Raw genomic sequence first — 67,537 nt, forward strand, 5'->3', positions numbered from 1 at the left:
AGTAAATATATACATAAAGTATATAAAGTAATTATTAAATACACACATTATTGCATAATAATATAAAATGATCAGTAGATAGAGTTCAAATAAAAAAAATATTTTTTCTAGGATACACATAATAGGAGTAGGTTCTTTAAATGCATCCTTAAGTATCTACCCTATTATTAAATGCATAAAGATTTATGAAAAAATAGGTGAAAAAGTAGTGACGTATAACATTATTCGAATAAGGTACATATTGTAAAAGTATGTAGGTGTGTAAAGTATTTTTTTCCCTAACATTTAATAGATAAATCGATTTATCTTAAATCTAGCACATTTTTATTAAGCCTTGCATGTAGTATATAGAAATTCTTATTAAAAACAAGCAGTTAATAAGCATTGACTTAAGCGAGAAATTGATAGGAATCTTGATATTAAAAACTTTAAAACATTAATAACTATGACTTCCTACAACCTACGTATTCAAAGGAATCGTTTTAATTCAGACATCAAACTTGTAGTTGTACGTATTTCTTTATTATGATTAGAATAAGAATAGCCATACGTCTAAATCTCGTAGTGTAGTTACATGCCACAAAACATCAATATACTATATTTACATAATTAAAAAAATATACTGATAAGTACAAAAATAATTCATTTAAAAACAAAAGCTAAACGACGTCCCTATTCATCATCATCATCATCATCAGCCCATATACGTTCCCACTGCTGGGACACGGGCCTCCTATGAGGGTACAGGCCATAATCCACCACGCTGGCCAAGTGCGGGTTGGCGGATGACACATGTCGTCGAACTTTTTTAATTCTTCGACATGTCGGTTTCCTCACGATGTTTTCCTTCACCGTTCGAGCAGTGGTGATGTTACAACATGCGCAGATAAATTGAAAAATCAATTTATTTCCTGCGCGCTCGCCTGGTCTCGAACCACGGACTTATCGATTCGAAGTCCGAGGTCTCACCACTGAGCCACCACTGCTCTCCCTATTCTTATTTTAATCATTTTCACAGATGCTACCTCTAGTTGTTTTATTTACAATCTGCTTTTCTCCTCTACACTACGTTAAAACCTCAGAATAATTCCGAATTATATACATTGTATCTACTTTCAATTTCATTGGTTTACTCTACATAGACACTACAATAGTATCGCTACAATTAATCAATCATCAGCGATCACAGACTTAACCTTCGCATTCGTCATAAATTTACAAAACAAACGAATGGAAATGATCCAAATAAACCTTTACATCAAAATATAATGAAGAAATCTATTAAAAAACAAATAAATCTTAAGATAAAGGCACTCTCTGTATTCACACAATTGTCTCACTCAATTCCGTATCTTAATAGTAGGTACTTTGCAAATGTTCGATACCAATGTACATAATATTAATAATAATTTGCCAAGCGACAACACAGATGATAATATCGTAAATGTTTACACGTCAGTAGGAGAGCCTAGATTGAATCTAGACATTTTGCGATCCCTAGACCCCGATAATTGTCCAGACGAAGATCTTTGCAAGGACGCTGAACGGGACCGAGACGAGTCAGATTTGGATTTCTTTACTTTACTCCCACCACTTGCTGGCTGTTTGCCTTTCAATGATGATACTGATACAACTGTGTCCGAGGTAACTCCGTCATGTTCTATTGAGAGAAGTTATTTTAATGAAAAGTGACAAATAATACTAAATAACTCTTTGAAACCTGAGCTCCTGTTTACTTACCTACACGCCTAATAACTTCGCCGGCATTGTTCAAAAAGAATTTTGGCTTCGAGTCCTTCAGAAGCGATTCCTTTAAAAGTATATAACAATCAATAAACAAGTTTGTATGTATAATTCAACTGCAGTATTGCTACAATGATAACTCGATAACTCACCTTTGACTTACTAGATTTGGAAGCTGTGTCAGAGCTTCCTTTCCACCAGGATCATTGAATCTCACAAGTCTTTTCTGCTTCCTTCTCCGGTGTGGCGACATTAGCTTCAACATCAGCGTCAGGTTTGGGTGTTGTTACTCCAGATGTTGAAGCTCCGCTATTTAAAGATACATATATAATGTATATACTACATACTAATACATCTAAATCATTAAGAACTAAATTATTTTCTTCAAATAGCAATACTTTAACTGCAAAAAGTCAGTGGTAATCTATCAGATCGAATATAACTTTTCAAACTTAAATGGTTACTTACGCAGCATCAGTTTTGGCAGCATTAGTATTCTGCTGGTTGCGCATAGCCAATGTGGAGACCATTGGAGGCCTCTGCGGCTTGTTTGACAGTAAACGCTCTATGTCTACCATTACCACTGGACTGAGTTGTGGTACAATCTAGTTAAATGAAAAATTGTTTAAGTTTTCAACTAATCCAATCTCATAGCAGTTCTTTTCTACTTAATTATGTATTACTAGTTTATTAAGTTAATTTTTTATGGCAATGACAATTAAACTATAATTAGTAGTATTTTAATGTCCTAAGTCACCACAGTGGACTGTGGTTCTTCAAAACAAATATCGATTTCTTATAAACCTCTTACCTGTAGTGCGTGTATATTCTCTTTGAACTGTTCCACGCTCGTGGCTCCAAGCAGAAGACAATTGACATTCTCATTCTTAAGACACCATGCAACTGCTAACTGACTCATCGAGCAATCTAACAGAAATAATGTTAAATTATTTATCTCTTGAAAAATTTAAGTTTGGTAAAAATAACTTTATTAAGGTCTCTGTCATTCTATTGATTATTTATAAAGACTTGACTATTCACCAACAATAAATTAATAAGAGCAAAACACTTCTTTGTCGTCAACTGTAGTCCGTTTGTGATGACGCTTTCAATTAAAGTTACACGTTTATATTTAAGTCAATTTGCTGCAGTTAATTCTAAAGACTATGGACAAAGGGATAAAAATAGACTTACTGAGGCTATTTGCGAGGTTGGACAAAGCTTGCAATTTGTCTCCATAGGTGCGTTGCTCCTCTCCGCTCGTCTGTTCCTTGCTGTTGGAAGCCGGTGCCTGTATTGAAGACAATGCTATTTATGCTACTACTGCATTATGTAGATTAATTTTTATAGAACTGGAGCTTTTACTTCGGAAGTTATTTATTATTTAACAGAAAGATAAATATCGAGGAAGATTAAAATTATATCAAAAACAACTATAATATTAGGAGTAATGCGTCCTTGATTGAGTAACCTTGCACATAAATATGAAAAATTTTACGCAAATTGGGTAAAACGGATCAATTTAAAAATAAATGCGCCTTTAAAAGTCAATTGACCATACGATTATTCGGTATTTTGTTAAGTCAAAGAATTATAAAATTCACACTTTTTAGTGAACTATAAATTTATATTTATATATATAAGATCTTACATCTGCAACTGCTAGATCTTCCTCACACCAGCTGAATGTACTATATTTGCGGTTGAAACGTGACTTAGCGAACAGGCCAGTTACTTCTTCACGATTCAAACCCTTTCCGGTGGTTATAGCAGACCATGCCATGGTGCCTAAACAGTATTTGGAAATACAAATCCAAGTTTATTTAATGATTACAAAACAACCGCAAGCTATTCATAGAAAACAAATAATGTTATGTGAAATTTACATTATAATAGATATTATAAGAATACACATAAGGCAACAATACGAAACTTATTTTAATAAAAATCCACTGCAACTATTTCGTTCAATACCAAATACTTAAATGTTTATGTGGTCTTATTATTAAAAGTTCGAAAAATTAGTAACAATGTACACCACATTATCAACTATAGCAAATTATAAGCAATTAAAAAATGTCAAATGTTCAATAATATAGACATTAGCATGATACCTACCTACACCTATCTTATGGTACAGTTCCGGCATATAAAGTTCAGCCTTATCGCGACAGAACATGTGATATTCAGTTTGTTCGACAACCGGTGTGATGCAGTTAAAGGCCCGACATTTGGAATAAGCGTCCATTATCTATGGGAAAAATATCATTTATAAACACGATATTGAAGAATAACAAAGCCAATACAAGTAGCAATGTTACAAAAAACTAACTAACGATTTCTTTGACCAAAACGTGAAACTTTTATTCTATTTAATTTTTACAAATAAAAGAAGATTCAACTAAATGGAGCAAGTAGCAACAAACCGACGTCCAATTCATATCATAAATTATATATACCTTCGTTACATCATTACTTGTATTGCTATATCAATAAAGTATGTCCTTCCGCTCGTATTAAACTATCAAGACAGCAGGAAATCATAAATTATGAACTTAAATCTGAGACATTTCATATAGCAAGTTAAATATAATACTGAAGCAAATATAATCTTCGATTTACCTCTGATGGTGACCAGCGTGCAGTACCCCAGTACATAACATATCCTTTGTTGATGACAAAATTCATAGCCCGTACTAATTCTGAAAACGATACGACTGTGAGAACTCCTGAAGATATTAGACTATCGAATTGTACCGAATCCTCCATACAAAACTTACCTTCCATAGGACAAACTGGGTCCACCTTATGCAACAGTACAACATCAATGTAGTCTACTTGTAGTCTCGCCAATGAAGCTTTGACGCTTTCTATGATATGCTTACGCGATTGACCTCGTTCATCTGACCTGTATACGCATATCGAATTTCTCAAAATTACGTAATTTAGTAATTGAATACAAAGATTAAAAAAATCTTTGATATCGAAGTCAACATTAAAAAAAAATAAACAAATACACACTTTGTACTCCAATATATTTTCGTAGTGATGATCACGCTCGACCGCCTCACGTTCCGCTTCTTTAAAATCTTCCCCAGCTCTGTTTCACCTTTTGCTGAAAAGATTCTATTGTAAACAGACGTGTCTCACCACGAATTATACCATTTCACTCAACTTACCGTAATGTGCTTCCGAGAGATCGAATAGATTGATTCCATTCTCCAGTGCAGTCATAATTATGTCTTCAGCGATGTCTTCATTCAGCATTGTCCACAGACCGAGGCCGATGTTGGGAACTCGCAGACCAGATTTACCTAAGTTTTTGTAGCGGAGTCCCGGAGTGACGGAGGAGGGCATGCTGGCATGGTTGCCCATGTATACCGATACATGTTTCGACATATTGATGTCACCGACTGTTTAGAAAACGTCACTGGTTTTATGTATTGTTTTTATGAATTTAATTTCTTCAAAATGCCCATGCATTCAATAACTACGGTAAGATTTGAAATAGAAACAAAACTAAGAAAATATACTGATTTAAATTACCTTGATCTAGCATCTGCTGTGAATTCGCACTGAATTCATCCATACAATCTAATGATGCAATGGGGGCACGACATCTAAACAAAACAAGGATCACTAAGTATAATAATGATTTCATACAAACAAAAAAAAATCAATAACAAATTTAATGAGATACCTTTTACGACTGTGACGAGACAATCTCAACATGTAAGGTCTCCTATAGTCTATTGAAACCTATATGCTGTCATTCTACCAACTTATTTAACTTCAAAGTAGAAGTAACATTCCTTTTATTGGCTTACAGGAATATAATACCAACTTCAATATTCTCGTTCTTTTAATAATTTTGTTACGTCTATAATACTAAATTGTAATCTATTTCTATTTGACTATTGAACTATACTTACTTACTACTGAATTGCTTGACTATTTAAAAAATCTACTGATATTGCAAGTTTGTGTTGTATAATGACGTATGATAATATGTTGTGCGTCAATTAAATTGCAATCGCTGTTTATTGTTTAGTTTTGAATTTTGTTTTTTTTTTCAATTTAATAGTTTTGTTTTTATTACCCAATTGTTATTAAATTTATTGATCATTATTAAATTTTGTAGTCAATTGTACCGCGTTTGGTATTGCAATATTGTTTATTGTTTTTATAAGGTTATACTAATTTCAATCGAATTATTGTCACCAATTTTATCCAATGTTTAATGAGAAAAATGATGTGTTCAAAAATCTATTGTAGCAAGCCTCATATTCCTAACCCTATCTACGTCTAGAAGCATAGTAAGTGAAGGAAGAGAAAATAGCAGGAAAAGGATAGAGGGAAGTGTCGAGTAGCAAGAGTGTGGATGGTATACCTGGCTGACTGCTCCCCAGACATGAAAAGCCAAGCAAACGCAGCTGGATAAGCTTGTGATTCTGCTAGCTGATCTCTGGGAACAACTTTTTCGGATGTCCTGGTAACTGAATTGATCGTACAGCCCGGAAATATTTGCAATGCAAGTGTAAATGTACTAAGTATTCAATATGCCTATACGCAATCAAAACTTTTCCCTATTAGTTCGTTTCTTTTTCTCATTTAGTTAACTGAAATGTACGTGAAGTACTTTGACGATAATTGAGAAAAGCTCGACATTGCAGATTTTTAAGAGGTAATCATCGTAAGAGTAGATCATCATAGGTACTACTTTTAAGATTGATGATAATACAGAAATTTTTAAAAATTTTGTTTTCCTTAAAACTAGATGAATTAAGTTGATTTCCAATGCAATATTGAAACATAATATCTAGGTATATATTTTATGGCATTGCATAACAGAAAACGATCGAGCGCATTCTTGGAAACATTTGTAAATATTTAATTGATTACAGTCGATCAATACAGTAAGTCGCATGTTGCTGCTTTTTAATAATCAATGAGACCAGCTGACATCAATAAAAATTTTCCTAAAGACCTTTAATGTGTTTGATGTTTAATAATTTGAACCATAATTCGCCATTGCCGTTTCTGGACCATTTGCGTTGTATACGTAAGTTAGGTACGTGCGATTGCATAATTCAGGAGCAGTTGTTGCCAGCGTTCAGAGCGTAGACTATCGATTTCTTAGTAACCTTGTACCTTAGAAATACTGCGCCGTGATATCATGCGATGACCGCTGTGTGTCGCGGCTTAACAGCATTGATGTGACGCTGGATAGGGACTTTACTGGATCGTGCATTGCTGAGCATTCATCATGTTTTACCCTTTGACTGCTTAAGGCTCTTACATACAAATAGTGCAGGGAAATAAGTCAACATTCACACGTATACATGGAATGACACATGACAACAAAGGAATATAATATATTGTCAAAGGTTATAATATCTGTCAGGTAGATACAATCGAAGGGCATAACATGCTAGCGTGTTAACTTCTTCTCCCTAGGCTGTAAGTTACCGGTATATAGTAGGCATTGGGTTGGAGTCAACGCTGACGCTGTCTGGAGGCCCCAGTGGAGTGTGGGGAGTGCACCGGCTGACCGTGGACTCGCTGCGAGACATGGTCCCCTCCTTCCCACCCTCCCTTTGCATATCCAGCCGCCTCATTCTTGCCTATCCTACAAACATCTGTAACAAACACTCCCACAGCCAAAAGGAAGGGACATAGCGGGTTTAGTTAACACGGACAGAACATAGAAGCATGCATGCCCTAACAGCTAGACTAACACGGGTTCACACGGTATGACATCTAAGCACTGGTCACGGATCTCCTGTGGCGAGTAGTGGACTCACCGTGGATCAACGGATTCAAAGATAGCTTGCCGGCGTATCAACTACGCACTGCGGCTGTGTCATGGCAGCCGGCGGCGCGGAGGTGCGCGCGCTGCTTTCCCGCGCATGCGATTTCAGCCCCTACCTCTGACCTATTTATAGTTTTTATTTTTTACTTATAATTTAAAAAAAATAATTATATTTTATTATTATTTGAATTTAGTTTTAACCCTATTCGAGAGAGATGTAGAAAATGAGGCGCTATACTTGAGGCGATATAGTTTTGCGTTGTTACCCTTTGCTTCCGCGCGCTCCTGAATTTTACCGCGCAAAAGTTATGAAATCTAATTAATTAATTTCAATTAATTATGCCTACACATTGAGTGATATATTTTATAATTAAATTATTCTAATAATAGTTTTTCCTAATAATTTCGGCGAAAAAAATTTTTTTTTCAGTATGTTGATCGTTGACGTGTGGACGTGGCCTATGGAATGAGTTAGGCTCTGACTGATAGCCTAGGTAACTTGCAGTCTGGATGCAACTGCGCTCGGCAAAGCACTGCTCCGTAGTTTCCATAGCCCATTGGCTGATCGCGACGCGACGCGACGTTAAATATTATATGTATTTAAATATTTTAAATAATTTTTATTTTACTTTTAATTAACTTTTAGTGACTTTTTTTCCGATTTTTCGAGTGTTCTTCAATCTTCGTTGTTTATTGGACGGTAAATTTCAAGTTAAACCGCCTTAGTCCGCAACTTGTTGAATGTGCTTGTTGCTTCAACTTATCTAAGTTTTTGGTTTATGTTCGCTAAGTTATGTCCTAAAATGATTACACAATTGGTTTATTATTAGTAATATGCAAATAATATAATTTTAAATATTTTTTAATTCAATTAATTTTTTAATCTACTTTTTGTTTATGCATAGTCTAAGCTTAAATTCATTGTAGTTTTGTTTACTTGTGATGTTGTAATTTTTTATGTTTTATTATTTTTTTAATAAACTAAAAAAAAAACTTTTTGTCGTTTTTTATTTGCTTTAATTGTTGTCGATATAAGTGTTAGCTTTAAATAGTAATTAAGAACATTTTTTTGTACTTTTGCGTGTAAAATAAATTTCTGTCAAAAATAAATTAGAAGGGATTGTAAAGTCAAGTATTTCTTAACAAAAATGAGAAAAATGGGATAGATAGATATAAAATGTATATCTTTACGTCTGTAATAAAATTGATGTTTAAATTTGCTCTACAAAGGCTTTATAAGAGATTTAAATCGACCTTTTGTGATGAGATCATAGTATCTGGAAGTTCAATCAAGTCTGTTCCCAAAATTAACTTTATAATTGTAATAATTATTAATTTCACTGAAATTCGCTTAAAATTTAATACGGTGTGTGTTGCGATGTAATTTTATTAAAAAAGCTAACGGAGTTACTGACAGGTGTTTCTTTTTTAGATAGAAATTGGGTATTTTCAAAAACATAAAGAATAAAACACTTTTGTCGAAACTACGAATTACACTTTCAGTTTTCTGCCAATTAAACATCGTATTGGTCATGATAATTAACAGATTTTCTCAAGTATAAATCAAAATAAATATATACAAGCAATCCTTGTGGTTGACCGAGCTGTTATCCTTACTTCACTCAATGTAAAACCATATCTAATATCAATCTATCAAACGAGTAATTCTTGTATAACTGAATTTAAATGTCGAACTTTCTTAAATTTTCCAGGATGTCGATCCTACATCGATCTAATTAGGAATGATTGGACAAAGATTACATATTATAAGTAGTAAGCAGAAAACTAAAAAAGAAAGTAAAGCTAAAATCTTTCATATATTTGTACGTGGGATATTCATATCTCATACTAAATGTATGGGAGGGTTTAAAGTTAATTTTTTAGATAGGTATTTCTCGTTCTATTTTAAAAACTGTATTATGGCCATTTTACTCATTAGGTTAAGTACTTTCGATATCAGTTTAAAGTTTTTTTGATATTTGCAATAATTACGGAATAATCACACGCTTGTGCACACTTAACGATTATACCCTGTATCATGTATGAAGAGCTCATAGTCATATATACAGAGCAAAGATCGGTCAGGAGACAGCAATGTAAAAATTATAAAGCCTAGCTGCTTTAGGCAAGCATACCTCTTTATATAAGCCTCTATGAAATAAAACAAAAGCTCGGTCATCCAAGTACTCTAACCAAAAAATTGGTTTTAATGATAGAAATTCATGATAGTCACACCACTTGTTACTCTCATCTCATGATTTTTATTGTTTCTAAAGCGCTCTGGGAATGCCGCGGTAAAGCTATTGCATGCTATGCCTTCAAGCCACACCTCCGCCCGTCGGAGTGGGGAGCGTGAGGTTTTTTCGTTACGGAATTTCTCGATTCAGTCCCCGCGCTCAAGGCCCGCGATAGAAGCTATACAGTAGCATAAAAGAAAAACTTTAAAAGGGGTTTGTCGTAATGACATTTCGCGGCCAGTGATGAAACTTGGATATTATAAAAGAGCAATATATTGCGTATATAGGCGTCCACATACAACGTTTTGATTAGTCTTCTTAGGGCTGATTTTTCAATCCTTGGTTAAAATTTATCCGTCCAATAAAGTAGATCATAAAATAAAGCTATACATACTTAAAAACAAAGAAAAATTAATTATTTAAAAACTTTTCAAACATGATTTGACATGAATGATTATAATATAAAATATTATATTAGGTATTGCCTATGGTCTTTGCAAAGAAATATTAGGTACCTACCTAGTACCTAATATTTCTTTGCAAAGACCATAGGCAAAGACAAAGTATAATATATTATTATCTCATACGTCTTAAGTCTTAAACACAGATCTTAAAAGTCAATGTTTAGCTATTTACTACAAGATGGCGCTAGTAATAGCAAAACTAGATTCATTGTTAATTAATAAAAAAGAAGCAATTATTTCAAAAACTTCTTTTGTTTTACGTTAGAATATATTGTCCCATACGATATTTACATGGCTTATAATCTGCAAAAGTATTCCTTACAAAACCTTTTTGCGTAATAACTACGGCGTCTATCCGAGATACTAATAAGCTTCTTATACGAAATTGCACGAAAAGCTGATCATTTTCACCATTATACATGAAAGCGAACGTGCATCTGTACAAAATAACATGTTATTAGGAGTTTCTTAAACACCCAATTATCGCAATTCTTAGAGCTCGCTCAATAGAATTCAAGGATCATTCTCAGAACATACATAACACCCTTGAATATTTTACACCAATCAGTCGACGCTATTGCATACCAGCCACCAAGTAGTATTTATACCCTTTGATACTTTATACAGATGATTTCCAATTCACTACCAATGTTATTATTCGTTCAAATGAATTATGCTAATATTTATGAGCTGTTTATTTGTAAACCAAATTTCATATGTAATAAAGCTCAATAACAATACAACAAATACGCGACTGAATTCATCAATAATTGCGGTCATTTTAATTTAATTGTTATACTTTGATACATAATATGTGGAATTTTGCTGCTTACAAAAGCATATTTCATAATTTAATTAACTGGTCTGGCAAACTACTAGAATACCTTTAACTATATACTTATACATAATAGGGAAATCAGGTTTTCAGTATTTGGATTTTTTTTAATTATTAAAAATAAAATAACTATAGAAGTGGAGCAATTACTGATTCTGCATTTAAGAAGCAATTTTTTGAGATATTAATAATTAAAAAAAAAACTTTCCGCGCTAACTTCCTTCCGGTGTTAGATGAAAAACGAAATAAGTGAAGGAATGCTAATACACCTATTATGTCGTGAGGAATTTCTATGACGCCAGCGTACCGTGCGATAAGGAACTTCGTTTCAAAATATCTATCAAGCCTTGTGACACGAAATTTGAATATAAGACGAGCTTCGTACCCACGGCTACGTCCACGTGGTCAACAGTAATAACATCGGCATGAGATGTTTCGCGGTAAAAAGAAGCCTATTCAACTCTCTAGCCTTGCAGACAGCAATCATACCATAAAATCGTTCCGTTGCAACGGTATGAAGAAATATCAAACACACTTTTGCATTAGTAAGGATTGAGAATAGAAATAACTTTCTTTTGATGTCCAACTTTCAAGGACAGGGCAGCGGTTTTACAATAATAGGTACCTATTATTACTAGCTACTTACACAAAAAAGAAAACACCGGCGCAAAGTAAATAAGCCCTTACTAAAATGTAAGGTACTTAATCAACTTTTGCACGAATATAATGAAGCTCCTTGAGGACTTTGGTAATACACAATAGGAAAATATTTTACAGTTTACACAAAAGATAAATATGTGTATAAGGAAAAGAGTAACAAAATATTAGGAAGTCGGCTAATTAAAACACAAGATGAAATGAATAAAAGGAGAAGAAAAAGGACACAAATAAAATAAAATAAATAAAAAAGGCAATTACAAAATAAAATATAGATACTAAATTGATTTTATCTTTTAAACCTAGAGGATTAGGGTATAAAGTATCATTGGCTTCCTGAATAGACAGACTTACCGTACCAAATAAAAAAAACACAGTTTGGATCAGTCTTAGGATATCATAAGCTCAATTCTTGTTGTCATCAAAAAAGTAAAGTTCACTCAGCGCCCGGAATCACAGACACAATAGAAAATATCTGTGCCTCCAGTGAATAAGGGAGTAAGACGAGTTATTCCCTTTGGTTTTTATTGCACCATTGGATTCAGCTCGTCAAAATACACAACATATCAAAAGGTCATATCTCTAGCTGCATCCTAACCCAGTTTTTCGAATGACCCAAACGGTATAAGTAGGGTGTGATAAACGGTATAAGTTACCTTATCCATCATTTTAGGCAATCGCAAAGGAACTATTCGTCTCGAGTCAAAATAACCCACGAACACAAAGACATATGTGTAGTTATACTTTTTGAATAAAGACTTAATTCATTTTGTTCCATCCGTGCCAACACTATTTTAGTATAAACGCATTTGTGTCATTTTTCTAACATGAGCATAAAGGAACAACTCTTAGTGTCATTGGTTCAAGTGACGACATGAGACAGTTTTGCATTAATGCCGTGTTACTATTGGTCCATTTGAATACTGCACGGAAACAACGGACACTATTCCTTTTTGCTTAATAATATTTTTCAATCTTTTTTTATTTATCAGTTAACTTGGGATACTAATAATATTTCTATGGAAATTAACTATTTTTTGCAATAGATATTAAAAATGCAGTTTTAATTAACACATTAAGTGCTAATATTATACTCCTTGTTTATATACTTATAAGTACACAGAACGATAATTGAGTCATCTAAAAAAAGCCAACAAAAATGTTAAACTTATATTTTCTTCTTATATTTGGGTAAGTTTTATAAAAAATAACTAGTTTTTAATCTTTTTTTTTTTAATCTAACTACAATAATACTATAATTATAGACGCATAGAAAAAAAAAATTATAACCAGTCTTGACAATTATGAATATTGTGTTCTCTCTCTAGCCACTGTAATTTGCCTTTTTATAGGAAAAAAATCCGCAATATCGAAACTATTTTGGTCCTGCATTATCGTAAACATATTATGGATACTCTGATACCATATATTTTGAAAAAATTTGGATATTGTCACGTAGAGTCTCTTCAAGTCGTATTTGCATCCAAGGCACCTTCAAATCTGTGCTTAATTTTTTCATAAAATCTTTGCGGCTCATTGTTTTTTCTTTATTTATCTATATTATTTTGATATTATAAGATATAGAAATTGTTAAAATTCCATATCATGCCGTAAAATATTGCCACTGACCACCTATAACTTTCCCTGTAAGGTAACTGAACATACCTACAAGAATATGGTTTTCGAGCTTCTCTTATCTCTTAATAGTGCTTGTATCCTCATTGTATAACCACCATGACATATTCGGTTTTTCTCCAGACAACATTTTCAGCCACCCAATCCTCTTGCTTGGAGACCAAATCCAGCGGAGGACAATAATCGTCATTTACTAAAATTGAAGGTTTTTCGTCCTAGTGTTAAAGTTTTCTGGATCCTATTTTATACTCAATATATAGTATATAGAAAGAAAGAAAGAAAGAAAGAAAGAAAAAACATTTATTTCAAGGACATCAATAAAGAACATCAATACAAAAAAAATAAACATAACTAAACTAAACAAAAAAAAAATAAAGTTACATAAAATTTACACACGAGAAAAAGTAAAAAGGAACATGAGAAAAAATTTAAAATATAAATGAAAAAAAAAAAAAAAAAAAAAGTTTGTAAAACAGTGTCCTTGAAAAAGGGAAGCCAACTCAGCATAATCTATGCTGCAACATTATGCACACACAGAGCTGGTTTTCAGTGGCCCCTAGACATTGTTACGATTAGAGAAACAATATGTGAGTAATATTAAAATACGAAATAAAAATAGAATAATTACAAAATATAATCACGATACATATATAGAAGAGATGGTAGTTATATTAAAAAAAAAATAAAAAAAAAAATATATATATATAAATAAAAAAAAAATAAAAATAAAATAATATTAATAATAAATAAATAATAATAAATAAAAATATTAGATATATTTACATACATACTATATTTAAGTGTACATATTGCCACTAAGGTTGGATTTGTTGCATTAGTAATACAATTTTGTATTTTTTCTTAAAATTCTCAACTGTTCTAAGGCTGGGAAGTGGTGGTGGTAAGTTGTTCCAACACTTAGTGGCACTGTATTTGAAACTTCCTCGAAAACTAGCAGAGTGGTGCTTGGGAATAGTGAGTTTAGTTGCAGCTTGTCTAGTTTTATATACTGGATTTTGGTCACCCATCCAGACAAGCTTTTCAAAGAGGTACTGAGGAGTTTCGGACTTAATAATTTGAAAAAGGAACGAGGCAAAGTGGAGCCGTCTACGGTTCTCCATATTCAAACAACAAGCTTTATTGATAAATGGTGTTATATGCTCCCGTGGAGGAATGTTCCAACAGAAACGGGCACATGCATTTTGTACCCGTTGTATTAGCTGCTTCGTACGAGCAAGTATCCGCCTCCCGTATACCACGTCCATGTAGTTAAATTTTGATAATACGAGACTGTCGCACAGCCTAACACGTAGTTCCGGATTTAGGTACTTTCTAATACGGTACAGGATTTTAATGCGATAGAAGCAGTTAGCTGCAGTAACACCGATATATTTTTCAAATCTGAGGTGTTCATCAAAGATTATTCCCAAATTTCGAGCTTCACTAACACGGTCCAGAACTTTACTACCTATACAAACTGGAATAAGATGACATTGAATTGAGTTTACTACTTTCGGTGTGCCTAGAACCATATACTTGGACTTAGTTGGATTAAGAACTAGTGAGTTACGGTTTGACCATTCGAGTATGGAAGCTAAATCTGAGTTTAACTTATTTATCGCAGAATGTGCTTCATTCGGGTGAAATGATATAAATAACTGAACATCGTCAGCATATATATGATATCGGCACGATTTTATTTCTTTTACAATATCAGCAGTATATAATATAAATAAAAGAGGCCCTAAAATAGAGCCTTGAGGAACTCCTTGTGTAACAGGTTTACGCTCTGACATCTTATTACTACCGTCTTCCATTGCTACTGACACCTTCTGTGTACGATTACTCAAATAACTGTTGAACCATTTTATAGTAGAATGACTGAGACCATAGTATGCGAGTTTAGATAATAGTAGTGATGTATTTAAGGTATCAAAAGCTCTCGAATAATCCAAAAGCACAAGGATTGTCCCTTTTCCTTCATCTTGCGCACAAAGAATGTCATCTAGCACATCGGCCACAGCTGTTGTTGTACTTTTGCGTTTTCTGAAGCCAGACTGACGATCCGGTAGGATGTTATTATTTTCAATAAAATTCATCAACTGCTTGTGCGCCAACTTCTCTATTACCTTTGAAAGACACGGTAGTATGCTAATCGGTCTAAGATCTTTGAAATTTTGTGGATTATTAACTTTGGGTATGGGACGCACAAGCGCGTTTCGCCACAAGCTGGGAAATGTATCAGTTGCAAATGATAGATTAATGATATACGTCAGAGTTGATAGCGTCGATGGGATTGTAAGCTTGAACATTTCCAACGAAATATCATCAATTCCAACTGCTTGCGACTTAAGTTCCTGGATAGCATGTAGTACATTGGACTCATTTACAGATGTAAAAGAAAATGTGGCATCTCCGTGTCGATGAAACTCATAATAGGTCAATGCGGACAATGGCAAACTATTCGCTGGAACATCAAGGAAATGATTATTTAAGGAATCAGGATCGCTAAGATGTCCGGGCAACGTAGGCTGTTTCTTACAGTTAATTGTAATGTGTTCCTTCAAATGCTTCCACATATCTTGAGGCTTATTTAGGTTTTTATTTATATATAAATCAAAGTATGATTGTTTTTCGCGTTCTAATGCCAAACTTACATATTTTTTTAATTCAATATAGTATTCTTTATGAGAATCTATTTTGGTTAATCGTGCTCTATTTCGCGCTTCATCACGTAGTTTAAACATCTTCTTGATATTGTAAGTTATCCATGGCGGCTGTTTATCCCTCACACGTATTCGCTTACAGGGAGCATGGAAATCAAACAGTGATGTAATATACGAGGTAAAGGTAATAACTAACTCATCTACATTATAGAGTGCAAGCAATGAAGACCAATTTATTGTTCCCAGAGATTTGATGAACTCATCTTTGTCAATATCTTTTATCGGTCTATATGAGATATATTTAACCAAAGCTTTTTCTTTCGATACGTTAAGCCCACAGGAAAGAAAGGCATGTTGACTAAGTTCCTTGATATGATCAATAACAACATTTTGAACAGACGCATTAGTACAAATTATATCCAGCAAAGTTTCACTAGAATCTGTAAAATGCGTGGGTTGAGTAATGTGTTGAGTTAAATTAAATGTGTGTAGGAAACTCGTTACTTTTTTGCTATTTACATGAGAGCTATTCAGTAGGTTTACGTTAAAATCCCCCATTATCACGATACTATCATACCACGAAAAAGAACTTATGGAATCTATTAAGGCATCTAGGAACTTATTAATGTCTAACCAGGGAGGACGATATGCTGTACCAACAATAGTCACCTGACCATTTAGGGATAATTTCAGCCACATCTGTTCTATACTCTCAGCGACGGGATGAGGCATAATACGCGCGGACATGCCATTCTTAATATAAAATCCAACGCCGCCGCCTCGCGTACGAATACTGGTCGGTCGCGGTATGTGACGCAGTCTGTACCCAGGTACAGCTGGCGCACGCCCATCTTCACCCTCTCGTAGCCAGGTTTCGTTAATGGCCATAATATCTACGTTATGTCGATCCATTGCTATAAGGAACTCATCGTGTTTTGTAGTAAGTGATCCGGGATTTAAAAATCCAACACGTAATTTATTTTTATTATGCATCACTATAATTAAGTTACTTTAAGATAGTTACGAAGTAAAAAATAAAATAATTAAATAGAATAAACATACATATAATAACTTACTATAAAATACGTATAAATAAGACGTTATACATTCAATATAGTAGAACAGGAAATATTTCATAGATACAATTATAAAATAATAAAAATACGATACTTTTAAAAATAAAATAATTATCATTAACATATACAACAACATTAACAAACTTGTCAAGTTAGCATAGGCGTGAACCAGTATACAATGAGACACAATAATTACGGTAAAAAAACAAAGAATGATAGCAAAGTAATAACTTACAACATTTATGCAAACATTAACAGTATTATAAATACTAAAGAAAACGTTAAATCCACTTCTTATTATGTAAGACCAAAACACAATTATAAAAAATAAGCGAATAAAAAACGAACATAATATTACTATGATAATGTATCGCACGCTATGTAGATTAGTTCGCTTATATAAGCTATGCAAATATTTCAAACAGATTTTCAAATTAAACACAATAGCAGAAATAGTAAGATAATAATCAATATAATATATATAAAATCCTGTTTCACAAAAATAGACAATTCCACAAAAAAGTGCACAAAAAAACAAAGAAACCTTAATTTTTGATAGAATTTTATGTAGATGGGTACATATTTTATAAACACTATAAAAAATGTTAAACCAAAATAATAAGTACAACGCAATAAAATAAAAAATACCAAAAACGTTCAGTGTAAAATATGAAATTGAGTGCCAATTAATTGAAAAATCTGATATATATAGACTAGTTTTTTTAATTAACATTTTTACACAAAGAACATTTATAATCACAATATTAAAATAGCATTTATTTTTCATGAACATACTGGAAAATACATCACAACACATTAATTTTAAATTAATTGAATAATACTGTGCCTTAAAATTAAAACATAATATATTTAGACAGAAAACGTTAATCCTTTTGAAAAATTTTAAACACGAACGAGATATCAGCCAAAAATTTTATGTATATCTTCTTCTGAAGAAATAACGAAATACTTAGAGTGTTGATCGCGTCTGACGTAAGTACGGCCACCGCGAGTCCACACATAGCTCCAATGTTTGGCGCGCTGTTGCTCGCGCGCCAGGTGGAACAGCCAGCGATTGGCACGCGTCAGGTGCTCGTTAACGTAGAAACGGCGAGGCTCGCCGGCGACCAGGCCGGCGGTGTCCGCCCCGCGCCGCACGCGCGCCGCGCGTAGCAACTCGTTTCGTAAGTGATGGCGGGCCAGCCGCACGACGATCGCCCGCGGACGCGCGGCCGCTATGCGATTATTGCCATTATTGTGTTCCTCTTGATTTTTACGAACACCTGCACGATAAGCAGTGACGATATCTCGATCCTCCAGTGGTAAACCAATTTTTTGGGCCAATGTTACGGTAAGGTGAAGGAGGTTTTCCCCTTTTATTTCGGGGACGCCCGTAATCTCTACGTCATTTAACAAATTGTATTGCTCGGAATCATTAAGACGTAATTTTAGCGAATCAATTTTTTTAGTTAGATCGCTAGACTCCTGTGTTTGTGACTGCGATTCGGACAGGGTACATTCCATACGGTCTAGCCGCTCCTCAAAACTGTCGAGCCTTTTATCGTACTCCGCCATAACAGTACTTATTCTAGACATCTCTTGCCGAAAACTGGACAGTTCAGAACGAAGTAGCCTGATCTCCTGCGCCAGGCATGACATATTATTGTCTGAGTGCTCCGGAGCATCCTCAAAACTATCGGCACTACCATCTTCCTGCGAGGGCAAGTTTTCAGCCGATTTTTGATTTTTATTTTTGCATATTTTGCACACCCATTTCCCATTTAGAAGGGACTTGGGGCTGATGTTATTACATTAGTATTAATACTATATCATGTAAAACGTGACTTGGAAAAAAAATATTCAAATAAATCAACACAAAATAATTTTTTTAAACAATCGTAAAAGTTACGAAAAGCCCAATTATACGTCAAAATGACGTACAACCTTAGATTACAAAATAAAGTACAGATGGAGCATGACAACCGCCCGTCGCCCTTGTCAAAGAAAATACGAAATCAAAAACAAATACGTCGCTGCACCAGTGCTATAGCGCATATAGTGTCATGAAATACGTCAAAAAGGGTTTGCAATTTTAGTAAAAAAATGCCGTCTTGTGATAATAAAACGCTGTAAAATTTGTTCCCGAAAACAAAAAAAAGATAAAACATCGTTTCACAGGTTTTCTGTAGATTATTTGGCTGATTTATTTCTTTAATACGAATAATAATTTTACAGATATGAAGGAATACAAAACTTCAACGTATGTTGCCAGTATTTTGAAAATGAATTTGCCATTATTATTGGTAAAACGGTAAAATGGTTAAAAGATCTTCAGGGTAATGCTGTTGGATTTTTCGATCGTGAATGTGATTATTTGTATAGTGCACTAAAGGTTCATGATAATAATTAGATTATTTTAATAAGCATAATACATTATTTTGTTATTTTTATAAAGCTTAAAAACGTCATAGTCGTTTTCGCTAGCGATTTAATTTATGTGAACTCCATGATGGATATGATGAAAATATAATGTCCCGTATTCTCGACTAAAAACTACCGCTATTTGTATTCATATATTATGAAAAATAAAAAATAATATAATTATTATAGTTAATATTGAAACTTTTTTTATGTAATTTATTTAATAAAAAATTGAATACAATTATTTTGTCCATATATAACTTTAGTAGGCAGGTACTTTATGTAATAAAAGAATTTAAATAAAAATTAAAACTTGACTTCTCATTTATGTATATAGCCTACTTCACTACCGCCACTAACATAATAATTCAGATCATTGCAATGAAACCTCACAACTCAAAATCGGTCCAACGGTTTATACTGCAGGGCGTGTCAAAGAAATATTATACATACATACATAAACTCGAAAAACATAACCCTCTTTTTTCCGTAGTCGGGGAAAAATTTGGGAAATTTTTCAATATCTGGCAACATTACACGCACACAGAAGCACCGTGTACGTATAGTGCAGCGGCGAAATGACAGCACACATAGATTTATTGAAAATGACGATAAATTATTCGGTTTAGTTCGGCAACGCTCCATCTGTCTTTTATTTTGTAATCTAAGCGTACAACATCCTCTTTACTACAAAATGGCGGAATTTACTTGGATGAGCCAACTATGTACTGCTAGGTCTCGACGGCTAATGAGTTGTTTCTGGATTTCGAAGCGATTCGATGGTAAATATAGAAAAGACAAAGTTATTTCGCCGCGGTGTACATTAAATTTACGTAGATTGGACTTCTAGGGCTAAATGCATAAACACCTAAATGTTGTTTTGTTTTTATTATATCTAATAACGATAAAAAATCCGTTGATTTTATTCGTTTTTCAAACTACGTGCATGGTTGTTCCACTAAAAGGCCTCAATTGAGTCATAAAGTACACAAATTTCAAGCATAATAAGTCGCATCATTTCTATAAAACCAAAACTGGCAATAATATAAGTCATGTTATGCGACTAGGAACATAGTGCATTAGGGCATAAGTCGTTATATTGCAAAGAACAAAAAAAAAATTATGTGAATACATTGAGTTATTCCATGAAGTACTCGTTCATAAGGCCACAACTACAAAAAAACACGAAAAAAGTATATTTATGGGGTTGTTACAATATCTGTTCATATGTAAAACTAAAGTCTAACATCATATCTTACCCATACAAGCTTAAAAATTTGAAGTTATAAAGATTTAGTGTTGATATATAGTTTTTTGTCTCTCCTGAAAAGTGCTGTTTTTGAGTTATTCCCTTATTCACTGGAGGCACAGATATATTGTGTCGTGGACCAATCGGACTGCTCGGGGCTCAATGGGCTAAATAAAATTGTAGTACTTATTAAGGTAACGACTCTCTTTTTGGCAAGCGATCAACTGAAATATTATAATAAGCCGAATCTTTAAAGTGAATATCAATTTATTAGTAGCGCTCTGTGGCAGTGCCTAAGTGGCCGGGCCATTTAGTTACCTACCTACACTTAATAATTTCTTGCAAATTTTTTGCCAAATAATGTTTCTTGTTATAATGTATAATTTTCAATTACCGCTTTTTTATTGGTGTTCGCTTAATTGCGTTGAACAACAAACTCTAAGCTTAATTTTCTAATAAAAATGTCCACATTTTAGCACGAAAAACGTAGGTACTCAAAAAATTTTCTCCTTTTAACTTTCAATATACAACGTTTTAAGTTTGACCGTGTATTGTAAACATCTCCACTATAAGCAGAACTAACCAATTGTTTCATTAACAGCAACTTCAAGAGGAATATTCAAATATAATGAAGATATTGATTACGTCGAGCTTTGTATTCACAAAGAACACGGATAGTTTACACAGATAATAATTTCTGTAATTAAATCTCTCAGTAAATAAGTATTGTTCTCTTTTATAAATGTTTTTGTAATACGATGCGTTTATGCAGCTTTGCGTATTTAATCCAATTAATTAAAATGCTTTGTAATATTATGAAGACATTTCATTGTTATGTACTTCTTTGTCTTTTTCTTACCATGTTTGTAATGTAACTCGAGATTGTTAGGAGGAAAAATATGTTTGACTAAAATATATTAATGCAGGTTAGAAAGTTATGTTGTTCATATTCAGTCGTGTAAAACTTTTCAATACAAAACGAGACAGTTGTTCAACAATTTTATGCAATATAGGGTATATTACATAGTTGGAAAAGTTCATATTATATTAGTTATTTAATATTGGGATTTTAAAACTAATAACCAGTCGAGCTATGTCCTTCGTTACTGTGTCTCATGTAAATAAGACGTACTTTTAGCAAGGTATAAACAAGTTATTTATTTAAAAATCGTAAGTACTACGTAATAGGATGATAAGCCTCTTTATTTCTGAGTATTTACCATTAGTTTATGGTAAATGTCCTTTCTCGGATATCAAAATATCTCCATACCAAATTTCATGAAAATTGGTACAGTAGTGGTACAGTAGTGTGATTGAGTAACAGACAGACAGACAGAGTTACTTTCGCATTTATAATATTAGTATGGATTAGTATGATATTTGATTTCCCCGAATTTTCTACTCCTATTTGTATGATACACATTATTACTGAAATCTTACAAATAAAATTTAATCTAGAAATGTCGTATAGCATTGATATGAGAGTGTATTCAAACCTATTTTAGGAGTCTTGCGTTTTCAATTTTATTAACAAATGAAATATGATATTGATTCCACGTGGGTGCAGATTGTGTGACAGTCTATGGTTATTCGTGATATTTGCCTTTTGGGTTACACGTGCGAACAAAATATAATGAAATTATTTGCTCTGGAATTTGAACGAAACTCTCACAGTTTTATTATTACAGCGTCATATACAGCGTTGTTTCGTACTGCTGCCAGCTTCTGTGTGTTACTTACATGTTTAAAAGGTTAATTTAATTTTCGTTTTACATATTTTGTTTGTTTAGTGTTTACATTATCATGTTGTTCATACATGCTTGTAAAATCAAACACCTCATCGTTTAATATTAGTTTATATATTTTCTACATCATGATGATGATGATGATGATGATATTTCTACATACTATCATTAATGTCATCAACCGTAAAAACAAAGAACAGTACAAACAAATAGAAGTGCTATACTGGACAGCTCAATTTGAGTAAAAACTGACTTAGGTTGATAATAAATTCAGCATTTCAAATTTATGCTTTAAAGCATAAAAAAAGCTTGAGCGATGTCAAGGGACATCCGGATATAACGAACGTTAGAGAGAGACAGACAGAGAACGACGCGTACGCCGCACGGCTTTCAACTTAGTAAAAATTGTCGTGACAACTTTTCGTAACAATTTTTTCCGCCTAGCCCCCTTTCACGAAGCGCGGTAAGGAACATCGTTCATATAAAAATTGCCTAATTATGAAAATATTCTAGAAAGTTATAGTTGTTCAACTATATTCTGATGACATTCTGACGCTTCGACACCGTACCACAGAATAGCACACAGTAGCTAAACGCACCGTACGTAAACGGTACAAAGACCATAATTGTGTGAGAAAATAAAAACTGTCCCACTCGTTTCAATATAAAATTATTTGGTATAAAAATTTAGCTAAGTAAGAAATTTAGTTAAAATTTTGGAAAGTTCTTACCACCATTTCATTGAGTTTAGAAACATATTCTAATGTGTATTGGCGTATAAACTTTACATTTGTATCGTAAGGTACAATCGATTTGAATCTTTACATATTAAACTAATCGATTTTAACCGATAAAGTGCAATGTAGGTGATAAACGAGCCTTGAAAAATGGACTTATACTATTACTACATCGTAAGCTTTTGCGTATATTAAAGACGATTTTCAGTGGGGAATGCCCGAAGTATGCTTCTGATTGAAAAAAAGTATTTTTTTTTCAGGACGGGAAAGAGAAGTTTGCAGAAGTAAATTCAGAGTCGTCTTGATGAGGTTTCCTCCTTCAATCTTACAACTTACTTTTTGTTAATTTTACCCAGTCTTCAGAACAGGCTCCAATCAATAACGGTCCGTGTGGTTGAAAATGTTTTTTTTAAATTAAATATTTGAGTTCCACCTAGACTAGGGTAGGTAGTTTGGTATTGTTTACCTTTAACTGGATCTTCAGTTTTGACCAAGAATCGAAGTATTATTACAGGAATAAAACATACATATTTTGTGTGAAAACATAATTACGATATGGTCGATATGCTTGATAAAAGAAACCTAAAATATACCTACGCTATGAGCTGATCACAAGGAAAGAGTAAATTACAGAACTATTCACAACCATAGAAATCAGAGGTCTACACCCGCTAATTAAATTCAAGAACAATAAACTTCCATTCAAAACCCACGTAAATTCAAACAATATCGTATCCAATGTTGAGCCCCAAATATGCACATTACATTCTACACATGCCTCAAATGGACACAGAACAATGCCTACAACAAATGAATTTAGTCTAATGAGAAGCGTAGATACAGCCGGAATTGCAGATAATTATGATTTACATTTAGCACACATATAGGGTAACTTGGATTAGCACATAGGTTCGGTATTATCCGGGAAATCCGGGTTTTTCTTTGAAAACACGAGCGAAACCGCGGGTGGAAAGCTAGTACAATCTATAGAACAGATCAGTGTATCGATATTTGAATTCCACCGCGAGATCGGACTTTTTTGTTCCGCTGTTTACCAAATGTATGACGAACACCTTTCTTGTTTCGTTTCAAACAGTGTTCAGGTTAAACCCTATACAATATAGAACCATACGCTTTATTATAGTCTTTTACCAGTTTCTTGGGTTTAAGAGCTGATTTGAAGTTTTAACAAAAAAATATCTGATTTGTAGATTAACTTGTCCAAAGTAAGAAATAAAAGTTGGGAAAATGAAGTCAAACTCTTTTTATAAAATTGCCGATATTATTCAATTATATTGTAAAGTTGCCTTCTATAAGTATGGTAAATTGTCACACGAACGAAGAATTATTGATCTCTAACTATGTGTAAGCACAGGTGTGAAATAATGTTACGGCCTAGTTTACGTAGGTAAAATAGCTCTATTTTAAAATGAATTACAAATTTTTAAACCTGTATACGACGGTTTTATGTAATGAAACAGAATATAATGCATCTGTCCCATACCCCACAAGGGGACACAGAACTTTACTTTTTCACTTAGAGGTATATATAGGTATAACTAGCTTTCCGCAAACGGCTTCACGTGCGTTTTGCAAAGAAAAACCCGCATAGTTCCCGTTCCCGTGGGGTTTCCGGGATAAATCCAAATTACCCTCTATAATATGTGTGCTAAATTGCATTGTAATCAATGGTTCAGTAGTATTTGCGTGAAAGAGTAACAAACGTACACACACATACATCCACCCTCACAAACTTTCGCATTTATTATATTAGTAGGTTATTCCCAGTAACTCAATACACCTATTATCAGCACGTTCATAAAATCTATAACTACCTATGTGGTTCAAGTGAGAAAAAATCTTCAAAATTCGTTCAGGATTTCGATCAAACGAATGTTTGCATACGCCACAAACGAAACAGGTAACTGTAATATTTTCTTATGTTTGCATTACCAGACTATACCTACCAGAGCTTAATTTTTTTTTATGAAGTATTATTATATTTTCACTACCTAAGTACAAGAATATTTTCCAAAAAGATTGCAATTTTTGACTTTACAATATCAGTAGATTTGTAATATCCATCCCATTATTTCAAGTTCTCATGACTCATCATCAAAGTTTTATTATCATCGAACAACAAAATCATCATCATCTGAATTTACTTATATCTAAATCTTACATGGGATAAGAAGACACTCGTATCAGACTCGCTCGTGATCTCACATCGTTTGCAGACATCCTCCACGCTCTGAGATCCTTGCCGGTAGTGAAGCAAGGCGTCTCACGGCTGACCACGCTCTCCATTGATTTCTCTGTTAAATCACATGAATATAAACATTTGAGGTCAATTTTCACACACGGCACGACCACACTAAGCTTTCGCTTGTGTTATTGAAACCAGAGATAATTAAATACAGAGCAAACATCTGTGTTCAGCACACAAATATTTGCCCTGGGTGGGAATCTAACCCACGATCCCTGGCTTGGAAGGCAGAATCATTACCAACTAAGCCAACCGGTCAGTCAGAATATAACGAGAATAATGTTGTTTGAAGATGTATGATTCATAGTTTCGAGTTTTTAAAGAAGCACATAATTCGCTAGTTTTAACTTTTATTTATTTTTGTTTCGATATATAAAAACTAAACTTTTTTTTTTAATCTAAACTATGAAATGCTGTTCAATCAAGAGAATTACTTATACCATTGAATGTGGATTAGAAGGCTTTATCAAATAATATCGGGCGTCTTATTTAGTGTTGATGCAAACAGAATTTAAAAAATCGCAAGACTTAGCGGTAACAAGTACTTCTCTTACAACTTCAGAGCAAATGTTGAATTAAATCCAAATACGGCGTCATTATCAAGCCTTAAAATTGTTTCTATTTACCATATTGTAGCTCACACATGGTTTGCGTATCAATAATCGATAATAATTTGCTTCGATTAATAGAATTTCTGGTTACAATGCCTGTAATTTCAGTTCAAAGGCCGTTTTCATTAACAGCCCGAAGCCCTTTCATATGGGAATCGGATGTCGGCTCTTATAAGATTAACCCGTGACCACTTAGATCATATCTAATAAGAACACTTAGGGATAAAGTGAACCTGTAATTTAACTAATAAGCCATTTAGAAGGCATTGAGTTTTCTAGGTGGGTAAATAAGTATAAATCAATGAACCCATTGAGCCCCAAGCGGCCCGATCGGTCTCAGACTGTGGTTCCGGGGCCTGAGTTATTAAGAGTAAAACACAACACACTAATTAAAGAAAGTAAATTACAACTATAAAAAGGTATATTAAGTATTTTGTTTGCAAAATGCACTAATTTGATAAAAGAAACGGGTTTGGGTACTTTGTGTCCAAAATAACTTTTGCTTATATATTGCTCTTTTAAAATATCCAAGTTTCATCACCAACCCAGCCAACTTTATACCTAAGCCCCTTTCTAACAATTATATTTTACACCATATAGGTACTAGAATCGAAATACTCTATATGACAAGTATGATTTAACAAAAGAAAAAGTCCAGGCAGCCCTACCGTCGCGATTGCAGAGTGCACTACACAATACGAGTATGGAATCTTTCTAGAAGTTTCGAAGGTCTTTACGTATGAGTTTACATATTTCTTAATCGTTGGAACAGTGCATTGTTTTCAATACAAACGGCTGCTTATTTCTAAGAATGTTTTCCCTTTAGTTGGAATTTGTAAGGACTTAGAGCTTTGTGATTTCATAATGTTTACAACAGGAATTCTGTGAATTGTGGAACATTCTCTCTTAGGGATTACCTTCGTCGAAGTAGTAGTAAAAATAGAAGAAAATAATATATTTTTTAAGCTATTGCATAGCTTCTATCGCGGGCCTTGAGCGCTGGGACCGAATCGAGAAATTCCGTAACGAAAAAACCTCACGCTCCCCACTCCAATAATGCAATAGCTTTACCGCGGCAGTACCCGAGTGCCACACGTCGTTTTTTATTATTATATCATATAAAATTTTACAATTAACCAATGTTCATTTAGTGAATTGATAAACGAGCTTCCTTCTAATCTGTTAATTACCAAATTACGATAAGCTTTTGAGATAAGTATCATAGAGAAGTAGGTAGCTATGCGATTATGGTGTTGTTTGAGGCAAGATATCTTGCTCTAAAATGTTCTAAGTGGAGTGTGTACCTTACCTTTGCATGCTCCCAGAAGTGGTATACTGATCTCTTCGTTGTCGCTTATGCTGGTACTGGATTGCAGCTTTAGGAGGGTTAGACTGGCTTTTCTTAGGTCACTCTAGAAGGGAAAATAATTCGTTAGTGCCACTATAAAGTTACATGAAGTCACATCTACGAAATGCATTGTTGAATTAGATTAATTAATTCAATTAAAAAGTATTTGAATTAAAAAAAGATTTGTTTTTCTAACAGATTCTAACTCTTTTGTTAATCGATGTTACAGTTGCGAGACCAATTTATGTAATTTTGAAACATTACGATAGAATTTTAAATATTTATCTGAAAATATCTACAGAAATTCACTAATAAGACCTAATATTGATCCTTTGTGAGGCACTAGTTGTAGTTCTGTTACATTAGGTTAAATAATCAACATTATTTTGAACTGCACAAGCATATTTACATCCACTTTTACAAACTTTGGTATGCATAGTATTTGAACGGTTTAAACTTAAAACCGAAACCTATATACTTACTATCACAAATAATATAATACTATAGGTAGGTAGGTACTTTTACTAGTTAGCTACTATTATGGTGTATAATATTTATTAATTGGAATTAAATTTTGTTTTACTTATTGCAGCTACAACTCGTAATATTGCACTTCAATACAATTGCTTTTTGTTAATAACAATACAGTTTCTATATGAAAATGGATTGATATTCTTTTCAATCAGCTTTGCTATGACGTCAGAAAGACACGTATTTAATACCTCAAAAGGAACACTAGTTAGGCGTAGTCTCGACACTAATCGACATCGATATCGACCGAAATCGGTCGGTAACTAACGATTATCAGTAACCAATCAGTAACTATAGTATAGACCAAAAAAATTTAGTGTTCTTTTTCCAAGAAATTTAGCTTAGTTTTAGGGAATAGATAGTAAATTAAAATTAGTTATATTAATTTTCGCATCATTACAATTGCAATTGCATATAAAAAAAGCAAATTTTATGCACAAAAAAACATGGCAGTTAATTTAATTTTAATCAAATTCGATATTTTTTATATCAATCGTTTAATTAATGTTCTATTAATTACATATTCATGGAATCCAAAATTCCATGTATGGCAACCTCTTTATTTACTTTTTTGACATTTGACATCAATCATCAATCATGAAAATAATATTTCTATCAAAATAAATATAAATTGTGTGTTTTCAAGAGGATAATTTTTAATTATGTTCTTAAAAGTCCTATAAATCTATTGGATAACAAATATCCTAAGAAAATATCAATCTGCGTTATGTTTTTATATAGTTAAAGCTATTAGTTTTAGTTTAGTAATATTTTGTTATTTGTGAAGTGCCTTTGAAGTGCAATAAAATTCTAATCAAAAGACTCCAAAAGCTCTACAAGATAGGGCTCCAAAAGCTCTCAATTCGAATCCTTTTGAGAAATCTTTAAGACATCATAGAAATTAGAAACTGACGGAACTAAAACTAAGGACGGTACGGATAATTTGTATCACTTGTATTTTAGCTTGTATTATTATATTATATTATGTGCATCATTGTATATTTTATTACAGTTAATAAGCAAAGGATGCAATGCAATTGATTTAGCGGTTCACGGTTAATATTATTTATGTGTTAAATATAAATATTTATCTATAAATTTTATATTTTACAGATGAACAAGTTACTAGAATTATTATGTTGGTGAGGGATGATGGTTTTGAGGCAAATTTTCAACTACGCTATTATAAACTGTTAAATTAAAATTTTCTAATAAATTTATTTCGTAATTGGATCGTTTTTTTTTTATTTGTATTCATTTGTATAATTTTATTATCCTAGAAGTTCAAAAAGAAATTAATCGAATATGAATGCAATAATTTAGGCTGAATAAATGCAGAAAGCAGTACACTATTTTAATATTTATTTAATATAATATAAGAGGCTTCTTAACATTTTCAATAAGATTTTGAAACCATCTTAAAAATAAAACATTATTTGTTTATTTTATTTTAATTGCAATAACATTAAATAAGAGAAAAAAATATTGCGTTAAATCATAATATAGCATCGGAAGTGTGAAATATCTTCTATTTATTATAAAATTATAATAATATATAATGTTTCCGATATTATCAACCGTATCTACAAATCCACACAAACCGTAAAGCCCTTCTCCCATTTCGATACTTCTAGAATACGATACTCGAGTAGAATACTAGTTAGATATTTGCTCGCTGCCCGATGCTCGCATATTAAGCGACTGAAAAATGACTAAATTCATCATTATTGTGCCTCGTTTTTGTAGACGGACGCTATGTCGAGCGATTCCAGTGACGATGTAAAAGTAGGATGTACTGGATTCATCCATATATTGAAAGAAACATAAGTAAATTGTAGAGTTTTTATAGCCGCACGAGAACTACAACATGATGATAAGAAATTTTTATCTTTCTTCCGAAGAGATACGCGCGAAACGCGACGCAAAAACGACCACCTATACTAGTCGCGGACGTGTAGGATACCGGTAGCGTAATGGGAGAAGGGCCTTCGAGATCTTGTCGAGATCAAACGTCGGAATCATAACGATTGACAATGTCAAAGAATAATTTGTTTTGACAATATTCGAATGTGTTGCAAAGAAATGATTTTCCAAATCCATGAAATCTATATTTTATTTATTTTTCATATATCTACGGAATTGAAATAATGATGTTATTAATTTAGATAAAAATGCATTGCTACAAGGCTATTATTATATAAATATTTTGACGCATAAAGGAAAGTTTTGTGAAGAATAAAAATTATAAACAAATATGTATCCATTGTATGCTTCCATCAAATTGGGGAGAGGTATTAAGCGACATCATTTTCATTGCTGAAGACGGGTCTATAAATAAGTTATCGGTAATTACCGACTAATTTGTACAGACTACAGGGGCTGGTTATACAATATTTTTCCATAAATTTATATTAGTTTAAAATCCCTCTTACACGGATAAAAGCTTATGTAAATTGAATATTTTTATTCGTTATAATTGAAAATTGCTTTTAAGATATTAGATAATCTTATTATACTTAACATTTATAAAGTAGAAAAAGTGTAGTTGGAGAGGTTGTTTATTCATTAGTTTGTAGGGCTTTCGACTCCAGATCGAAAAAGTAGAGGATCTCGATTGCCATTTAGTAAAAACATTTTATTTTATCAAATAGAAAAAGTGTAGATGCCGTAATGGTTTATAGCATTTTGTACCGCCGATAGAGAACTAGGAACCAAGTTCAATCTACAACGCGAAAGAAAAGGAAATGTCTTTAGAATCCATACTTAATAATATTATAAATGCGAAAGTAACTATGTCTGTCTGTCTGTTACTCAATCACGCCTAAACTACTGAACCAATTTTTATGAAATTTGGTATTGAGATATTTTGATAGCCGAGAAAGGACATAGGCTACTTTTTATCCCGGGAAAATTGACTGCGCGGGCGAAGCCGCGAGCGGAAACCTAGTATTTAATATTTCTTTAACACACCGCCCATTAAAATAAAATAAAAATCGTTTATTTAGGAACAAAACATTGACATCGATCTGTTAAAGGGAGGGGGGATCGAGCACTCCTGTGCTTTTACACGGACGAAGCCGCGGGAGATGCTCGTTAAAAATATTGTTTTAAATACCACGAAATTTAAAACAATATTAACTTAATAAAAATGAAAAAATATTGATACCTAAACACGTTTAATATACCAAACGAACAACAGTAAATACTTTACGCGTAACAGGTGCTTTTAACGAATGTGACACGTACGGATCGAATTTCAACAGTGCTCGTAGTCGCTGTTTCTCGGAAGTGTTACATGTGTTAGTTCATAGTACTTATGTAATACCTAAGTGGCTAAGTACTACGTTGCTATTGTTATCTTCCAAACAAAGGAATGGTAATTTTCTAAAGTTAAGACTTCAAAGATTCTCAATTTGACTGTATTTTTTAGAACATAACTCAAACCTCAGAACTTTTGACTGAGTGAAACAATTTATAAGATGATTTTTTTTTATTCAAAGCAGGCAACAGGCCCTCCAATTAACCCCATTAAAGTTTTGTCTAATTCTGACAATTTAAAGGCTGTTTTTTTTAACTTTATTTCATTTTTCGATACTACAGTCGTGCTTTAATAAAATTAATGTCCGTGAAATTCAACACCGACATTTTTACCAATACTTTTTAGTCTACAGCTATCAGCTGTCGAATGACAATCAAATGCCAAAATTGAGTTTTACCTCGCCCACCTATTACTGGCTCATGCTAAAATTTGTTACACGTGTATCCTACCCTACGCAATAGTAAGTGCAATGATGAATTTTTGGCTAGGTTTAGATAACACGAAAACATAAAATGAATAACTTATTTCGTTCACCTTTACTTTTTTTTGTGGTTAGAAATTTTCTGAAAAAGTTCGTTATACTTAATTCAATTTTTTTTATCCCTTACTATAAAATAAAGTCATTGCCGCGTCTATCTATTTATCTGTCTTGTCTAATTCAAAAACGACTAATGTTTGGGGACCTACCATGGGGACATACTATGGGACATACCATAGGGATTGTAATACTGTGCCATGCAACGTGCCATGGTTCTCGAGGGTTACTTATATTATACTAGTTTACCGCCCGCGGCTTCACCCGCTTTGTCTAAAACCTAATAAATTATATACTAAAACCTTCCTCTTGAATCACTCTATCTATTAAAAAACCGCATCAAAATCGGTTGCGTAGTTTGAAAGATTTAAGCATACAAAGGGACATAGGGACAGAGAAAGCGACTTTGTTTTATACTATGTAGTTTTAAACACCGCGGGCGATGTCGCAGTCAGTAAGCAGCTAATTAATTATAAACGACTTTGTCGAATCCTGTTAATGTCATTTAATTAATTTTGACAACAAAAATGGAACCTGTAAGGGGAGAGTCATGTAATTTATAATGAAATATTGCATAAATAGTAAGTAGTGTTGTTTTGAATTATTGCACACTAATTTTCATCTGACTTCAAAAATAACTTTATTCCTTTTTGTCTGGGCCTTTTGTCTGGGTCTGGGTGAACTGAATTTAATAAATCTTTTTTTTTTTGAAAGCTTTTGCGTCCCGTGTGATCCCATTTTCAATTTGTTCTAGTGCAGACAAATTGAAGGAGATTTAGTTTTTTTTATATGTATTTCCTTATCTATACTAATATTATAAAGAGGAAAGGTTTGTAATTATGTACCGATTTTGATGAAATTTGGCACAGACAATTTTTAGACCCTGAGAAAGAACATAGGCTACCTTTTATTGCGAAATATGTACCATGAGCGAAGCCGGGGCGGACCGCTAGTTTCAAATAAAGAGTTATGACTGATTTAAATTGGTTTTGCTGTGAAACTCACGTGATTTGTGCTGTGCCTGTGACATCGGCTAAAAAACATATGGGAAGTACTTACAAGAGGAAATATCCTTTATCCTTGAAACAAGTTAGAAAATCAATGGTATATGGATATTTATTAACCGACTTCAAAAAAAGGAGGAGGTTATCAATTCGGCCGGTATATATTTTTTTTTTATGTATGTACACCGATTACTCCGAGGTTTCTGAACCGATTTACGTGATTCTTTTTTTGTTCGATGCGGGATGGTGTCGAATTGGTCCCATAAAAATTTTATTCGGATAGGCCCAGTAGTTTTTATTTTATGAGCATTTTTGTCTATCTTGTATTTGTAAATTTTGCAAGTGCAAGTTTGAAGTCGGTTGTTTTTAACGCAGTTATCACTTGTGCACTATCTAGTAACAATCGATTATTCTTGTAGGTTAGTTCAACGTCATTTCATTTTATAATACGAGAAGCCTGAAACTGAAATCTTGAAATTCATGGAAACGCACCTATCTACTAAACATTATACACTACCCATGAAATAACGGCTTCAATTCAATTTAGCATCTCACAAAAGAGATTTTTGGATACGTCCGTCGCATGTTATAATTCCATCTCCGACTTCCATCAAATAATACCTGAGTAATATGTTCAAAGAGATACGAATAATGAAAATGTAAGCTTACAAAGGCAATACAATTACAGTTACTGAGCTGTGAGAAACAAAGCTTTACCATATACTTTTTTAATTTTTTTTATAGACAAGGGATCTGTACAGGAAGTGTGTTGGGTTTTACATACGCTGTATTTTGTTGACTCATTATCAAGCTAGCTCCGGCCTCCGGTAGAAGTTGTTCTACTCTATTGCCCCTTCTTCATGCTTTCTGTACGAACCTTCCTAGTGCATTAACAAAAACTTGCCGAATAAGTCGAGCCGGTCTCGATTTGTACGTTTAGCAATACATTTGGCGATTCATTTTTAGGGTCCCGTACCGAAAAGGTAAAAACCCTATTATTGAGACTTCGCTGTCTGTCTGTCTGTCTCCAGGCTCTATCTCATAAACCGTGATAGCTAGAAAGCTGAAATTTTCTCAAATTAATATTTCCGTTGCTGCTATAACAACAAACACTAAACAAAAATATTAAAACGAGTCCCCATAGTACGGAACCCTTCGTGCGTGACTCCGACTCGCACTTGGCCGGTTTATAGGAATATACCAAGCATTTTTTAACTAGGAAACGTCATACTTAAGTAATTATTTTTTAACTTATTATTAACCAAACCGCATGAAAATTTCCAGAACTTTGAATTTGAGTGAGACCACATGAGAGGCACCATCTTTCAAACAAATAAAAAAAATCTCTTCGTTGTGTCTCTGTGTAAATAGAGTCGAATAGAAAAATTCTTATTTTCTAGTGTTTGATTTTACGCGAGTATTATATTATACAACGTCGGGAAAATAATATAATGAATAAATCGCGTTTAAAATCCGTTAAAATCTTTAATTTATAGAGAACCTCTCTTGTATGAATTCGGTATAATTATATACTAATATTATAAAGCTGAAGAGTTTTTTTTGTTTGAATGCGCTAATCTCAGGAACTACTGGTCCAATTTGAAAAATTCGTTCGGTGTTAGATAGCCCATAAATCGAAGAAGGCTCAGGCATCACGCTGAAACCTACAGGAGCGGAGCCACGCAGGTGAAACCGCGGAGTGCAGCTAGTCATGCTATCACCTCCGGGGGAGGAGCTGTGAACCTTTATTTTTCTTACGTATTCCGTGTATTACACAGCGTACAATCTAAAGACTCATGTTTAAATGTTGTTTTTGGGTAAGCCACGCTATTATCTAGGTTAACACTATAAAAACTACGTCATTTACGTTATTTTGGCAGAGAAACAGTTTAATGAATCTTAGTAGTATAAAGACAAATTTGAAACAGCGCCATCTATGAGACTTCATTAAAATCAAATCAATTTACATATTTAACCCTTCTTGCAAATTTATAATTTAAAATTAAATATTATGATGTTGGTGGGGTTTTTTATTTGTACTTATTTATTTAACTTTTTAACCCATGTCTTCCCAGAGTCCACTTCATGTGCTTATATTTTATGTGAATATACTAAATAAAATTTTACAAGTGAGGGTAGATATTTATTATTTGATGTCAAACAAGACACCATTAACAGTTAATATTGGTAATAGTAGATTGTGTTCATTGGTGACATTTTTAAAAATCCTTCTTGCGTTCCCACAAAAGGTAAGTTGTAGCTTTTATATTTATTCTTTATAATTATACGTATATAGTTAGACTCATGTTTTTAATTAGAATTGAAGTTATGACAAAATAAGAAAATGATGAAATTTTATTTTTATGTATAACTTTTACAAGACTATTAAACGCCCAAAGAAGGTCACTTTAGTTCTTGATAGAATTTTATTTGTTAGTAGCTTTTTAATAAAATTAGGTAAAGTTACCTTTTGATTTTTTTTATTTACAGATTCAAAGTTCATAAAAATTGACGATTTAATATCCCCGCAAATTGCTAATGCGCCTGGCCGCCATTTTGGTGACGTATTTTGTTGACATTGACATTAGACACTCTGTATTAGCATTATTCTGGCTGATGCGAATTGCGACGGACGAGTACCTACGCGTTTTTGTTTGATTGTTTTCTTGTTGTTGTTTTCTTTGTTGTTATTTTTTCTGTTGTTTGTTATCGTTGTTAAGTTTTGTTATATTGTTATAGTTTTGTTACAATGAATAAGAAAATAATTAATAGCCGTGCACGAGAAATTATTATTCAAGTGGACAATTATTTTGTACAAGAGAAAGAGGACGCTATGCTACTACTTCAGAATGTAACTCGATCATTGAAAGCTGCACTTGACACTAGTGAAGACGTAGTGATGTCTAAAAAAACGGTATTAGAAATTTCAAAATACTTTAAAATACCTATTAAATTTATTTTCTCCGCATTTCTTTTTTTGCAAGCTGTATTTTTCAATTCTGGATGACGTCACGTGGCTTTTACTGTGACAAGGTTCCTGCGCATTAGCAATTTGCGAGGATAGTACGTGAGGATGTAGTAGAAATTAGTATCCTTGCGCGTGGTCAATTGTTGACTAAAGTTTATGTCCAACGTATGGTACAATCATTGGAAGAATCTTGGGTAATTTTATAGGATATTTTTCGGGAATGAGAGAAGGGGCAGCCAACCACGTATCAGCGTGCGTGCGTGAGAATCTACCTACGTTTTAGTACCATAAAAAAATGTTATTTTGAAACGTAAATATTGCACTCACAACTACTTTACAAGTATGATTTTTATTCGTGCTTTAGGTACTGTTATCTGATTGTTTTATTATCGTTATGGCTATCGCGGTACAGATCGTAGGTACTGGGATCAGAGTACATATTATTATTTATCAATTTAATATACGTACCACACCAACTAAAATATTTACAATCATACCAAAATATAAAAATTTAATGTTTATTTCCGGATATTTTCCGGACATTTTCCGGGTATTTCCCGGACATTTTCACACATTTTCCGGGGGATTTTCCAGATATTTTACAGGCATTTTCCGGATATCCCCGGAAAATGCCCCGGATTTCCGGAAAGTAAGTAAGTTATTTTAGCTTTGATTAGTAATAAATTCTATTAATAATTCTTTGAATTGTTTATGGTAGTAGGGGAAGGAGGCCTAAAGTGGGCACATAGCCTAAAGCGGGCACTCAGTATAGTATCGTAATTTTAAATAATGGCGCGCGCGCGACGCGTGAGCACGATCCCTTCACCCCTCCCACCTCGCGGCAGTCATTCGATTCGCTTGCGAGCACGCATTTACAAGCTACAACAAATAAATGTTTTTCGATGATTTTTGAAAAATATTGCAAGGTATGTAATATGTGTTCTTTTTATTTTGGTGCTTACAATCCTTTATCCAAAATTTGTAAGTTATTAAGTGGCTATCTGGCCGTATTTTAGTTCCATAAAAAGACACGTGTCTAAAAATTTTGATGTTATAATTTCGTCTGAACCTTTCGTATGTCGAAAAAGGCAAAGCGGGCAGGGTAAAGCGGGCACGCGCCCGCTTTGCCCCGTCCGCTAAAATTCACTTACATTCTTTCTTTCATTCATTACACACACATACATTCTTTTGTTAAATTGCTTTTTCCTTTCAGATGGTTAGTAAATATAAGCGTAAAACTTCACAAGCCTCATGGTAACGCTCAACTATGCAGCAAGCAATGCGAGAAGTGCAAGAGTTAGGAAAACCTGTCAAAAAAGTAGCAACTAAATATGGGATTCCAAGAACGACATCACAAAGACATCTTAAATAGTTCGTGTTATGAGCTTGGTAGGTTTACTACTGTCTTTTCTACGGAAAAAGATATGGAGCTTTTGGAATTCGTGGACTCTTTATTTTACGGGCTGTCTAAACAAGAATTTATGGAACTTGTATACTTACCTACCTATTAGGCACATTATTTTAGGAATTATTTTGTTTAAATACTTGTCGTTCACATGTTATGCCGACCTTAATAATTTGTTTCATCATTAATGACAATTATAAAATTATTTTTAATTTTGTAATGAGACTATATGAGACTTTTATTTTTTACGTTCCTTTGTTTCATATATAAATTTAGAAATAATTGTGTGACTGTTTGAAATACATAACTTATAAAATATTTTTGTCTTTTACATTTATTATATATATTATTTGTGGCTGTATATTTTGGAATCTGCTGTTTAAATCCAGGTCTGCCCGCTTTACCCAACTACTGCCCGTTTTGCCCTAAACGAAAGCCCGCTTTAGGCCTCCCCTTCGGGCAAAGCAGGCAATCGTAGGCTTTTACTAAACTGTTTATAATTATTATATACTTTAACTTTTGACAAATTTAACCACTTAGCATTCAAAAGTATTTAGTAATGGAACTTTTTGCAAAAAAATAAATGGTTTAACTTCTTTTCAAACCTTATTTTTTTTAATTTTCCGGTAAGGTGCCCCCTTTGGGCCCACTTCCCCTACGTGTTTACTAAATAATTGTATGTAAAGTAGTAAATACTATGCAGTCGCTATTCCACGCGGACGAAGTCGCGGGCACAGCTAGTAATGGATAAAATCAAGTGCAGTTAATTAGTAGAAGGCGTAGGTGTGAAAGGAGTATATTTATTATTATCAATAAAACCGATATTTCTTGTGAAATAAAATACAATGTACCTAGTTTCCAATAATTCTTTAATTTATTTACGACTAGCTGTGCCCGCGACTTCGTCCGCGTGGAATAGTGACTGCATAGTAGTTACTACTTATCTTAAATTATTAAGTAAACACAGACTACCATAAATAATTAAAAGAACTGTAAGTAAAATTTATTACTAAACTGAGCTAAACAATACAAAAAAATGCCTTATTAATTTTCTACGTAAAATTTCTTTTAAATTATGTCATATTATTTTTAGGCACCAGGGAGGAGGGGAGCAAATTTATTTTCCTTACTTCCTTGTATGGATGTTTTTAACTATGTATCGTGCAGCAACTGATCAGCTTAATCGATACTCAGTTTTTATCAAATCCAGCACAAAATCCAAATCAGATCTTTCCTGAATCCTGTCTCACGCCTGTAGGTAGTAACTAAACCGTTTAGACCGTGCAATAAAAATTAAATAAAAAAAACAGCGCTACGAAGAAAAGTGCATACATAGAAAAAGGAATAAATAATTTCACAAACTTCCCGAAGATTTTTAAAAATAAATACCATTTTAAATATTTATAAAAAAAAAACAAAGTCATCGGGGCTGCCATGCCAACATCATCATAATATACCTCATTATCAAAATACATATATGGTACTTAATTTTAAAGATCGTCGGGAAGTTTGTAAAATAATTATTTATTCCTTTCGGTTTCTTATTTTCATGTAATATTTTCAAGTGAGCGAGACCTACCTCTACCTCCATATTACATTCCTACATCATATTGATATCTATAAGTTTGTTGCTCCTTGACATCTTTTAAGTTGGGCCGTAACCGTGCACAAATTGTAATGGACCACAGTGGCAAAAGAAGTGGTATACTTAGGAAAAAATATTGCCAAGGGCCAGGCCTATGTAGCTTTGAGTAGAGTTCAAAATTTCCAGGGTGTGGCTATCCTCTCGCTCCCATATCCCCTCTTCTTTCACAGACTTTCAACCCTTCCCTTTCCATCCCTAGTAAATGGCAGAACCGATTTTGATGTAAACCATATCTAATTGTACCTATATGTACACGTCATATCCTGCAGTTTGATGCTCCATTTGGTTTATTTATCCCCACTGTCACCCCTAAAAAGCCCTAAATGTAATAAACGGATGAACCGATTTCGATAAAATATGACTAATTGTAATTCACACGTTGCCCTTTCATATTTTGATATGCCGCTTGAGTATATTATTTGACCACATTATTCATTCCCACTTTTACCGCTGTAATCTAATAAATGGATAAACCGAATTGGATAAAAATATAACTAAGTGTACTTCACCCGTTATGCACTTTTATTAACCGACTTCAAAAAAAAGGAGGAGGTTATCAATTCGGCCGGTATATATTTTTTTTTTTTTTTTTTTTTTAATGTATGTACACCGATTACTCCGAGGTTTCTGAACCGATTTACGTGATTCTTTTTTTGTTCGATGCGGGATGGTGTCGAATTGGTCCCATAAAAATTTTATTCGGCTAGGCCCAGTAGTTTTTATTTTATGAGCATTTTTGTCTGTACTCGATGACTTAATTGGAATGTAGCAAGTAACTTTGATTCACTTCCCGGTAACCGATTGAGCTGAAATTTTGTATACGTATGTAAATTGGATAGCGATGAAACATTATCATGACATAGAGCTGATTTGATGATGGAATCGGAAGGTGGCCATAGGAACTCAGTAATATATTGACTCAACTTTATCGAGTTTAGGCTCGTTTGATTCGTGTTGAAAATTACACTAAAAAGTATTAAATAAAATTAACTGCGTTAAAAACAACCGACTTCAAAAACGGAAAAGTAAAAAATAAAAAAAAGATTTGATATTATTAATTACTACATATTATTTAGATGTGCTATTTATTAAATAGGTTTGAAGTCGGTGCCAAACACTAAGCACTTAGTATTAAGCCCGTGCACCGACATCAAACCTATTTAATAAATAGCACATCTAAATAATATGTAGTAATTAATAATATCAAATCTTTTTTTTATTTTTTACTTTTCCGTTTTTGAAGTCGGTTGTTTTTAACGCAGTTAATTTTATTTGATATGTCACTTGGGTATATTTGACAACATTCGTTTTTTTTTCATTCCCACTTTTACCCATAAAAAGGTATAATAAATGGATGAACCGATTTTGATAAAACATGTCTAATTCAACTTTACACGTCATGCCCTTTCATATGATATGTCACTTGAGTATATTTTTGACAAATTCATTTTTTTATTACCACTTTTATACCTATATTAAATAAATGGATGAACCGATTTGTTACTGATAGGTCGTTCACTTTCATTTAATATATTACTTAGGTACTTATATTTGACAACTTTCATTTTTTTCATTCCCACATTTACCCCTATAATAATATACCTAGGTATAATAAATGGATGAACCGATTTTGATACACTTTATCTAAGAACCAGCGTCGGAAAATATGCTGCCTAACTAAAAAAACCGCATCTAATTCGGATTACCTGTTAGCGAGCTACGGTGGCACAAACAGACACACACACACAGACACACATAGCGGTCAAACACTTATCACCCATCTTTTTGCGTCGGGGGTTAAAAATATAATACGACATAATTTAAAGGACATTTTATGTATAAAATTTACCTAGAAGTAAGAATAATTCTAATTTGACCAACCCCCCCCCCCCACCCTTGGGCACTTTCGATATGATCACTTGGACATTTACAGGAATAATAATTGTAACAGATAACTTACGTTTTATCGTACAGTGTATAGAATGCCTTAGCAAATGTTCACCGTGAATACTTAAATGGTCATAACTTTTTTATTTACGAACCGATTGACATGAAATAAACACTAAATGTTAAATGAAGATTACCACAATATATTAGTGAAAACCGCATCTTAATCGGATAAGCCGTTTCTGAGATTAGCGTGCACGAACATACAGACAAACAGACAAACAGACAAACAGACAAACCGACAAACAGACAAACAGACAAAAATTTTTTTAACTACAGTTTTGGGTTTGGGATCGATTTAATAATAGCACCTGCTAATTTTTTTTTATATATTTTGATTGTACAGACACGACTTTTCTAGAATTTTATTATATGTATTGATGATTGATTGATGATTTTGCGAGGGAATTGTTCTGAATTACATAATAGGTATAAAATTGTTTTTACATTGCATTTTATTATAAGATGTAAAACTTTATTGAAGTTTAATCCAATTATGGAAAATACTATATCAAGGTGCGAAACCTACGCAATTTTATTTTTATTAATTAGTTTTGCATTATAATGAAGGTTTAATAAGAAGAGGGATGAATCAATACTAACTAAAAGGACTATCGACTGCTAGTTCAGCTTTTTTTTTCAAAGAAACAATATAAATATATTGTTTCTATGCCCGCGGCTTCGCCGCGTTTTGAAAGAAAAACCCGCATAGTTCCCATTCCCGTGGGATTTCCGGGATGAAACGTATCCTATGTGTTAACCCAAGTTACCCTCTGTATGTGTGCTAAATTTCATTCGGTTTGGTTAGTATGGATACTTATATAATACCTACTAGCTTTCCACCCGCAGCTTCGCCCGCGTAGTCAAAGAAAAACCCGCATAGTTCCCATTCCCGTGGGATTTCCGGGATGAAACGTATCCTATGTGTTAACCCAAGTTACCCTCTGTATGTGTGCTAAATTTCATTCGGTTTGGTTAGTATGGATACTTATATAATACCTACTAGCTTTCCACCCGCAGCTTCGCCCGCGTAGTCAAAGAAAAACCCGCATAGTTCCCATTCCCGTGGGATTTCCGGGATGAAACGTATCCTATGTGTTAACCCAAGTTACCCTCTGTATGTGTGCTAAATTTCATTCGGTTTGGTTAGTATGGATACTTATATAATACCTACTAGCTTTCCACCCGCAGCTTCGCCCGCGTAGTCAAAGAAAAACCCGCATAGTTCCCATTCCCGTGGGATTTCCGGGATGAAACGTATCCTATGTGTTAACCCAAGTTACCCTCTGTATGTGTGCTAAATTTCATTCGGTTTGGTTAGTATGGATACTTATATAATACCTACTAGCTTTCCACCCGCAGCTTCGCCCGCGTAGTCAAAGAAAAACCCGCATAGTTCCCGTTCCCGTGGGATTTCCGGGATACAACCTATCCTATTTCATATAATATAGTATATTTCATATAGTATATTAGTATATGGATTATAAATTCGAAAGTAACTCTATCTGTCTGTCTGTTACACAATCACGCCTAAACTACTGAACCAATTTTCATGAAATTTGATATGGAGATATTTTGATACCCGAGAAAGGACATAGGCTACTTTTTATCCCGGGAAAATGACGCAATCCCGGAAATCCCACGGAAACGGGAACTATGCGGGTTTTTCTTTGACTGCGCGGGCGAAGCCGCGGGCGGAAACCTAGTATCAAATAAACAATAACGCTTCCGATAATTTACATTTCATCTAACAAACATAGAAGGTTACGAATAATAAACATCCGTATCGATTACAATACCTCATTAATTTGTTTGATTTAATTATTACATTTTACAGAATTGTTTGTTATTTCAATAATTATATTATTTTTCATTCGAATAGATCTTCTTCTTTCTTATATATAAAGATGAATCGCAAAATGTGTTGGTAAGCGCATAACTTGAGAACGGCTGAACCGATTTCGTTAATTCTTTTTTTATTATATTCCTTGAAGTACGAGGATGGTTCTTATGTAGAGAAAACGTAAACATGTACCACGGGCGAAGCCGGGGCGGACCGCTAGTAATATAATAATTATCTTAAACGATATTACTGTAGGAGTATTTCCAATAAAGACGGAATTAAAAATTCCTGGTACAAATTACTACTATTTAAAAGTATTCTTTTCGCAGTATTTCTCTAAGAGGAAGCTTTAATACCATTTTATTGATGGAATTTTCTCGGCAGTTTATTAGGCAGCCATTTTGTGATTGTTATAGATGCATGGATAATATGTGAATGTGTAGATAGATACATTTATTTTGATGATTAGGGTTGCTAAACTTTATTTAATAAGGAATTATTCTCATAGGAGGCCCGTGTCCCAGTAGTGGGATCGTATATTATGGTCTGATGATAATGATGATGATGATGATGGAAATAACATAATCTTACTAATCAATTATGCTGATTTGATTATGGGCTTTTTAGTGGGTATACATAATTTGGTTCTTAGGGCTACGGGTTTCTTCTGCATATTATGTAGGGTAGTTTGTTTGAGTACTTACTATGTTTTTATGGAATAAAATCTGAGATTGATAAAGGATCAAATTTGGCATAGATATTATTATGCATTATTTAAAATTAATATTTTTATCTACATATGTACCACACAGTGTTGTTATTTAGTAAATATCAAACTACCCTACATCAAATGAGTGATCAAATAAAGCTTATACTGTACTATTAGCTGCGCTCCGCGACTCCGCTTCTGTTGGTCTTAGCGTGATGATATATAGCCTTCCTCGATAAATGGGCTATCCAACACTGAAAGATTTTTTCAAATCGGACCAGTAGTTCTTGATATAAGCGTGTTCAAACAAACAAACTCTTCTTTTTATAATATTGGTATAGATTCATTAACCGACTTCAAAAAAAAGGAGGAGGTTATCAATTCGGCCGGTATATATATTTTTTTTTTTTTTTATGTATGTACACCGATTACTCCGAGGTTTCTGAACCGATTTACGTGATTCTTTTTTTGTTCGATGCGGGATGGTGTCGAATTGGTCCCATAAAAATTTTATTCAGATAGGCCCAGTAGTTTTTATTTTATGAGCATTTTTGTCTGTAGGTATTTGTAAATTTTGCAAGTGCAAGTTTGAAGTCGGTTGTTTTTAACGCAGTTATCACTTGTTGTAATTACATCAATACTCTATTTAGGGCTGATTTTTCAATCCTTGGTTAAAACTTATTCATCGAATAACGTAACTACCATTTCAAAAAAATATTCTAATTGTCCGTATATATACGACAGTTTACAGGTGACAAATGTTCGTGTAATACTTTATTGGACGAATAAATTTTAACGAAGAATTGAAAAATCGGCTCTTAGACAACATGCGAAAACTGATGTCAAAATACACTACAAAGTGTTTCAGTTATATTGACACAGACGATCCAATACATCTAGGTACCAAATTCAGTTATAGAGTTGATTAGGTACATCACTTTCAATGTTGCCTTTGACATTGACCTTACAAGAGAACTTTCTAAACCAATCAGGGTGAAGTGTGTCACTCATAAAGCGCGGGAACCAATCAGATTACTGGAAACAGTGACATCTAGTGGTGAGAAGCTGATTACTCTTTTGCATCGGTTGCATATGGACATAATATGTAACGGCCTATAATTTTCAAATTACTTTCCAATTATTATAATAATGATTAAAATATTTAAGGTAAACACACAATGTATGAAAATATGAAACTCTACATTCACAATATTCCTATAATGCAATATTATATTATTATGGCTTTCTTCTTTCTTCTCATAAATTTATTGGTTTTATATTAATTTGTTGCTTTTTCTTTGCAGGTCACCTTCGAGTGACTGGTAAGTTCTTCAACGAGCCTCCTTGAAAAGCAGTGTTACCTACAGAAACTTTGTCTGTGACGTTTGCCGATGTGGGGACCATTTTGGCATTCCAACGATACATTTGCATTTTCATAATTATTATAGTGTTACATTTGTAAAACTATAATAATTATGATGAATCTTAACTATAAGATTTTTTGCTTTAATAACTCAGGCCCCGGAACCACAGACACAATAGAAAATATATTATGTCTGGGACTGACCTTTTTATTATTCATGTAATTTCATATATATTATGTATATAAATATCTATCCTGTTCTTATTCATGTAATTTCATATATATGTATATTAATTAGTTTACTTTGTTTTTAATTGTTTCTTCTTATTACCTTCTATCTATCTGCCTTCTGGGTCCTGGCAGAATCAACAGCGTCATGAGTCAAATGACTCATGACATATGCTGAGCCTGGACCATTTTACAGCCATAGCACATAATTGCAACTATTTATTGTTTTTTATTTTATTTTATTTTTTGTTTAAGTTAATTAATTGCATCCTAGTTTATTTGTCTTTTTTATTTCTTACTTTTTGTTTATTTGTAATGTTCTGTGTTTTGTCAGTTGTTGTGTGTGTTATTGTGTGTTATGTTTGTAAATAAATGTGTGTCTATGTCTATGTCTATGATCGGGCCGCTTGGGTCTCAATGGGTTAATTGTTTTGGTGCCAAATAAATGAATGTCTACCAACCTTCTAACAGCCGATTTCGTGGAGTATATTTTGACCTTAGATTTTGATGTTAACACTTAAGAACGTAACTCAAACCTTGCTCAAACCGTACTTAAGTAAATGTCGCTTAAATATTTTCTTGTAACTGATATAAGTTTTCCAAAATCAATTCACAATTCAGAAATCGACTGTTTGTATATCAACCAGCTTCTGAATGGTATGGTTTGAGACGTTCTTAATGTGTTATTATGTCAATTCAATTCAAAAACTGGCCGTAAGTCTAATTAAATTACAAATACCTACCTCTCTTTTAATTTGCTCCTCTTCAGCCCCAATCGCCCGCTGGTGAAGCAGTTCTATGTCCAGCATGCGGACCTCCTCAGCCTCCCTTGCTTGAGACACTTTTTCCTAGAATAAATGGGATCTTTAATATCCTGCTCGTATTTGTATAATACATGCTTGCTTTGTAACTCCCGAGCTTGTGACACTTTTTTGAAGCGCGAGCACGAAAGCTATTAACAAAGTATTTTTTTTTATGTCAGAGCAAGCAAAGGTGCACCTGATATTAAGTGGTCACAACCACCCATTAACACTTGTAACACTAGAAGTGTTACTAGGTGCTTTGCCGGACTTTTCTGGCAAATAAGCTCTTTTCTTGAAGGCCCCAATGTCGTAGTTGTTCGGGAACACCGCAGGTCCAAATCGTTCCAAAACGTTCCAAAGTTTCACCGTACGCGGAAGGAAGTTGCGGGTACAAATAGTATAACTATCGTAACCGACGTCATTAATAGGTTCATATTAAAAATTGTTACTTTAAACACGGCATTATATTATTGTATATTATAATTCAAATGCAAATGTTCTGGTTGACAATATCAATAATTTAACATTATCGTTGTTTTCGTGCTCGCACCTCTGAATAAATGTATAGAATGTATATTTTATTACCCTGTTCGTATTTCTATAAAAACAGTAATTAAGCTTGACACTTTTACAATCTTGTTATACTTGGAACTGAAAAATTGGATAAACCGGAATCCTGAAGCACATTAGCGCCAGCAAGAGTGCACTCACGTGTTTCAGGTTAAAGAGCTTAGATGTTAATAGTATAATCTAGCTGTGAAATCTAATTTTGATCTTACTTCTTGGACTCCCGTAACAGTGTAGTAGAGTTGGTACAGTTTTTACGTGAGGAAATTCTACATGAATATTCTGTTACGTCGTCGGTGGCAGAAGGGCGGTTATGTCGGACTCATATCTTTATAATACAAAAATGAATCCCAAAATGTGTTGGTAAGCGCATAACTTTAGAACAGCTGAACCGATTTCTTTAATTCTTTTTTTATTATATTCCTTGAAGTACGAGGATGGTTCTTATGTAGAGAAAACGTGAATATGTACCACGGGCGAAGCCGGGGCGGACCGCTAGCAACTGAATAAAACTCCCTAATTCCATGCAAGTAATGAAGGTACGGGATCCCATGATCTCCGATGGGAAACCACTGGTGTCTATATTTTCCATTTGGTTTTAAAATGATTTATCAATGAGAAAATTTTACAGAATAGAAAAACATCGATCACGGAGCGGAATTCGAATGCATCTTTTCCTATTAAAAAAATCATTTTAACCAATTAATATTCCTCAAAATGACCCTACGCTTGAGTCATAGCCGCTGTAACTCATAGGCCAGGTTACATTGAATATAGATGAGAAATACTATCCTGCACAGCATATGAAATCTATCGGATGCTGACTAATTAGGCAGGATATATCACTGTCGATCTGTCCCGTTATCAAATGGCTTGATCGGATAGTAATATGATATTGCTAAATGTCAGGGGTAACTTGAAGATTTTGCGTATAGGTTGTTATAGTTCAGGATACATCGCCCATTTTTGAAAGTGACTACTATCAAGCTAATTTTCCGTTTGTAGCTTTATTTTGATGAGACGCCCAATAATTTCGTGCACGAAAGTCTCGATTGTGGTAGCTAACAGAGATAATAAGGATAAAAATTTTTGATTTGATGGTTCTCAAATATTTATTACTAACTGAATTTTTTTTTGTTCAATCTCAAGATAAATTATTCGAAAAAATATTTGTCCTACAAAATCTATGGTTGGTTCAAAGAGTCCCCCTTTCCAAAGTGTATCGATAACGAGGTCATCATAAATGATTACTAACAAGCTGATTTTTTTGTTTTCATTTAGTTAATGTTTATATAATTCAACAGACATAATATTGTCCTACAAATTGCGTAATAAATATTTGAGAACCATCAAATCAAAAAATTTTATCCTTGTTATCTCTGTTAGCTACCACAATCGAGAGTTTCGTACACGAAATTATTCGGTGTCTCATCAAAATAAAGCTACAAACGGAAAATCAGCTTGATAGTAGTCACTTGCAAAAATGGGCGATGTATCCTGAACTATTACCTAAGGAATGATACCAGTTTAGGCCTTATATTTTTTTTATAATGTTTTTAAAGACGTATTATTGTGGGCTTAGTAATTTTTTTTTTTTATTATGGATGAATAAAGATTCCAATAAGATCTAACGTAATGTTTAATAATATTATATTGAGATTTGATAAAACTTTCATAATTAACGACTGGACAAACAAATAATTCTATTATTGTAAAAAAAAATACTTTGGTCACAGTGAAGGATTTACGTAACAAAAAATCTTTATTTCATTGTTAATTATTGCAGTAAACAAAAAAAAATATTACAGTACCAAATATCTCTTTAATTAATTTAAACAAAGCCATCGACCGCTTGTAGCGTATCTAGGATTATAAAATATTTGTTGTTAATTTTTGCGTTTATGTTTATGTTAACACCAAATAAAAATCTTGTTAATATTGTCAATGCCATTATTGAATCCAATAAAATTCGAATTTCGAACAATAGCTTTTCCATGTTTATCGGTAAATATGTAAAAGCCAGGTAAATATGTATACTAATATTATAAAGCTGAAGAGTTTCGTTGTTTGTTTGTTTGTTTGAACGCGCTAATCACGGGAACTACTGATCTGATTTGAAAAATTATTTCAGTGTTAGATATCCCATTTATCGAGGAAGGCTATAGGCTATATATCATCACGCTAAGACTAACAGGAGCAGCGCAATGCGGGTGAAATCGCGGGGAACAGCTAGTAAATAATAAAGTGTGCGTGTACTAGTGTACACACGTAAGAAGTGAAATTTCTTTATGACCTTATTTTTCAAAAAATAATAATTTACTATAAGCAACTTTACAGAAATACGTCGAATCACGCGTGGTAGATAAAATGTCACGCGTAACGAAAAAATGTTACACTAAATTTTTTTCCAACCCCGTTAAAGAAGTTTCACTTCAATAAATTCATACAAATCGGTAATATAGCTAAAATTTATATTCTTTTCAGTTTTGATTTTATGCAAATAATAAACTCGAAAATTATATTTTTAAATGATTTGCATATAGGTAGCCTAAATTATTTAAGTTTTATGAAGTCAAGAAATTGTTTTCAAGACGTTTAACAAAGTAAATACTTTAGACGATATTTATCAAGTTCAAAAAGATCAGATGCTAAATAGATTGTACATTTTTGCATCTACAATATATGTTTTGAACGAATGAATGACATGAATCTTTGTGCAATTCAGTGTAGGTATCAGTAGTACTGAAATCTTAGGGAAATATACGAACTTGCTTTGCAAATGAAAATTATAAAAGTGTTTTATGAAATAACGCAAGCAACGCAATCTTAGTGAAGAAGGTGTAAGCAAGTATTCTGATAAACAAAAATATATGAATTTAATTATTTTGAACCACGTGAAAATTGTGAGACAAAAGATCTAATATCGAAATTACGCTTTCGCAAATAAAGAATGTCGGGTTAATTAAATCGTATTCTCGTTACGTGTATTTTATTAGAAGCTTTGTGACATCCGCGTTGCTTGGCCCTATAATAAAGTGTACCGAATACGGTATTGTTTATACAAAGTAATAGCCAAAGTCACTGATAAGGGTAAGAAATAATCAAATTATTGAATCACAATAACTAGTCGAGATTTTTTTTGTAACGTTTCAAGTGGTTTGGAACGTCATATATTATAAACGTATTTGTGCAATTAACCTAGAATTTAATATTTTATCATAATATAGCTCTACCATGTCGTTTACGTTACGTTTCAACACTGAAAACAGACATTCCGCGAAAAAATGACGCACAAAGCATTGTTGTATTTATATGAAAACCGCTACATTATTTTATTTATTAACTATCTGGTATTTCTGTGAAATCCTCAATGAGTTGTGTGCTTTATTGAAAGTTATAATAAATTGCATAATATTATAATATTCATAATTCACACCGGGTTGTGTTCTGTTCTGTGTGTCTTTTTTCGCTGAATATGCTTTTTTTCCATATAGCCGTAACATTTTATAAACACTCAAAAGATAACAAGGGTTACTAGAATAATAGAATTATTAGTATTTGGTTAAATTAAGTAATAAACAAATAATTTAAACAACGAAAATCATTTTCTGATTGGATACATGTTATATTTTTGTAAAAGTATGTAAACCAAAACTGAAATACACTAGTGGCTCTTATTTTCTTATGAGTATTTAGTGCAAAATAGCTGTTAATTTTCCCTATTAACTAGTTTTTACTAACAAAATTTTGTTATAATATGCAGTAAACTTAGTACTTTATGTTGAAAAGTAGAGCAGAAAGATATATGCATGTTTATATTTATCTGCACTATACAAATTATTATAATAATTTTATTTGAATTTTAATTGTGTATTATAATAATTTTAATAAATACCTTCTGCATTTGTCGCTCATGTTCAATTTTCTGTTGCTCCAGATCTTCTTCACTGATGGGGGGTGTTTCATCGCCACCGCCCGTAAGTTTCGAACCTATAATATATTTATTTTAATATAAGGTTTTTGTTGTAATGACAAGTTTCATCAATTGTACGTAACACATCGCCACGTTAAATGGTACGTCAAAACCCACGAAAAGTCTTCAGCTGTCTACGGTAGAACAAGACATTATATTTTTAGTACAAGAATCGAATCCAGGAAGCCTTGATTTACGGCTGTGTAAATATGGCGATCATCTACCTCGTTATTTAAGGTGAATAATATTATCTATACTAATATTATAAAGCTGAAGAGTTTGTTTGTTTGTTTGTTTGGACGCGCTAATCTCGGGAACTACTAGTTCGATTCTTTCGGTGTTAGATAGTCCATATATTGAAGAACGTTATACTATATATATATAAGGTTATATATAGGCTTTATATCATCTACGACCAACAGGAGTGGAGCCACGGGGGTGAAACCGCGCGGAGCAGCTAGTAAAATATACGTTTGATACCAAACTCAAATCTTTATCATACAGGGATTATACATTTGCCTCCACACCCCTCTCATTTCAATTTGCCTGAAGTGCTTTGACCAAACGTTTTTTTATTTATTTTGAAAACACTATTTTAATAAAGCCTCAGGGCAATTGCAAACGATTTGTTTTTTTGAAACTGTCAAATACAAAGGCAATCAAATATTTACAAAAACCTCTATAAAAAATTTTACATAAAAAATCATGGAAAGGTGTCAACACTTTGTTTATTTTGTACGGATATTAAAACACTTTGTAGAGGAAAATATTATTAATGGCAACTGCAACTATTAAAATTGACTCAATTAAAAGGGAGCTACTGGGAGATATTACAATTAATTTTTAATTAAAACATGAAAATGAGAAAGTGTTTTACAATAGTATTTTCTAACTTTAAATTCAGTTAATAACTTCACTTTTGACATTTATTACAACGATACCTTTCATAATGAAGTATTTTATATTAAACTTTCATAAGTTTAGGGCTGATTTTTCAATCCTTGGTTAATACTTATTCGTCGAATACCTAACCATTTCAAAAATGTATTCTTTGGCCGTATTTTTGACAGTTTACGTGTGACATTTTAATTATCGTGTAATAATTTATTGGGCGGATAAGTTTTAAAAAATCGGCCCTTATAGAAGATTTTGACTTTCGCTACGCCTAAGATCTTTGCGCAATTAACCACTTATCGTTTCTAGTTATTCCTACAAACCGGAATAACGCGAACGTGCTGTATAATCCCAAAACCATTTCTGTTTAATTCTCTATTTTGAAAATAATGATGAATCCAAATGTAGATCTAAAATGCGTATAAAACTAGAGTACCTTTTGTTATTAATAATTCACATTCATTAGCTACCTAATTAGTAAGCCATGGTAATCCCCGTATTACATATTCCATTAATATTATATAGATGCCTACATTAGAGAAAATAATAGTAAAAGTGCCTTAATATATTCCGGTCTTAGTATATTGCCGATCTCCTATTTGATAAATGTATTGAGAGATTTTATTTACGTCACGCTATGTTCAATTTTCAATGTTATAGCCATTATTTAGATTTCTATGGTTATAGCAGTACAAAACACATCTTAGATTTTATATTTACTTACAGGACTTAAAGGTATTTCCTGGTTCTTACACTTTCACTGGATATTGGCACAGTCCCTCTAGTGGAGCCATTAACTATAGAGAAGAAGCAGTTTAGTTGATATATAATTTTATTATACACTCAAAAACAGCTTCTATAGAACTCCTTTGATAGAGTGCGGGGCAGCTTTATCAGTGTTAGGAATATGAAGAGAAATATACCGTAAATCATATTCATACACTTGTCCATCCGAAACGATAGATTTAGGAATGAGGTACCCGGTCAATAAAATAAAATAAAATTTAATAAATTAAGACTTGTTTAGCCACATTAATATAAAAAAATAGTTCCGCTTTCACGTGAAACTAATGCTGACAAACACACATTCCATTAATTATTATTCATTATTTCGAGGCAAGTCATTTATCATAAAATACCTGCTTTTTTTTTATTGAAATTATTATTACAAATTATTACTAACAATAACTTAAGTCTAAGTCCCACAAAACTGCACATGCAGTTTGTCTGTGGAGTTGTTGCTTAGAGTTACAATAGTCTATTAAAAGCACGAGAGTATAATATGCAGTTATACATTATACTGTATAACAGCTAACGTAAAAACATTCAAATAATTTTAATTATGGAACTATAAATAAAACTGAAACACGTGTTTATTAATACTGAAATCAATTACCATTAAAGTGTAAAATTTTATACATTTAGTCTAAATTCAAAAAAACTTAATGTTTGTTTAACAAACATAAACGCGCTAATCTCAGGAACTACTACTGGTCCGATTTGAAAAATTATTTCGGTATTAAATGCCCCATAACCGAAGAAGGCTACCTAGGTATATATTATCACGCTAAGACCAACGGGAGTGGAGCAACGCCGGTGAAACCGCGGAGCACAGCTAGTCATAAATAAAAGCTAGGGGTTGTTAGGGGTACTGCGTTGAATCGCTCTCAGATCGTCTCTCCCTAGATGTCACACTACGTTACTTAGATGCCGCTTACGAAATGTTTTGCGAAACATTCAATACGGCTACTGTGGTCCATTCTGGATATAAATATATTAACAGAATTGTTGTATTTTTGCAAAGGGTAAGCTGGGACTCATCTCCCAATCCCTTATATAAAAAGCGTGCTTAAAAGCGCATATTCCCTTTTCGGATATTCAAAGATTATCACGATTTTAGAAACATTAAGTATTGATTTAGTGCACTACATAGGTCGCTATTTTAAGAATATATTTTATATTTAAAAAACGAAACCCGTATTCCTTGGTCACGGCATCTCGCACTGGCACGGTTGGTTACCCGGCCAGATCTCCATATTACACTACAACCATCAAACAACACCGTACGAAACTTATGAATGCTAGCAAACTAAACCAATATATTACGTACAAACATACCTTTTTTTTAAGTGGGGAAATCTTCCAAAGATACCCACGGCCCCCGGGGATGAAGCCGTGGGTTATGTCGGATTCTTACCGACTAAAACCCCACTGCGTTCCGTCGTGCCTCTGATGGGGCCGCGGGTACCTATTAGATAGTTGGAATTCTTCCCCGACGAGTACAAACATACTTGATATTTTGCTATTTGAGCATACTTGATACTGGTATTTAAATAAGAAATATCATTTAAAGCGTAACTACCTAACAATTAAAACTATATACGTACAAAACGTGAAGTTTTATTATGTAGGTAGAGCTGCTGAAAATAATTTAACATTGTATTGTATCAATCAAGAAATTCAATCAACATTCGAATCGTCTACTTAATTTATGTAATTTTTTATGATTTAGTTGATATCTATATCCATACTAATATTATAAATGCGAAAGTAACTCTGTCTGTCTGTCTGTCTGTTACTCAATCACGCCTAAACTACTGAACCAATTTGCATGAAATTTGGTATGAAGATATTTTGATACCCGAGAAAGGACATAGGCTACCTTTTATTACGAAATATGTACCACGGGCGAAGCCGGGGCGGACCTCTAGTAATATATAAAAATGAAACCCGTTTCGAATTGTCACGGCATCACGTGTGAACGGCTGGACCGATTTCGATAATTATTTTTTTAATATATTCCTTGAAGTACGAAGATGGTTCTTATGCAGAGAAAGCGTAAATATGTACCACGGGCGAAGCCGGGGCGGACCGCTAGTACTATATATTTTGAGACATCAAGGTCGATGATAACAACACAACGTGTAAAATGTATATAAATCATCATTAACGCCAAAGAGCTTTTATTATGTGGACTAAAGAATTTATAAGTAATATCCAGATATACATATTTAATATTAGTTCAGGATACATCGCCCATTTTTGCAAGTGACTACTATCAAGCTGATTTTCCGTTTGAAGCTTTATTTTGATGAGACACCGAATAATTTCGTGTACGAAACTCTCGATTGTGGTAGCTAACAGAGATAACAAGGATAAAATTTTTTGATTTGATGGTTCCCAAATATTTATTACGCAATTTGTAGGACAATATGTCTGTTGAATTATATAAACATTAACTAAGTGAAAACAAAAAAATCAGCTTGTTAGTAATCATTTATGATGACCTCGTTATCGATACACTATGGAAAGGGGGACTCTTTGAACCAACCATAGTTTTTAGTACAAATATTTTTCGAATAATTTAGGTAATTATCTTGAGATCGAACAAAAAAAAATTCAGTTAGTAATAAATATTTGAGAACCATCAAATCAAAAATTTTTATCCTTGTTATCTCTGTTAGCTACCACAATCGAGACTTTCGTACACGAAATTATTGGGCGCCTCATCAAAATAAAGCTACAAACGGAAAATTAGCTTGATAGTAGTCACTTGCAAAAATGGGCGATGTATCCTGAACTATATGTCACAGAGAAAAATCATTAATTGTTACACTATAAATTGTATGAAATTCATCGAATGATAGACTAAGATATTTAACTATTTTTTCATAAGAAATAGCCATCTGTTGCTCTATGTTGCCTATTATTGATAGTGTTTGTACATAAAAACAGTAAAAGACGATTAATGTTTCACATGAAATATTGAAAAGTCCTACTCACCAGTGGGGGGATGGTAGGAAATCCAAAATTGGTGAGCCAGCTTTCCGAATTAGTAGCAAACACCGTGACACCCACTGCCAAACTGAGACGGACAAACAAATTTATTTTTATGGTATCTGAGTTAAGCGTGAACAGAATTGGCACGCTTCCAAACCTTGTTATTACAAAATTTTAGTTTGCGCAGGCGCAGTTGTAGATTATGAACTAGGTACCTATTTGTTTAAATTTTATCAAATTGTGTCCAAATATCTTCGGGGACAATATTAAGGTATTATAGAATTAAGGTAGAATTATTAGAATGTTTAGGTAATTATTGATTTATAAGATTTACGACGACGACTATATAATTTATTTATATACCTAACTTAAATCAAATAGAATAAAGTAAAATAAATAATAATATGTACTACAAATTTAAGCACTAATTGTAATAAATTAATAAAATATTGAACCTGGGTCTTTAATAGTATCTAACTCCAGTTGAGTATTTTTAATAACTCGTAGAACACGATAAAATATTCTTCTTTCACTGCAAGAGAAATGCTCTTTGAGCAAGCAGTTTTCATGTGAAATCTGCTTCAGAAGTTTATAGTATGGTTTTTATATTGCTTTCGTAAAATATCTCTATTTACGTTACATTTTAATGTGAATATAAATATTAAATAGGTAGGTACATATATTATATTACGAAAGATATATATGAGATCGTCTAGCTCTATTACATTCCACCGTAATTATAATCCTACTAATATTATAAATGCAAAAGTTTTGTGTTTGTTTGTTATTCCTTCGCGCAATAACCCGGAAATCCCGCGCGAACGAGAACTATGCTAGATTTTTTTTGACTACGCGGGCGAAGCCGCTGTCGGAAAGCTAGTATTTATGAAAGTTTGTACCATAAAAATTAATCTTATGCACGCAGGTAAAGCTGCGGGCAACAGCTAGTCATAAATAAATACCAATTTATAGCATACTAGTTTTCCGCCTGCGGATTCGCCCGCGTTTTCAAAAAAAAAACCCGCATAGTTCCCGTTCCCGTGGGATTTCCTGGATAAAACCTAGCCTATTATTACTCGTGGATAATGTAGCTTTCGAATGGTGAAAGAATTTTTAAAATCGGTCCAGTAGTTTATGAGCCTATTCATAACAATCAAACAAAGTTTTCCTAAGGTTTTCCTCTATAAAATATTAGTGTAGAAATTGGGAATTGACACAACTAACTACGATTCAAATTTCGAATAAAGCTGGCTATCTATATCTGAGTGGAAGGATTTCATTAAATCGCAACAATATTCGAAATCTCGCGTTTCAGATGCTCTTGAAAATGGCAAAATTATTACTAGATACTGTATTGTATGTTCGATCTCTTTGTAGAATAGAGATTATATAATCGATTCAAGTGACCTTTCGTTTGAGTCCAGCCTGTAAATACGTTTCGTTGTCATAATTATCTATACATATAATAAAATCGTAGGAAAGTCAAAACTGTACATTGAATATTTTTTTAAAAGAATACCTGGGCCGTGATCTATAATCGATATAGAAGCCAAAAACATAGTTTTTAGAATTTTTGTCTGTTTGTCTGTTTGTCTGTTTGTCTGTTTGTCTGTTTGTCTGTATGTTTGTCCGAGCTAATCTCGAAAAGTACTGCATAGATTTACTTCAAATTTTGCATGAATATTACTAACAGGTCGGGTGAGGCTATAGGCTACATATTATCAAGCTATCACCTACGGGGGAGGAGCTGTGAACCTTTATTTTTCTTACATATTCCGTGTATTACGACAGCGTACAATCTAAAGACTCATGTTTAAATTTTGGTTTCGAGTAAGCCATGCTATTATCTAGCTTTACAAAATAAAAACTATGTCATTTACGTAATTTGGGCAGAGAAACAGTTTAATGAATTTAGTAGTATAAAGACAAATTAGAAACAGCGCCATCTATTAAATGTTATAAAAATCAAATCAATTTACACGTTAACTATTGGAAATTCATAATCAAATGACGCATATATAAATGTTGTTTGACAATATCTATATTGACACTATAAAAATTATGCCATAAGTAACTTGGGAAGAGAAACATAGCTTAAAGAATGTAAGTTGTATAATGTTAATTTTGTAACAGCGCCATCTATGAGATTTCGTAAAAATCAAATCAATTTACATGTTAACACTACTGAACACAATGTTAGAAATTAATAATTTAAATATAATTATGTTATTTATTTATTTAACTCTTTAACCCATATCTTCCGTTCCCTATAAGATATATTTCGTGTAAATAATAAACTACATTTTTTTAAAGTGAGGGTAGATGTTTATTATTTTAAGTAAAAATAGACACCATTATCTACAGTTAATCTAATGATTGTGTTCCAAAGAGTATAATAATATATTGTTGTGTTCATTAGTTACAATTTTAAAAATCTTCGTGTTTTATAAATTTACTAGCTTACCGCCCGCGGCTTCGTCCGCTTTGTCTAAAACCTAATAAATTATGTACCTAACCTTCCTCTTGAATTAGTCTATCTATTAAAAAAACCGCATCAAAATCTGTTGCGAAGTTTTCAAGATTTAAGCATACAAAGGGACATAGGGACACAGAAAGCGACTTTTTTTATACTATGTAGTGATATTTATAAAGCAATTGAATGCCATAAAACCAAAAATATCAAGTGCAATCTTCGTGTTTTGTGAATTTTCACCATCATGCGTTCCCACAAAAGGTAAGTTGTTGTTGTTTGTTGGTAAGTTGTTAAATGAAATGAAATGAATGATTCTTTTATTATTTTGAGGTGCATTGGGAACAGAAGTTTTTGATAAAATTTTATTTGTAAGTAGCTTTTTTTATAGATTTACAGTTAACTTTGATTTTTTTATTTACAGATTCAATGCTAATAAAATTATATCGCCTTTGGAAGACGATTTCTGCTGATATTTTTACTACACCACTTGAAAATTGATGATTTGATGATAAAGACAGTAGCAGCGAGGATTAAGTGGAAATTAGTAATCATCCGCTTCGTCAATTTTTGACTGAAGTTAATGTCCAACGTCCAATGGTTCAATCATTGGAAGTATCTCGGGAAATTTTGGAGGATATTTTTCAGGAAGGAGAGGAGGGGCAGCCAACCACATATCAAACTACTACGTTTTAGTACCGAAAAAAATGTTATTGCCAAATGAAACGTAAATTTTGCACTCACAACTTTACAAGTAATGTTTTAAATTATCAGATAACCGCAAAGTCAAAATTTTATTTTTATTTTGACTTTGCGGTTCAGATAACCGATTATAATATTTATCGTTATGGCTATCGACGTACCGACCGTACTGGGATCAGAGTAGGTACATGATATACAGTTCATCATCCAGGATTGCTTAGAGCATTTTCACACTGAAAAAGATGTTTTCTTTGAATCGTAGTTGCTTCATTTATTTATTTTTAATCATTTTACATAATATGTTTTATATTTTATAAATATATCATTTTCATTATTTAAGTAGATAAAATAAATTATGTAACGGTTTTATAAGAAAACACATTATATTTGTTAGGCGACGGTGATTTCTTCCAGGCAAAAGATATTCATCAGCTCAATAAAATTGAATAGTATGTTGTTAGTTATTCTTTAGATTCACAATTGTAATGAGCATTTCCGCATGCAAGTTGTATCGTAGTTTAGATATATCATAGTTTTTACATATTAAAGTTCCAACAAAACCCTCAAATTTTTTAGTAGAGTTGAGCAAGATAATTTGAAAAATGTGCCGTGTTAAGTATTATAGAAAAGGTTAGTTCGTTGGTAATTATTATTTCTTCTTCATTTACATGTTGTTAGTAAAAATAAACTTTAACTTACAGTCAAAGTAGTCAAAGTATATTTTAACTAATACTACTTAATATCTATTATACTTATGTTCAGTATTTATCTGTATTATTATTGCTTGACAATTAATAATTATATTTTCATGTCGTATACCAAATTATAAACATAAGTTTAATGTGTAATTAGCTGGATTTATTTTTACACACTCACAGACTTATATTAAATTTTATGTTAAATGTTAAAAGAGTGTTAATATGTAGTGTAAATCATAATACATTTTTTCACAATTAAAAACTTTACTTACTCAATATGAAGACCGTTTTACAAATGATAGGGTGCATCATATTAAGATGAACATGAGCATAAGCAATGACTAGAGTAGGGACGCGAATATTACAATTATATGAGACAAGAACGATTAATAAGTTTGTTTAATGAAAGATTAAGAATTGAAACTATTCGGTCTCTGGAAACGTACTAAATATATTTTGTATTCGACTACAACGAATAGTGGAATACAAGAAATCAATATTTCTCAAATTTAAAACTGAACTCATTTCACAATTTTAGAACAGGTAAATTCGTATGTATGCAGTTTTAAATCGACATTAGAAGCTTTTCCTCAAGATGGTGATATCGGCACTCAGGAACTCCCTGGACGTGTTATAACGCCCAGGCCACAGTATTACAATTTTTCCTACAGTAGGGCGACGAATGTATTTTCGCATAGCAACGGAGGGGAACTCGCGGGGGGTCAAGTGACGCGGGCCACGTACCACAAACATGCTTAGTTTGTGGTATCGAGCGCGAAAGATAGTCATCGTGTTTTTAGTAAAGTTACTATGTAAACTAACGTAATAATACTTAGGTACATATTCTATAATGGTGTGCTCAAACTGTTAATCTACATTTAATTTAGATTATTATTTGATACTAAGTAATGTAGAATTTAAACCACATTCATGTTTTCTTCAGATTTTAAGATTTTCTTATCAGAGTGTTCAATTTTAATGTAGTTAAATTTTATAAGAGACAATACCTAATTAAGAAAATTTTAAAATAAAGTGTCATGTATTTTTTTTAAACGACGAATGACGAAAAACGACCTAATCGCGGACGAAGTCGCGGGCAACAGCTAGTTAATATTATAAATGTGAAAGTTGTGAAGTTGTGTGTGTGTGTGTTTGATACTCTTTCAAGTAGATACTAGTGAACCGATTATAATGTAAAACACACATATAGAGAGTAGGATAGGTTTTATCCCGAAAACCCCACAGGAACGGGAACTAAGCGGGTTTTTATTAATTTGTTTCTAAAAACCTTCAACAAAATAATATTGCATCAACTTATTTCAAACTACCTATCTCCACTCGATTCGATGAACCGAAAACTGTTGCGATACTAAAATAGTACATTTTCCACGAATTTTCTCTGTGAAATTGCTGTTTACGAGCTAAAACATCCAAGTAATTAAAATGTTTTAATTGAAAAAAATCTATTAATACGAACTACAAAAAATAAAATTGGAGTAGCTGTATCAATAAACGCTTTTTAACTAAATGTAAAATAAAAATAATGTAATTTATAATATAATAATATCTACCTAACAAGACCACGTTTTTTTGTGTATCTGGTTTCGGCTAATCTCTGGAATCGATTATCTATTTCGACTTTACCGACCGTGTGTGTGGACGCAGCTAGAGTATTTCAGATGAATGAACAATAATTATTAGACATAAAATTAAATACTCCTACACAAATCACAACAAACATAATCACAACACTAAATAATGTAGGTATATCCAACATAATACCATGTAGAGCCTAGAATAGAAGAATAAAATTAAATTAAATGACGTCATTGTAATGAAGACTACCTATAGCCCACAGTACTACAATATTTCCTATATTGTACACACTTTTGAATGCCGGAAGTTCCTTTAACGGTTTAACAGTCATGGTCTGTTGCTTAATTAACTACCTACGTTACCTGTTACTGAAGACCGTCGTGATAAGTTTTCGATACGAAACAACTCACACATTCACCAAAACACTGATTAACACGTTAGCTGCGAAACAGGGCTTGAAACACCCTGTCCGTGTCTCGTCGTTATAGCGGTAGGAAAAAACTTAAACTTCTCTGTCGTGCGGGAGGCATAACTTCCATCTGGTTCAGTGTAGGAAAGTGATATCTATATATCTGAGATGTGCTATTGATTCCTAGTTCAATGGTATACCGACCTTAATACCGGGTTTCTTAGACCTCGTGCCGCACTGAAAAAATAAAAATTCTAACACAGTGCGGAACGAGGTTGCGAACACCTCGTACCACCACGCACCTCGTACCGCACCCTAAGCTAGCTTCACGCGGTTAGTGTTGTGTAACGCATTCGAGACTATTTGTGGAACAACTTATTGAAGCTTTTACAAAGAAGGACTTGAATGTGGATATAGGTAATTTTCAAACATCCTAATTACTCGTTATAATAAATATCGTTAATAGAATCGTGAATGTGACATGTTGAGTAACTTTCTTCAAATAGGTTGATAATCATGATTACTATTAGTGTGTTTGTTCATTGAATCAACTATTATTGTTTGGCCTGTTTTAATGAAAAACATCCATAAGTTTGATAAATAAATACAATTAAATAAAATCGATATTTCTTTTCCCATCACTAAATTATATGAAAAACTGCTATTGTTCAGTGCGGTATGGGGTACATCAGACCCCACATTTTATTTTACCTTTAGAATCTAAACTAACTAATCTAACCACGGGCGACGACTAGATTTAGGTTAAGGAACTCATTGTTAATAATAATCACGACAAAAGCCGCACACTTTGTCTTATTTGGCGCCAAAAAAACGATTTTGGTCTCCTACGGGCGGTGGGGTTTAATATGCCTCGTGCCGCCACAATATCTGGTATAGGACAAGGTTTAAAACGACCCGTAACGCAGTAATGGAAAGTACAGATATTTCTGTGCCGCAGTGAACGTGTTAAATACAATCTGAATAAAAAAAATATTTGTTGTTATGGATCCTCATTTCATCAATTTTTTTTTCTTAAAAATACCTATGTCTCAAATTATTTAGGTACTCTTTCTACACCGTATGTTTTATATCATGCATTGTTGATCGAACCCAGGTCCTTTGTAATGTAAAGCTCATTTTACATTTACTTACTAATAGGTATAGACTATAGTGTACATAAATTGCCCAGTACCAACAAAAAAAAAGTAAACATCACATTAGTCCTTCTTCTAAATTATTTACCAGGAGAGATCGATAAAATTGCTTACAGCTCAATTACAGCGCAAACAACTGTAAAAGTAACTGTATGAAATTGTAATATGTATTGATCAACAACATCTAAATTTACCGTCAGTAGCATTCAGTGGCCTTTGCCTTATATAATATCTTCGAGACTGTAAGCCTTGACGTGAGTCTAGCGGAAGTGGTAGCGGGGCGATTTTATCGGGTTATGAAAGTCTGGCATTCATTCGTCATTTGGAGAAGTCAGTCCTGTTTTTTTTCTTTTTTTATGTCAGAGTAAGCAAAGGGGCAGGAGTGCCACCTGATTTTAAGTGGTCAGAACCGCCTAGTAACACTTGTAACACTAGAAGTGTTACAGGTGCTTTGCCGGACTTTTATGGACAAATAAGCTCTTTTCTTGAAGGCCCCAATGTCGTAGTTGTTCGGGAACACTGCAGGTGACAAATCGTTCCAAAATCACCTACACATAAGAAAGTTATTATAGTTGTCTAATAATAAATGAATATCCTTATCGTCCAAGTTTCAACCTAGGTGAGAGTTTTTTTTTTTATAAAAAAACATTTTTAACGAAAATAAAAAACAATCACGTTTAATTAAAGACCATAAAATGGGCTTTACTCTTCCATTTACAATATCAAAAAAATCTTCATAGATTTTTAGATATTTTCTGAATACCAAAATATCCTAGAATTTGTTGATTGTGTATTATCTACATGATGTGATTATAATAACATTATGTAGAGACTCAAAATCTAGCTCATTTATGCGAACAATGCATGTAAATAGGACCCTCTGTGATTAAAATTATGTATCTATGGCTTAGATTACAAAATAAAGTAATCTATGGATAATAACACGATACAACAATAATTATGTAGGATCGCTTCAATACTATCGCTAAGCTTATCAAAAAAGTCTCATGTTGAGTCTTATTAATATTGAAGTAAATAGGTATATTGTCTAGCTTGCAGATTATTTCGAATCGGAATATTAAATGCCTTTAAATTTATATTCTTTCTTTGAAGGATTCCAGTTCAGATAGATTTCCTCATAAATAGGTTCCTTTTCCTAGACTTTGCTTCAATAAGCCGTAGTTTTCAAACAGATACTTCATAATAATGGATATTACATTTCATCCTCCGGCCATACAAACTATCATTCTTAACAGAATTCACCGAGGTTATCTTAACAGATTTTTCATAATAATCCCGATCACATTACATCCTATATATATCCTATATACTATAAACAGCCTACAGGGTCACTTGTAAAACACCAGCAACCTCGCAGGACACGATAGCTAACGTCTTAAGTAACAACATATTTTGTTCTACGACTATTGGCATAACGCACTTAAATAAGTTTTAATGTTTTTTTGAACTTTTATTGTACTCTCCTAACATTTCAAGTAAGTCTATGTGCTGACTGTCGCAGATAGGTCAATTTCAAAGGCTCCGCCCCTACCTCTCCCCTCTCGTTTTTTTCTAGTTTACGTAATTTTTGGGATGCGCATAGAGTATATAATACCCAAAGGCCAAACGGAAAATTAAATGAATATTTATTTTTGTATGAAAATATAAAATATGTTGTTACTTACTTATGAATAATTATGATGTTAGCTATCTTGTCCGAAATATTATCATATAATTAATAAATATTATAATTATTATAGGTTGCTGGTGTTTAAGTAACCCTGTATACAGATAAAGATAATAAATCCTACAACTCTCGAGGTTTCTGCAGAACTATGAACTTATATACCTACCCACGCTAATTATTATCTTCAAATGATAGGAAATGCTCACCTTTGTTGTGTTCAAGTTCGGAACTTTTATTATGAAATTCCATTAGTTTATGAATCCTTATGAGTGCCAATAGAAAGCTATTTCGATCAAACAACAAACAATGCATGTCCGATAACAAAGGTAGGTATAACAGGACCACAACAGGAGTGTGGACGGTAAAATGAATGAAAGGATTTTTAACCGGGGAATATTAATTAAATCACGTATACAGACATTATTGTGCAATATGAGATTTATTGACTTTTAAGGGGTTTATAACACCGTCACGTACTCAGTCTTTTCTAACGTTGGGAAATGTAAAATAGGCCTAGATGTAAGCTCCTCCTAACCGTGATATTATCTGCTGAGATACTCCTAAATCAATAATTTAAAAAGACCTACATTCGTTCTGAAACATCTTCAAATTGTAAATGTTTTGTGCATTCAACGGATCACAAATTTGGGCAGAAATAGATTAAACCGATATCCCACTATCCTCTCATACCTATTACAGACATTGTAACTGAAAACGAAGCCAGGAAGTAATTGACAAGCTACATCAATCCATCAAGCAGAATATGTGACCTAGTTTGGACTTTGGACCTTGTATTTTGATTTATTAACCGACTTCAAAAAAGGAGGAGGTTCTCAATTCGGTATATTTTTTATGTATGTAGGTACACCGATTACTCAGAGGTTTCTGAACCGATTTCCGTGATTCTTTTTTTGTTTGCTGCGGAATTGTGTCGAATAATTATTGGTCCCATAAAAGTTTTATTCGGATAGGCCCAGTAGTTTTTATTTTATGAGCATTTTTATCTGATCTCGATGACTTAATTGAAATCTGGCAAGTCATTTTAATTCAGTAAATTTGAGTGCAGTGTGGCCGGTTGACCTTTGTTGAGCGGAACTTATGTGATGTAGGCGGTGTCTCCTCTATACGTAGAAATAGTATCTTAATGAACATTCCACGGGTTTTTATCTTCAACAAAATATATTTAAAAACAAAGGGATAATTTATTTATGCCACAGAGCTTATGCATCTGCAAGTATCTACTTAGGTATATAAGTTAGCCATTTCTGCGTATTTTGGTCACTATTTGAACAAGGTTTTCAATAAACGTTTCCGTTACAAACGGAATATTGACAGTCCGTAAAGGGCATCAAAGCTTGTTTACATCGAAAACATTAATATCATGACCAGTGAATACAAACATGAATCAGACTTCGATTGACATGTCTGTTTAATTTATGTTATCCTTTGAGTAAGTATTAATATTGCAAATTCAATTCAAATTGCCTTTATTTGCTGAATGTAGTTACAAATCTGAGGTACAAATTTATAGGTTCTTAGACATTCTACTCGTAGTTGAGCGTGCAAATATCTTTGAAATTATAAATTACATTATACAATATTACGTCACACAACACTAGTTCTCAAAAGGTACATTGCAAAAAGTAGAATGTGGATACCGGATAATAGTTCATACGTCAATACCCACATATTTTCGATATTATAAACATATTAATCGTTCACACAATTAAATCTATAATATAAAAATAATGTAAAAATATGATATAAAATTCTTAAAACCAACAGATACTAAAATATACTTGCTTTGTTTCAGAAAAGAAGAAAAGGTCCTCCGAGTCCGGACGATCCTGTGTATAGAGCGGAATATGATTACAAGTTCCCGGAATGGTTTCACCTCACAAATACACCAGTTCAAAAACCAGATCCAGACTTAATTAGCCTTGCAAAGCCGAAAATTCGAAGGGGTTCCGTAAGTACCTATTTATAAATTAAGTTCCTTGTAATCAGTTCAAGCCAATAATAATAGTTCTTATATAAACGGTATAGTAACTAACTATTTTCGAATTTCTTCAATATATTATTTCAGTTTTTAAATAAGTTAATTATAAATATTATATTAGGTAATTTATGAACTCATTATTTTCAATCTAGTACTTAGTTAATCATAATATCACCCAATCAATTGAGTCGATACATGTCAAACTCCGGTAAGTCCACTCCCCGCCAAAATTGAGATAACAATGGCGCCAATTTTGAATTGTAAAACTAAACCAGTCTGTACTTTTCAAAGTTAGGTAAGTCAATCGTATCTATATTAAAATAAGGTCTAAAGTAAATGTTTTTTTTCAAACGCCGGTATGTCCGTCGACAGTGGTTTATCAAACTCAGGTAAGTCCATTTCGACCAATCACAGCGCAGTATGGCACTAAAATGGCTGCCATTTCTCTCAATTTTGTTGAAGCTAACACGTGTGACCAATGCTTATAAATCGTTTTAATTGATAAATGATGGAAGAAAACAGTTTTACTATAGAGGTGGTGGTTCTAGACAAAGCAAGGAAAAAAACAATATCAAAAGCTAAAACAGACAAGGCTCCGAAAACAGCTAAAAGATAAATGAAACTAGACGCACAGCACACGCACAGTAGTTATTCCCAGCCATAAAGCCCAGGGCCGTACTGAGATTTTTCAACCGTTTTGATTTATTGAGCCCTCTCTTTGACCAGCAGTGGGATGATAAAGGTTAATAATAATAATAGTTTGTATCTTTTAATTTACATATTTTATTTTAATGTCCAATACTTACAACGCGCCGAACTATCTACCTATTTCCACCACCTCAGTACGTCCCAAAACTAAGTTCTATCAAAGCCCTGTAAGTCCATTCGAGATTTTTCAAATTACTGTAAGTCCAAGACGGTGTTTTTCAAAACCCGGTAAGTCTTGCTGGTACAATATCAAACGCCTGTATGTCCAGATTTAAATCTAATTTTGTGGCATAATCATCAAGTAATACGTTTCTTTTTCTTCGTAAAAATAATTCTAATGTATTATATTATATCCGTCATAAATTATAAAGGTCCAAACATATTGTTTTTTTAAGTTATTAAAAATACCTCGATTCCCACATTTCTGTTAGAATGGACTTACCGGAGTTTGATATGTATCGACTCAATTTTGGGTGGTTAACTTGTGGTAAATGTTATGCCACGGTTGATACCTAATTACCTACAGTTTTTATACTTATGTAGTAATTTTCATTTTTATCGAAATGAGAAATAATTATTATTAAATTTTTTATCTCTTGTTGGTAAATCTGACCTGTACGCGCATCAAGCTTTCAGGTGCATAATATAAATCAGTTTAACCTAGGGCGGCAGGTCAGGGTTGCTCTCATCGCTGATCGCACCAATTTCAGTTCTATAGCTGCTTTGATCCAGGCAGGATCTAGCCTCACGGAATGTTTAATTGCGTTAACCGTTGTTTAGAATTCAATTAAATATTCTAATGAAAGAAAGAAAGAAAAGTTTATTCATTTCAAGTTTATTGGGAAAAGTGATAATAATTTTGAATGCCAAATTATTAAACTAGATTGTTATTTGAGAGAATTTTAACAGTGAGCTTATTTCCTACGTATTATTAGGACGTGAATTGTATTATTAATAATTTTTCAAAAACAATGTTTTAGCCACATTTTTAGCCTGTGGTTTTAGCCAATAAGTATTTGAATATTATTCAAAATTTGTTAAATTAATTCAAGGTTAACAGTGCTTTATTTCCTGTTTTGCTAGTTTTAAATCGTTCTT

General features: G+C 33.0%; 1 protein-coding gene across 4 annotated transcripts; it reads right to left on the reverse strand.

Moving 5' to 3' along the window:
- Positions 1-937: 937 nt before the first annotated feature.
- On the reverse strand, positions 938-55,102 carry LOC123705038 (voltage-gated potassium channel subunit beta-2). Of its 4 annotated transcripts, XM_045653593.1 has the most exons (19): positions 55,020-55,083; positions 51,961-52,033; positions 50,265-50,359; positions 45,743-45,847; positions 27,464-27,566; positions 25,460-25,592; positions 5,290-5,363; positions 4,923-5,156; positions 4,765-4,858; positions 4,524-4,651; positions 4,366-4,445; positions 3,862-3,994; positions 3,395-3,531; positions 2,938-3,034; positions 2,555-2,670; positions 2,212-2,348; positions 1,896-2,052; positions 1,741-1,810; positions 938-1,660 (listed from the first exon to the last, which is right to left on the reverse strand). In XM_045653593.1, exons 3-17 carry the CDS (start codon positions 50,271-50,273, stop codon positions 1,947-1,949), a joined length of 1,686 nt encoding a protein of 561 aa, XP_045509549.1. In that variant the 5' UTR covers positions 50,274-50,359; positions 51,961-52,033; positions 55,020-55,083; the 3' UTR covers positions 938-1,660; positions 1,741-1,810; positions 1,896-1,946. The 4 variants fall into 4 exon arrangements, with proteins under 4 accessions (XP_045509549.1, XP_045509550.1, XP_045509551.1 ...); XM_045653594.1 differs by lacking the exon at positions 51,961-52,033 and having other exon boundaries at positions 55,020-55,102; XM_045653595.1 differs by lacking the exons at positions 25,460-25,592; positions 27,464-27,566; positions 45,743-45,847; ... (1 more) ...; positions 51,961-52,033; positions 55,020-55,083 and adding an exon at positions 7,213-7,607.
- Between the last annotated feature and the right edge of the window lie 12,435 nt (positions 55,103-67,537).

This window comes from Colias croceus, chromosome Z, assembly GCF_905220415.1.
Source record: "Colias croceus chromosome Z, ilColCroc2.1".
In the NCBI taxonomy this organism is placed as follows: domain Eukaryota; kingdom Metazoa; phylum Arthropoda; class Insecta; order Lepidoptera; family Pieridae; genus Colias; species Colias croceus.

Coding starts and splice junctions, on each gene's coding strand:
- LOC123705038 (XM_045653594.1), bottom strand. Junction 5,364..25,459: donor CGAGTGTCTTCTTATCCCAT/GTAAGATTTAGA, acceptor TGTTTTGTTTAG/ATGTCGTGCCCCCATTGCAT. Junction 3,035..3,394: donor AAGATCTAGCAGTTGCAGAT/GTAAGATCTTAT, acceptor TCTTCAATACAG/GCACCGGCTTCCAACAGCAA.